This window comes from Mauremys mutica, chromosome 12 (genome assembly GCF_020497125.1).
Source record: "Mauremys mutica isolate MM-2020 ecotype Southern chromosome 12, ASM2049712v1, whole genome shotgun sequence".
Lineage (NCBI taxonomy): Eukaryota > Metazoa > Chordata > Testudines > Geoemydidae > Mauremys > Mauremys mutica.
This window is the reverse complement of record NC_059083.1, coordinates 768,148-825,559: the sequence shown is the minus strand read 5'-3', so window position 1 is coordinate 825,559 and position 57,412 is coordinate 768,148. Positions and strand designations below refer to the sequence as shown.

The following is a 57,412-nucleotide window of genomic DNA, read 5'->3' as shown; positions in this document are numbered from 1 at the left end:
GCTGCTGACGTATTACTTTGGCTCTTTGGCAACGTACATTGGTCAATTCTGGCTCCTTCTCAGGCTCAGGTTGGCCACCCCTGAGATAGTTCTTGCCCCAGAGTGCTTAAAATCTAGTGGTCCGACAGGATGCGACTGGTTGTTGAAAGGGACAAATGGGGTAGGGGTGAGTTGAGCAGATGAGGTGCTAAAGTTTCTGCAAAACTAAAACAAATAGTTTTGCAGAAGTCACAGCTTGTAAAAACTCTTGGTTGTATTACAGAGCCTACAGGCAATGTCCAGCGAAGGACAACTGGATTAAGAGATCCCAGGAATAGATGGGGAAAGGCACACAGAAGGAGAAAGTCCAGCCAGAGAAGCTGCTTAAAGGAGATGCAGAGAAAGGAGCAAAGTCAGGTAACAACTGAGTATAAATGCCCTGGGGGAAAGTTGGGGAGTGTCACTGAGTCACAGAGAGAACCAGACTTTCCAGAGAGGGAGGAGGAGGACAAAAGGTATTTGGGCTCAGATCCATGGAAGAAGCAGCCTAAATTCCGCCATGGAGCTGGGCCTAGGTCTCCTCAGTGGAGTCCTCTGCACCAGCACCCAATTTACGTGCAACCAGTCACCGTTACCGTAATGCCGCTGAGAGCAGGACGAGACGTGGGGTCGGATGGAAGGAGATAGATGGCACAGAAAGGCTACTTAAAGCCATGGGAGATCACCCCCCGGGCAGGGTGTGAAGTGGAAAAAGATGAGGGCCGAGTTCTGTAAGCTTTAAAATGTAGCTGGCACATCCTCAAAAAACCTGTCATGGCAAAGGTTGTGCACACGCACAACCTCACATGTATGCATGGAATTGAACAGTGGTTGGGGCCAGTTGAGTAACTGGGCCATGTGGTTGCCCGACTAGTTCTTGCGAATGGGGATTTCTGTGGGTGTGACACAGAAACATGCCTTGTTTTTTGGTTCATGCAACATTTCAATCTTCTGGAAATTTGGGGCCGAATACCAGGGGAAGGGTGGGAAACAAAACAGAGGTGGTGTCATCTGTGTATACAGCGCTGGTGAGACCATTACTGGATACTGTCTCCACTTCTGATGTCCACACTTCATGAAGGATGTTGGCAAATTGGAGGGGGTTCAGAAAAGTGTTACAAGATTTGAGGTCTGGAAAACCTGCCTGAAGAATCTCAGTCTGTTTAGCTTAACAGAGGGAAAGTTAAGAGTTGGCTTGATCGTGTTCTATAAGCATCTACACGGGGAGAAGATCTCTGAGAGAAGAGGGCTCTTCAAGCTATCAAAATTAAGGCAGAACAAGATCAACTGGCTGGAGGCTGAAGCGAGACAAATACAGACTAGAAATAAGGTGCGAAGTTTTAACGATGAGGGTGATTCACCTTTGGAACATCTTGTCTGAAGACATGGTGGATTATTCATTGCTTGGAGTCTAAGTCAAGACTGGGTTTCTCTCTAACATCTCTGCTCCAACTCGAAGAGACATTATGAGCACAGTGGGTGGAATTCTCTGGCTTGTTTAGGCCAAACTAGATGGTCAGAGAGGGTCTTTCTGGTTTTAGACACTATGAATTAGGCAGCAGAAGCACTTCAATTCCACATCTACTCGTAACAAGGTCCCTGCTTGGTTTATCGGGGGGATTGAACCCAGTATCTCTGGCTCTAAAAGCATAAGCATGTATTGCCTGCCTGAAGCCTTACCCTGTCCTGTGCCTCTGAAGGCTTGGTCACATGCTGTTCTCCTACCTACGTCCCAAAATACCCTTTGGTTGTCCATAGTGCTGGTCTCTGGACACCACCACAAAATACCCCTGGGTTTCCCAGGGGTCCCCATTGCTGAGTAGAGCTGGTGAGTCAGAGAGGAAGCTAGCAGAACTAGCTGGCGGAACTTGATTGGGCAGATAAAATAGCTCATGATGAATAAACAAAATCAGTGGTTTTGTGTTGACATTTAAAAAGCAGCAGTTGTCTAAGCTGTTAACAGAAGGGATGTGGGTGAGGGGAAGGGATGAGAGTCTATTTTCTAGCTACTGGGGAGGCCCCAATAAGCTCTCTAAACTGTAGCCTTCACGTATGACTGTTCAAGGTCTCCATCTTTATCTTCAAGGCATGCTGTGGCCTGGGCCCAATATACCTAAAAGCCCATCTAAAACTCTGGGATGAAGACCATGGTGGACAGCTCTGTTCCTCTGGCCCAATTGAACCCTCAACTATAGGGTAACGCTGGTCTGTGTGGGTCTGTTTCTTCAGGTACAGCTCCCAGCCTGTGGTGTGAATTCCCCCAAGAACTAAGTAAGGACCATCACAAACCTCAGCACCTTCCACTTCAAGTGCAAGGCACATTCTTTTGACCAGCCTTCTCTTAGACATAGAGCAACGGGTATATTTATTATAAAATCAGATGCATCCTGCCACAACAAGACACTCCACTGCACACATATCTCCCTCTGGAGAGAGGCTGAGAGAACAAACGTGACAGATGTGTAGCCACGTTTCTTAATACACGGCTGGAAGGCACTCAGGTACGGTGATGAGCATGGTATAAATACCAATTTTGAATAGAACAGACCTTGCTGAAATGTTTTACATTATTACTTCATTAGAATGTCCTGAAAATGATATACCTTCATAACTTTCCACTGAAAAGTTCAACTGTGCTGAAAACATATATTGAATACAATAGAGTGAAAATGATATACTTTGATCATTTCCCCTAGACAATTTCAACAAAATCAATATGCTCCTCCCAAATGCTTCAGCAGTGTCAAATCAGAATTTTCCAACAGAAATTTGGAAATTTCAACTAGCCGTAGTGTTAGAACTGATGGAAATTTCTCATTCATTTCCCCCGAAAAGTGTCCTTTGAGAGACTTTGTTTATTTTTTCCAAAAATCCCGAAAATGTTTCATTGCTCAAAACTGGAAACTGATTTTTTTGGTGTGGTCTGTGCAAAAAATCCCAACCCAGAATAACCCCCCCAACATTTTTCACAAAATATGTTTGCCGCTGTCCAGACAGCTCTGTGTGTTCAGCAAAAGTGCTCATTCGATGATGATTGAATGTGTCTCATTGGCTGGATCCCACAACCATAACAAGTGTCTGCTTGTGACCTACTGCTATTGGGTAGAGGTAGGGGGCGCTGTCTCTCTGGCTCATTCCCAGCATGCCCCTGGCAGCCCAAGAAATAGATTCATAGAGTTGAAGGCCAGAAGAAGCCATCAGATAATTTAGCCTGACCTCCTGTATAGCACAGACCACTACATCTCATCCAAATACCCCTACGTTGAGGCCAATAACTTCAGTTAAACTAAAGTATTTTAATCCTCAGAGATCAGGAGAGACTGAAGTGCCATCAATGCCTGCTGTGCTCCAAGCAGCACCCCGGAACCCCTATATTCACCATTGGCATATAGTTATGGTATATTTTGTACAAGGTATGCCTTGCGAGGTATCATTTTAAAGGGCTTGATCTGTTGAACACGAATAGCCTGTTGGATTGTTTGTGCTGTCATTGGATGAGAAGTTATGAAGTTTTGCTACAGATGTGTAACTGAAATATGTTGGGAACACCCACAACCAGCCTTTCAGGTGCAACAATTGAGGCGCTAGACACACTGATGGTCCCTTACAGAAATCCACACTCTCAAGGTCTATCCCAGGAACTGTATACAATGGAGACATCTCGGAGAGAGCACACACACAGTGGGGAAGAAACTATAAAGGAGGGGAAGTGACATCATCACTTGGCTTCACTCCCTCCACAACTCAACACCTGGAAACACATCTGGAGAAGAAAGACTTTGAAGGGAGGAGGTGGCCCCAGACTGGAAAGAAGAATCCCAGCCTGTGTATTCAGGAACTGTACCAGCTATCATGGTGAGACACTGCCTGATTCAAATCCTGTCTAGTTTATAGACCTCGGGTTTCGATATTACTTTTATTTCTTAGGTAACCAACTTTGATCTCTATGCTTGCTACTTATAAGCATTTAAAATCTATCTTTCTGTAATTAATAAATCTGTTTTATATTTTGCCTAAAACAGTGTGTTTTGGTTGAAGTGCTTGGGAATTCTGCTCAGGTTTCAAGGACTGGTGCATGTCCTCTCCACATTCAGGGAGGGGCAGACTGAGTAATGAACATACATTGGTCAGGCTTCTGACCAGGGCAGGATGGTACAGCCCTTGGGTCCTAGGCTGGGGAACTGGGAGGAATTGGCTGGAGCCTCTATATTGTTGGTTCATGAGTGGATGGCAAAAGCATTCATGTAACTGCAGCAGGGTGTGTCCCTGCCTCTGGATGGCTGTGTAAATGCAGTACCTGGAGAGGTTTGAAGCTTGTCACAGCATCACATTGCCGAGAGAGATCCCAGGTTAGTAAGCCAGAGGGCTCAGTGGTACCCCAGTTTGAGGTTGTAGCCCAGGAGAACCCATCACACCCACATGAGGTTGGAGATCCCTCAACATTTGAGGATGATTGTCTCCCAATAAAATGATAGCTAGTTATCACTAGTGGATCTGCAGGTGGCTAATGAGACCAATCCGGGATCCACAGATCTTGTCCCAGTTGGGGCAGACATTTTCCAATGGAAGGGGCGGATCTGGATTGTTGAGTCAGGCTGCGGAGCATTCTTTTCTCCTTTCCCCTTTCTCCATTTCTTGTTGTCTCCGTTGGATCTCGAAATACAGTCGAACCCATTTATCTCGACCTCGGTTAACTTGCCAATCCTATTAACTCGAGGTTTTACAAGTGGAACCGCCAAACTCCCTCTTTATCCTATGGGTTTCTCATCCGTTATGTCGATTTGCCCAACCCTAATATCTCGAGCCCAGCTCCCCGCGTCCCCAGCCACCCGCTCCCTGGCTCTCCAGCCGCGAGGTTCCCCAGCCTCCCGCTCCCCGCGTCCCCAGCCGCCCGCCCGCCCCCGCATACCCGGTCCCTGCCCGGCCCCGCCCGGCCCCGCATACCTGGTCCCCGCTTTGCCTGCTGCCTGCCCACCCGGCTCCGCTTCGCCGGTCCCCGCTTTGCCGCCCGCCCCTCCGCCCGGCTTCGCCGCCCGCCCGGCCCCGCATACCCGGTCCCTGCCCGTCCCCGCCAGCCCGTCCCCGCATACCCGGTCCCTGCCCGTCCCCGCCAGCCCGCCCGTCCCCGCATACCCGGCCCCGCATACCCGGTCCCCGCCCGGCCCCGCATACCCGGTCCCTGCCCGTCCCCGCCAGCCCGTCCCCGCATACCCGGTCCCTGCCCATCCCCGCCAGCCCGGCCCCGCATACCCGGTCCCTGCCCGTCCCCGCCAGCCCGTCCCCGCATACCCGGTCCCTGCCCGTCCCCGCCGCCCGTCCCCGCATACCCGGTCCCTGCCCGTCCCCGCCCGCCCGGCCCCGCATACCCGGTCCCTGCCCGTCCCCGCCGCCCGGCCCCGCATACCCGGTCCCTGCCCGGCCCCGCCCGCCCGGCCCCGCTTACCCGGTCCCCGCTTCGCCTGCCGCCCGCCCGCCCGCCCCGCTTACCCGGTCCCCGCTTCGCCTGCCGCCCGGCCCGTTTACTCGGTCCCGCTTCGCCTGCCGCCTGGCCCGCTTACCGGGTCCCGCTTCTTTGGCTGCCCGGCTCCGGGTCCCCGTCCCGCTTCCCCGGATCCAGCCACGTGCAGGCACCGCGGTAAGGGGGCAGGGAGGGGGTGTTGGAGAGAGGGCAGGGGAGTTCAGGGGTGGGGGGGTGGATAGGGGTTTATCTCGATCATCGGTTATCTGGACTATTTTTGGCAAACCCCTAGGCCGGCGACATAACAGGGTTCAACTGTACTGGCATCCTTGGCACAAAGTCCTTTTCCATTTTGCTCAATCAAAGGCTTGGGTTTCCCATGAATTTATGTCAATATTGTACTTCTTCACATTGGCTTGGAGGGTGTCTTTGAAGCGGGTTTTTGTCCAACCCTCGACCATTGGCCATGGCTCAGCTGTGAGAATGTGACCTGCTTCAGGAATCGATGTTCTGGCATTCAAAGAACATGACCAGCCCAACGGAGTTGGTGGCGGACGGTTGTAGCTTCAATGCTGTAGGTTTTGGCTTGGTACAGAACACTGTTGTTGGTGTGTCGGTCAGCCCACTTGATTCGGAAGATCTCGCGGTGGCACCATTGATGGTATTGTTCAAGGACTTTGTGAAACCTGTCTAGATGTCCCAGCAGGCAACCCCATGTCCCATGCTACACAGGCGGGCAAGACCCGACCCCCAAGGTTCCTGCCAATCTGACCTGGGGGGAGATTCCTTCTTGATCCCAGATCTGATAATCAGTTACACCCGGAGCATGTGAGAAAGATGCACCAGCCAAGCATCTTAGACATCTAGAGCAATTCTGGTGTCACAAGCATTCTTAAGTATCAGAGGGGTAGCCGTGTTAGTCTGGATCTGTAAAAGCAGCAAAGAATCCTGTGGCACCTTATAGACTAACAGATGTTTTAGAGCATGAGCTTTTGTGGGTGAATACCCACTTCGTCAGATGCTCAAGCATTCTTAAGTAGATGCTTTCCCTTTTGGCCTGCAGCACCCCCACTGGCTACTTGCTGCATTGCAATGGGAGGGATTGGAGCTACCTTGCTGTCTCCCTACAAAGCTTGACTATCTTTGCCTGAGTCTATGGGAGCGCATGGCAAAGGACGACCTTTTGAAATATGTTCAGCGTCAGGCTGACACGGTTGGGTGCCCCTGTTGTAACTCGCGTAAGTGTACCTAGTTAACATGCTGTGGGGTCTGTAGAGGTTGGATCTTGTACAAAATTTACGAGTCTGCTACTGCTTCCTACATTAGAGGATGTGCCCCTTTAGCTCAAGCTGCAGCAACTCATGCCTTTAGATCCCCAGGTTCAAATCCCACTCATGGCGTGAAGCTAGAAATTAGTATGTTTGCTATCTATGGCTGGTTTCACAGTAGTTAGTATGATGCCACCTGGAGTAGCGTGATATTGCAGGTGGTACTCCAGTCCCTAAGCATGGCCATGCTAAAACACAGGGCGCCTCTGGTGGCCAGCCACGGTATAGACGTGAGTCTGCCGCAGCTTCTGAACTGAGGAAGCTGGATTCTTTAGCTCAAGTAAGGGCTTGTCTACACCACGCAGCTCTCAGCGACAGGGCTGTGTCAGCACAGCCTTATCGCTAAAAGTTGGCGTGTGTAAACGCTCTTTGTCGGCACTTTTTTTGACAAAATACTACCACCCTGCGAGCGGCATTGGCTTTGTGGCAGGAGAGCGCTCCTGCCGACAGAGTCACGTTCACACTGCCACTTGCCACGGCAAAACTTTTGTTTTTTGGGAGAGGGCTTTTTTAAGCACACGGGAAAGACAAACGTTTTGATGACCACTTGGCAGAGTAGACAAGCCCTAAGAAAGGCCTGGGTTGAAATCCTGCCAGTGACCCATTCCTAGGGCTGCTCAGCTGCCTCGCCAGTGGGAGTGCTAATCACCTTTTCTCTTTCAGATTATGCCCCCAACACTGTTTTCAAAAATCTCTCAGCCCGTAAAGCCAGAGCTGGAGTCACATGCTTGATCTGTATCATGACCATCCTCATCCTCACTCTGATAGTAGCTCTGGCAGGTGAGTTGCCAGCCCTGCATACCTGGGTCTCTGTCTCCCCTTTCCCCCTGGAGCTGTCATGGTCACAGTCCCCGATCTATAGCTCCTGCACCCTGCAATGCTGGGGGGGGGGGGGGTATGGAGGGCTCCAGGGCCAAACGGCCCCCAGTTGAGCAGCTCATCAGCCACCTCATAATGCTGTAGCAACCACTGGTGCCCCTTGAAGGCAGGTTCTCTGTGCACCTCCGTGAGCTACCAGCAGCTGGGTGGCTGACCCCAGGGGGAGGAATGAGGCGGAAACACCCCATCACCCCTTGAGGATGGTGGGGATGAGGGAGGAGGGCTGCTGAAGGTCGGGACTGGGGAGGGCAGCAGGGGGTGTCACACAGTCCATGCGCTTTCTCCCCCATAGCCCAGTGATGTATCCTAGCAGGCTCGAGTGCGAATGCTGTCATGCCCCCACCTGGCAAACGGGGACCGTGACCCCGAGTGCTCCTTGGCAGATTGCTCCCAGATCCAGGGAGGAGTAAAGCCACCGAAGAGCTAAGAATGACTGGACTCAACCTCCCCCCTGATAATCTCATTTTAGCCAAAATTTAGTCTGCAAGCTCTGTGCGGCCGGGGCCATCTGGTCATTACATGTGCGTACAGTGCCCTGCACCATGGGGGCCCGATCTGTGCTGGAGACTCTAGGCTCTAATATAATTCCGATAACAAAGAGGTGCCTATTCCACCATCGCCAAACAGCACCCTCTACGCCTCCCCAGTGTCAAAAGCCCTGGGACACCCAGCTGTGACCTGTACAGCAGGAGGCTGGCTTTAGAGGAAAGGCACTGGGGTGGAACTCAGGAGATCTGGGTTCAAATGGCGCCTCTGCCACAGGCTGTCTGGACAACCCTGGACAAGTCATTTCATCTCCCTGTGCCTTAGTTCCCTAGCTGTAAAATGGGGCGAATGAGCCTTCCTTTCCCCCAGCCTTTCTCAGTCTAGACTGTGAGCTCTATGGGGCGGCTCGCTAAACTCTACGAATTCAGCGCCGTATGACAAAGCCCCTGCCCCATACACCCTACAGTGTAGCAGAGCAGGACGGAGCATGTGGAAAATGTAAAAAGTGACGTGTCTGAGCAGGGGAAGCTTAGCAAATGGCTCGTTCATGCTGCAGTTTTGTTTTAGGGCCTCGCTCCCCACCCCCATTTGTATTTCCTCACACACATAAGTCTCTGGCTACCCAATGCAGGAAAAACCTCAGTGTCCGCAGCTTCTCCTCCCCCTCCCTATCCCCTAGAGATCAATCCCGGTGACTTAAAGGAACATTCTGGCCAATTGCTATTGCCACAACAGGATGGATTTGAAAATGTCTGGCTTCAGTCAGCACCTGTTCTAGGCATTTTTATCCCCACAGCTCACTGCCGCAGCACCCCCTTATGCCAGGATGGGGCATTGCAGGGGTTCATCTGTGTTAGCTTTGATCTGTATGCTTACTACTTATGATCACTTAAAAATCTATCCTTGTGTAGTTAATAGATCTGTTTATTATTATTTATTATTATAACACCTGATTCTGCAATGGTTTGCAGCTTCTGTGGTCAGCCAGGTCACCTCAGTCCAGTTCCCTTCCAGGGTTAGCTGAAAAGTGCAAAACTACCCCCACCCCCACCCCCCAAAGGCTAATGGCCAGGCCCTCTAAGCCTCCCTCTGGGAGTCATTTCTGGGCTCTTCTCGTGACTTCAGGTCATTTGTAATCTCACCTCTTCTGAGTCCCACGGCCCAAAAGGTCCACCACCCTCTATCAGGTCATCACCCTCTTGTTCTCTCCTTCTCAGGGAGGTTTTCCTAGACTGCCCCCCTTTCTGGGAGTGGAGGGGGACCCTGCAAACCCTTTCTGGGTTTCAGCCCAGGGACCCTGTGTTTAAGCAGCTAAAGCCCTTGTTCCTTCTTACCTCCACCTCTCCGCATTCTGTGTCCTCCCATCTTTTCCCTCTGGAAGTCCGGCTCCCAGCAGAAACCTCTCCAGCAGCCAGCCTTCTAGCCGCAGCCATTGCTAACTGGCCCCTTAGTCCCAGCTGAAGGAGTAACTGGTCCGTCTGTTAACTCTTTCCCTGGCTGTCACAGCATGGGGTCTACACACCCCATCACAACTCTATAAAGGCTGGTATCATTATCCCCTTGTTTTATAGAAAGGGAAACCGAGGCAAAGGGGGAGCCACTTTGCCACTGATTCACATCAAGCAAGCTGGGGATAGAACCCAGGAGTCCTGACTCCCAGTTTCCCTCCAGTCTAATCCACTGCACCTCACTCCCCTCCCAGAACTAGGCTAGAACCTAGGAGTCCTGATTGCTAACCACTGCCTCTAACCACTAGACCCCATTCCCCTCCCAGTGCTGGGGATGGAACCCAGGAGTCCTGACTCTTTGTCCCCACTCCCCTCCTAGAGCACCCCTGAAATCAGAGAAAGGGAGGCTTCGTTTCTAACCCCCTCTGCCCTCCAAGCCATTGCCCGAGCTCTCAGCGAGGCCTGGATCTGAGGGGATTGTTTCTACTCGTTCCCCTTGGATACGGAAGGTCCAGTCCCCCGTGGCGCTCTGCCTTGGACAGTCACTGAGGCGGCTCAGAGAGAGCGAAAGGTGCTGACATTCCCGCTGGGTGGTGTTTCCCTCCTGCGCCGCGTGGCAATGGAGACCCAGGCCCTGAGATGAAAAGGGAAAGATTTCTCACCTTATGTCGCTTTCTTGTTTTCAGTGGTAATGTCTCGTGTCCCCGAGTCTCTTCTTTCTGAGCCCTGCTGCCCGGACGGCTGGGTCGGGTACCGAGGGAAATGTTACTATTTCTCTGAAGGGGAAGGGAACTGGGAATCCAGCCAGCACAACTGCTCTTCCCTCGGTGCCTCCCTGGCTGGGATCGACACCTCACAGGACCTGGTAAGGGACCGGGGCAAATAACATGTTTGGGGTTTGTTTGATTCTCTGGCAAGTCTGAAAAAAAAATTGTTTTGCATCTGCGATGGGGCGATGTCCCCAGCACCTGCAATGCCAGGGAAAGGACCCAATTAATCATGCTCTGCACCTGGTGGGTAGTAACAACCCACCTCTTCAGCAAGGGAGGTGAAGCCAAGGCTTGTAAGTAGGCTCATGGAGCTCAGTTGGGGGAAAATTGCAAAGGAGAGAGGTCTCGTGGGCTAGCGGTTAGCAGGCAGGATACAACCAAGGAGAGGGCGGAAGGGCTGTGAATTTGAAGCCTTTTTTGAATCTTTATCTGGCCTTGTTCATGCCGCCCCTGGAAGGGGTTTAACGCTTGATGTGACTTGGCCGGGCGGCCGAGCCACAGAATATCCTGAGGGGGAATAAGGAGAAGAGGCAGGCGGAGAAAGACTACGGCCGGCCAAGGAAGCGGCCGTTGGGGGCATGAGGTGAAGTCCCCTGCAATTCCGTATCCGGGCAGGAGGGGGCGCCCTCGATGTGAGGATGTGTACCTGTCATAAACAGATAGTTAAGGGTTAAAGTCTCTTTTACCTGTAAAGGGTTAACCAGCTCAGTAACCTGATGAACACCTGACCAGAGGACCAATCAAGGGACAGGATAATTTCAAATCCCTGTGGAGGGAAGGCTTTGTCTGTATTCTTTGTTTGAGTTGTGTGCTCTCTTTGGATCTAAGAGAGGCCAGACATGTCTCCAAGCTATTTCCTACTATCTCCTGGAGTATTTCCTACTATCCAGTATAGTGAGTATTAGTTAAAAAGGCGGATTAGTCTTTTGAGTTGCTTTCTATATTTGCAATTGTGTGTTTGCTGAAGGAATTCTTTATTTCTGTTTGCTGTTACTTTGATTATGCTGAGGAGGAGGGAGGGGAAGTCCCTCCAGTTTTTATAAGTTAGACCCTGTATTTTTGCATCCTGGTAATACAGAGAGAGTGTACTTTTTTTTTTCTTTCTTTAATAAAATCTTTTCTTTTGAGAACTTGATTGATTTCTTCCCTTGTTTGGATTTTCAGGGGAAAGGGAGGGGGGAAAGTGAATCCCTCTTTGGTTGATTCAAGGAGTTTGAATCAGGTATCTCTCCTAAGCACTAGGAGAGGGGAGGAGGGAAATGGTTTGTTTCCCTTTGTGTTGAGATTCAGGTTTCAATCTGTGTTCCCCAGGGAAAGTTTTGGGGGAACAGGGAGTGTGTCAGACACTTAAAACTTGACTGGTGGCAGCGAGAACCAGATCTAAACTAGGATTTTAGTTTAGAGGAGTCCATGCAGGTCCCCATCTTGTGAACGCTAAAGTTCAAAGTGGGGAATAAACCTATGACAGTACCATAGAGGCAAACTCAAAAGGAAAACTTTCCAAATTGTCAAACTGAAAAGTTGGGAGGGCCCGAAATTTGTTTTGGGTCAATTGAAATGTTTTGTGTTGATTTCCAGTATTTTTTTTTAAACACTTAAAAAAAAATGAAGGGAAAGTGCAGTGGGGGGCCCTGGTGCGTCTTGTACTGGGAGGCGACATTGTCTGAGAGTTCTGGCCACTGAACCCAGCCCTGGCTAGGCCCAAGGTGCTACAGTCAGCGTGCAATTGCAGGGACCTCAAATCCCTCTGGGAGAATCTCTCCTCTCAAGGAATGGCTCAGCAAAGCTCCAGCCCTGGTCATCTCCTGGAGGAGGAAAAAGGATCTTATTCCTTCCCCAGTTCAGGACTTCCATGCAGATTGGCCATAGTGAGGTGAATCGAGCCGAGAAGGTGGCTTGATTTAAACCTGAACCTCCCCAAGGGGACGTAGAGAGGCTCTTGGATAAAGAGGGGCAAGTCTATGTTTTTTGGTGCATCAGCCACTTTGAAAAATTGATTTAAAAACACCCCTTGTTTCGGGTCAGACTGCAAAAGAAACATTTTCAATGAATAAAAAAAGTTGAAAAAAGGTCATTCGTGAAATGTTTCAGCGTCACCAAATCCGCATTTTCCAATGGGGGAAAAAAGACGTTGTGTGTGAAAAGTTTTACACAACTCAACCTCTGGCCTTTTCAGAGCATTCTCTCTTTTCCCTACAAAGCTACACTCTGCACAAAGGCTGCACACAGCGGTCCATGTAGACTGCAGAGAGGTTTAGTAGATCTACTTACTCGGGTGGTGGGCCGCCGGAAATGCTTCTAAACAGACCACATTCTTGTAACCCCCTTGTTTTAAAGGCTTTCCTGATGCGCTATAAGGGACGCACTTACCACTGGATCGGCCTGCGGCGGGAAGAAAGCCAGCCCTGGAAATGGGTGGATGGGACAGAATTCAACAACATGTGAGTCCTGCTTTCTTTCTATGAAGTTTCTCCATGTTAGTTCACGGGCGCTAAATTTGCTCAACAGGCTGCTAAACATGCACCTTGGTATGGACCTTGGCTGTGGCTTGGATTCTGACTCCTGTCTGACCCCTGCAACACCAGCACGGACCCTGATTTCTGATTCAGGCTTGATCCTCTTTCCCCCACGGCTCCCATTTTGGTCCTCGTTGGGGAGGGAGGAGCTTGGCGGTGGTCCAGGAGCGGGAAATCCCGTCAGAAACTTCGACTCTCTCTGCCTCTGCCTAGCACTGATTGGCTCTCCCCCCCGCCTCCCCTCATCTCCTGTTTGCAGGTTTGAGGTGAGGGGAGGAGGAAGCTGCGCCTATCTGAACGACGTCGCTGTCATCTCCTCGAGGTGCCAGACAGAGAAGAACTGGGTCTGTAGCAAACCCAGCCTGCATCTGAGGAAGGACCAGAATGGGCTGGAACAGAAGAGGCCTTAAAACAGAAGAGGCCTTCGGCTTATCCTCGCCGAAGGCAGCCGACAGACGTGTATCCCGTGACCCTCACCGGGTTGCTTTCCCTGCTACACTCGCTGTGCTGTTGGGATGTAAATGACCAGGGCCGGTGTAAAGATATTTTGCTCCGTAGGCGAAACTTCCACCTTGCCCCCCCCCATCCCGCTCCTGCCCAGGCTGCAGCCAGGTGCCCCCACTCCCGTGGGCTCCTGCAGTGGATGCATGCGGGCAGAGGTCCCCATGGCCCCCCCGCCCAGTTCTTCCCTCGCCGCACTCGGGCTCTGTGGCTCCCGGGAGTGTGAGCTGCCGCTATTGCTGCCCCTCCCAGAGCAGGCTCAGGGCCCTGTGCCCCAGCAGTGGCTCACATGCTCAGAAGCCGTAAACCCCGAGCACAGCAAGGCGGGAGCTGGGGGTCGCACAGGGGCCTCTGCCTGCATGCATCTGCTGCAGCCTGCAGGAGCCCCTGGGGAAGGCACCAGGCCGCAGCCTGGGCAGGAGGGGCAGGAGGAGCAGCACCGCTAGCTGCTCCCTGCTAGCGGTGCTGCTGCCTTTGCAGGCATAGGCGGCAGGTTATATACTCTTGTGGTGCCTGGGCTCCAGGAATATTCAGGGCTAGGGGCTCTGCTCCACCAATATTTGGAGCCGGGTCTCTCCACTGGCCCTGCCTAGAGCAGGCCCCGGCCCCCGTGGGTCTCCCCCCTGCCCCGCCGCATCCCTGCCTGGAAGAAAGTGGCACGTGCCTCTCCCTTGCCTGTTTGTGCTGCCAGAGTAGCACATTCCTATGCGGAGCCCCTCTCCCGGCAGCAACTGCTGTCTGCTGCCCTAGGGTCCTAGCGCCCCCATCCGCTAATGGCAGGGCAGGCTGCCCTTCCGCCCTAGCCCTGAGCCTGTCCAATGCCCCAAACCCCTCAGCCCCAACCCTCAGCCCCCCTGCACCCTAATCATCTGCCCCAGCCCTGAGCTCCCTCCTGCATCATGAACCCCTCAGCCCCAACCCTCAGCCCCCTGCACCCTAATCCTCTGCCCCAGCCCTGAGCTCCCTCCTGCATCATGAACCCCTCAGCCCCAACCCTCATCCCCCTGCACCCTAATCATCAGCCCCAGCCCTGAGCCCCCTCCCATACCCCAAACCCCTCATCTTCAGCCCCACAGCCCTCACCCCTGCACCCCCTCCTATCCCCAAACTCCCTCCCCGAGCATGCATCCCCTCCCCCTTCCCACACACCCCCTCCTGCCCTCAAACTCCCTCCTAAAGCCTGCACCCCCTCCCTTTGCACCCCCTCTCACCCCCAAACTCTATCCCAGAGGCTGCACCCCTCAGTCCCTCCTGCACACCCACCCCCAGCCCGGAGTCCGCACCCAGCACCCAAAGGCCATCCCAGAGCTTGCACCCTGTACCCCTCCTGCACCCTAATCCCCAACCCAGGACCTGCACCCGACCTCCTCCCCTCACCCAACCCCCTTTGTTGGAAAATCATACTGCTAATAAAGCCTTTCCGTATTAGGCCTGAGTAAACCAAAGTTATGTTATGCTTGTCCAAACTGCGTTGGAAAGCTTACAAAACTCATTAAACTAAAGGCCGTGTATCTACCTAAGTCAGCTATTTCGCTTATCAGTTTTGTTTGGCTCCCCAAGTATATGTTGGCTCCCCAAGAGTATGCAGCTGTGTTCCCATGTATGTCTTCAAGATATTTAGTACAAAGGGTCAACAGATGTACCTTGTTTCCCCTTCAAAATAACAAATGTATCCTCAACAGCTGTATGTCTCTTGTAGCCCCCACAAAATGATATATGTATCCTGCGTACCCAATTATCCCCTAACAGATACATGTACAGGTTCTACAGGTCAACCAAATAACGTAAACAAATGTAAGCTAAGTTGTTTGTTACTGATTATAAAAAGGCCCGTTCGGGCTTGTGGGGTGTCTCTCTCTTCTGGCACTAGCCGATCAGAGCACCCGCTCAGCTAACCGATCAATAAAGGGTGTGGTACTGTCTTCCTGTCTCCATGCCTCCTTGGTGTAATTAGGTAAGCTCCGGGGGAAAACAAGCCCTTTTGGCTAACACCTTCCCAGAGCCTTAGGCAGGTGGGGGGCGGAGGTTGGGGGGATGGAGTTGGGGGGGGCGGGTTCTGGGCACCACCAAAATTTCTACAAACCTGCCACCCATGTTTTGAGGGTTCCTGACCCTGTGCGCCGTGCTGGCTCCTCCATGGCTGGGGCTCACTGCCCTGCAAGCCGACGCTCTGGCTCTCTGGTCAGGGCCGGCTTTAGGCCAATTCCCCTGAATCGGGCCCCGTGCCTAAGAGGGCCCCACACGCAGTGAGAATCTCTTCCCTGGCTAGAGGTGCCTATTTAATTTTTACTCACCTGGCGGTGCTCCAGGTCTTTGGCGGTGGTCCTTCGCTTGCTCTGGGTCTTCGGCAGCACTTCGGTGGCAGGTCCTTCAGTGCCGCCGAAGATCTGGAGCGAGTGAAGCCACCGAAGACCCGGAGCGACGCCCGGTGAGTACAAGCCCCATGTGTTTTTCTACTTCTTTTTTTTTTTTTTTTTAATAGTCATCCTTGCCGGGGCCCCATCGAAACTGTTTGAATTGGGCCCCGCACTTCCTAAAGCCGGCCCTGCTGGGAGCAGAGCTGCACCCACAGAGCCAGGTGCAGTGAGCAACTGGGGCCAGCCAAGGGGGGGACTTTGGGCAAAGGGCCCAGTGCAGAAAGACACCCCCAGCCAAGGGTCCTTGAAAGCCAGGCTGGGAGGGGGATCTTAAGCCGACGGGGGGCTGACGCTGGGAAGAAGGGCCCCACCACCCAAAGCCCGGAGGTGTGTGGTCACCACAATTGCAAGTGTCTAAACCGCAGCGTCCCTGCAGCACGGCCAGGGCCTGAGAAGGAGGCCAGGGACCTACAAGGAACAGACTGTGAACTGCCTTGTTGTCCAGAGACACTGGTTGTGGTGTTCCCTGCCACAGAGCAGGGTGATGTGTTTTCCTGTAACCTTTCCCATTTTTCCTTATTTTTTAAAAATTAATTGTTAATTAAACAACTTGTATTTGCTTTAAATTGTATGGAATAATCAGTGGGTCAGGGAAGAGCCCAGTGTGAAAAAAACACCCTAGGACACCCTAGCCCCTGTCCTAGGTGACCACAGCAGGGTTGGGGGTTGAGCCCCCCAGGAATCCTGGGCCCAGCCTTGTCGGGGTTACGAGGGCTCTGCCAGACAGGAGAGTGGAAGGGGAGTCCTCAAGGGCAGGGAGGCCTCTGGGTAAAGGAAGTGGGAGCGAGGACTCAGATCCTTTCGCTAGCCCACTTCACCGGGGTAGTGCAGAAGGCAGGAAAGTTCCCCACAATAGCAGGACCATTCCCTGCTTACACATGCATCTAATCCCAGTTTGGAGTAAAAAACCCAAGCGAAACTCAACACCCGGCACCTCGGGCAGTAACTGATGCCAGTGCAAAGCTAAAAAACACAATCTGCTACGGCTCAGGCAAAAGCTCTGTAGCTAGGGCTGTACTAGACAGTCTCCAGAAGGCGGCTCCTCCCTGCCGAGCCAGGGCACTGCTTTTTGGCATCCTTAGGGCCGTCCTTAGGATTTATGGGGTTCTACTGTTAGGCCTAAATAAAACGTAACCCAAAGCCAGTTGTGTCAACCGGAACAAAGTCAGGCTAACAGCCTAACAGAGGTTTATGGGTAATTCATAGGTGGAAAGTCCCAGGGAGTTGCAGGTCCGTCTCTCACAAAGTTACGCAACCATGAGATAAGAAAGGGACTGCATTCCTAGCATGGTACCAAACGTACTGATGTAGAAACGATTTGTTTAAAGAACTCATAAGAAGCCAAGATTCCAAACTTCCAGACCCCCTGTGCAGTACTCCCTGTTTCTGTTCTATGTCTATTCCTAATAATTACATTTTAGATTGATTAGTGATTGTTAAGGTATCATAAATCATGTAAAACATTTAATCTTGTAGAACATAAAAATGTATGTATGGTAAAATATTCTAGTTTCAAAAGAAGGAGGGTGGCTACTTAACTAGGTAATTGCAATTGTGATGATGTGACGGAACTGTCTATATAAACCTAGGTAATTTTGTAAAGAGGTTAGCTGGTTCTCTTTAGGAGACGAGCTTGCTCTCTATCGTCATTGTGCACCCTTCAATAAAAAGCTTTCTGTTTGAACCTTGCTGGTGTTGGCTGTCTCTCTCGCGGTCAGACAACGAACCTTGCCGTTTGGGGTACCAGGGTCCCCAACACTATGCAGTATTATTAAACTGGTGCCCCTATGCCCCACGGCAGCCTGAGCTTGCAGCCCGGCGGGGGGGGCGGAGGGACAAAGCAGAAAGAATAACAAGATGCCCGGCCCGCCTCACGATGGCATAGAGTCACAGTTCCCCGCAGAGACCCTGTAACGGGTTGACTCACCCTTGCAGCGCCTCCTGCTGGTGACTCCGGGAATTAGCTCGTTCCAGTGTCCAGAGCGCACTCTGCAGGCCGGTGACCCGCCTTCCAGCTACTGGCCCCCATGTCCCTCGCAGGACCCCGGTGCCCCTTTCACATGGGGTGCTGCCCCTTGGCAGTAACCCCTTTCTCTCAGGCTCTCCCCTCCCCAGGGAACCCCCACCCTCTTTCCTCACCTTGCCTCAGTATATGGCTACTGCCAGTCACTGTCTAGCCCCGTGCCCTGGGGCAGACTGCAGTGTCAGCCACTCATCACTGGCAAGGAGGGTTTGGACCTGCTGCCTTGGCCTACCCCTGGGCTGCCTCTGCAACCCCTCACAGCCTCTTACAGGGGCCAGCTGGGCCTGATTGGAGCATGGCCACAGCTGAGCCTGCTTTCCCCAATCAGCCCAGGCTTCTTGCCCCAGCCACAGCCCTCTCCTGCCACAGCCCCTTCGCAGGGCTGTTTTTAATCCCTTCAGGGCAGGAGCAGGGGTCCATCCTGCTTCACACCCCTGTACCTTCTCCCTCACACAGAATGGACGTGCCGAACCTAACTAAAAGCACTAAACTTGGGAATAAAAAATGTCAGTCACAGGTTTTTTGATATTCCCTGAAGTTTGTCAGACATTTATTTGCCAAAACTTTGTAGTAAAGGCGAATCAGCTGTCTTGCTGAACACAACATTAAATATTATGCAATATGTGATGCAGCTCTTCTCCGTTTTACATTTTCTTAATCAGTATTTCTAAGCTGATTTTATATTTCAAATGTACTCTTAAGCCTTCATAAAGTAATCAGTCCAGATTACTGCATATTTAACTCACTGAAACAGACAGTATTTTAAATTAATCAGTCACAGTGGTTTAGTGTGTTCATAACAATGTTCATTGCTTTTAGAAAAAGGGAACACAGATTTACTGTGTGTGATCTCCATAACAATACACATGTTTATGAAATTTCGCCAACTTTCAAAAACATGTTTCCAAAGATGTTAGGCATAACAAAGGATTTGATATCTTACTGCGGTACTGATTTTGCTTAAAACTAGTTCATCAGATAGTCAGAAGTAAAGAAAGGGAAACTCTTTGTCCAGCTATCTGGACGCAAAGGGCTGTTGTCCATTTAAGGGCTCTCTTCAATGGTGGGGGTGGGGGTGAAGGGAGAAATGGATGGACAGAAAGGACAGGAAGACTTTGGAAGTAAGTTTTTTTTTACTATAGTAATTAAAATGCGTATTTAAATAAGGGTGGTCTTTTGAAGAATTTATTTAAAAAGACATATGTCTGACGATCCCAGCATTTAAGGCTAAAGATGATTGTGCATCTAAAAATCTATGCAAGGATTTTTTAGAGATGTGATTTTATCATCTTCACCAACTCGCTAATGAAATATTTTTAAAGCAAATTTTAAACTAAGGTCCTGTAGACAAGGGCCGGCTCCTGACCCCAGCGCGCCAAGCGTGTGCTTGGGGCAGTGTGCTGCGGGAGGGCAGCAGGGGCGGCTCTAGACCCCAGCGCGCCAAGCAGGCGCGTGGGGCGGCCCTTTCCCGGGGGGGCGGCATTTGGCTCCGGTGGACCTGCCGCAGGCATGCCTGCGGCAGATCCACCGGAGCCCGGGACGAGCGGACCTGCCGCAGGCATAACTGCGGGGGGTCCCCTTTTGCCGCGGCTCCGGTTGAGCTCCCGCAGGCATGCCTGCGGCAGGTCCACCGGAGCCGCGGGACCACGGCACCCGCCGCAGTCATGCCTGCGGCAGGTCCGCTCGTCCCGGGCTCCGGTGGACCTGCCGCAGGCATGCCTGCGGGAGCTCAACCGGAGCTGCGGGAAGAGGGGACCCGCCGCGGGACCGGGGAAGGGCGGCGCAGCGCACCGCGCTGCTTGGGGCAGCCTACTTTCTAGAGCCGCCCCTGGAGGGCAGCAGGCGGCTCCAGTGGACCTCCCGCAGACGTGCCTGCGGAGGGTCCGCTGGTCCCGCAGCTCCGGTGGAGCATCCGCAGGCACGTCTGCGGGAGGTCCACCAGAGCCGCGGGACCAGCGACCGCCAGAGCGCCCCCCGCGGCGTGCCGCCCTGCTTGGGGCGGTGCAATTCCTAGATCCGCCCTTGCTGTAGACTGACATGTCCTGAGTAAATGTGACAGTCATGCACAACTGTTTTTGTCAGTACATTCAGAAACTGACAGTACATATCTGGGGGTTGACAAATGCCTGTTAAGTGGCTTCATTACCCCTTGACTGGCTCTTTAACAGTTTCAGTGTTGTGCTAATAGGTCTGGCAGGCTGGAGGCTTTTTCTCTTTTAACTACTAGATCCCTTTCCCAGGAAGATGCCTCGGAGCCTGCAGGAAGGGTCAGAACAGGGATAGGAAAACCAGGAGGGTGGACACTAAGACCCAGTGGGCGCCCCCAACCACTTGGCGCCCTAGGCACCGCCTAGTTCACCTAGTGGTTGCGCTGGCCCTGTAAATGACACCCTTCAGCCCACATGTAGCTTGCAGCACCATTTTTGCTGTCTTAGTGCTTAATTTGTAATGACTAGGGTGACCAGATGACAAGAACAAAATATCGGGACACATGGGGGGTGGAGGTAGCCACAGTCTCCCCCCCCTACCGCCCCAATGGAGCCACTGTGGTTGGTGGTACAGAGCCCCAACTCCCGGCGCAGCCCCGCCATGGGTTGGGGGCTCAGGGCCCCGGCTCTGGGTGCAGCCTCACCGCGGGTCGGGGGCTCACGGGCCCCGCTCCAGCCCTGCTGCAAGCTGTGGGTTGGGGGTGCATGGCCCTGCCCCGCGCCACAAGCACACGACCCTGGCTCCGCCCGCAGCCCTGCCGCTTACCTGGGGGATGGTTCCCACCCTCTGGGAAGCACCTGGCGGGTTCCTCTGGCTCCTAGGGTCAGCGGCGGCCAGTGGGGTCTCCACTCCATGTGCTGCGCCTGCCGCAAGCACTGGCTCCAGCTGCCATTGGCTGGAAGCTGTGGGGCGGGACTTACTGGGGCAGCCGGTGTGTGTGTGTGTGTGTGTGTGTGTGTGTGTGTGTGTGTGTGTGTGTGTGTGTGTGTGTGTGTGTGTGTGTGTGTGTGTGTGTGTGTGTGTGTGCGCGCGCGCCCTGTCCACGCCCACAGCTCCCATTGGCCGTGATGGAGCCAGCGCTTGTGGTAGGTGCAGCATGGAGAGACACCCCCCGGGCCGCCCCTGTGCCTAGGGGCCGCAGGGTCCTGCTGCCCGGCATTTCCTGGGAGCCGCCCCAAATAAGCACCGCCAGGACCCCAGGTGAGCGCTCGCCAGTGTACTCCTCCAGCCCCGAGCCAAAATATCGGGACGTCTGGTCACCCTAGTAATGACAGACCTGCCGGGGCTCAAGCCATTTTTTTTACAGCCATAACTGATGCAGCAAGCCCAGAGATGCCTTGGCTATGAATTGCCGAGCCTAAACGTGCCAAAACTCAGCCCTGGCACAAATTAAGCACTGTGCTGCCTCGGAATGTGCCCCGGTGCCTTAATCAGAGGCAGTGGAGTTTGTGGCAGAGCATGAGAATGGCCAGACTGGTCCAGATCAAAGGTCCATCTAGCTCAGCGTACTGTCTGCCAACAGTGGCCAATGCCAGGTGCTTCACAGGGAATGAACAGAACTGGGCAACTCTCGAGCAATCCATCCTCTGTCATCCACTCCCAGCTTCTGACAAACAGAGGCTAGGGACATTCAGAGCTAGTCTACACTAGCATTTCTCCAGCGGCCCAACTAATCGTTGGGGGCACAGAACTTCTCCGGCCCTGGGGCCGCGGTGGCAGGGAGAGCGAGCGCCTCCTGGCTCCAGGGCTGCAGGGAGGAGAGCGCGCTCCTGCCAGAGCCGGGACAGGGAGGAAGAGAGGGAAGCGCAAGCTCCTGTCAGAGCCAGGGGGGAGGACAGAATGTCTAGCACCCAAAAAGACGTCAAAATTCAATTTCTGCACACCCCTGTCTGCGCCTGGTGATAGCTCTGTCAGTGAGAGGAGCTCTCTCGCCAACATAGCACTGTCCACACCAGCACTCAGGCTGGTGTAACTTACATCGCTCCAGGGGGTGGTTTTTTCCACACCCCAAGCGACATATGTTATACCGACGTAAGTGCTAGTGTGTACAAGCCCTCAGAGCATGAGGGTGCATCCCTGACCCTCTTGGCTAACAGCCATTGATGGACGTATCCTCCAGGAACTTACCTACTTCTTTCTGAACCCTGTTATAGTTATGGCCATCACAACATCCCCTGGCAATGAGTTCCACGGGTTGAGGGTGCGTTGTGAGAGCCAGAGCCCCTCTGTCTAGCCCTGCAGTGCTTTTCTTACACTAAATATTTCTGCACCTGGTAAGAAAGTTGAGACATCTGTTAAAGGATCCAGACAATTTCCCCAGCCACAATTTCCCCACCCTCCTTCAGCACTGACTGTTGCCTCATGTGGTTTACAGCATCTACCCCGAAGTGACCCCTACCCCCTAAAACATATACAACCATCAGAAGAACAAATTCCTGGGAGATTATTGGATGACCCTTAAATGGAGATTGGGCCTACACAATCACCTAGTCATTTGTTATTGTGACCTTTGTGTATAGATTTCCAGCCCCCTGCATTTAAAAATTAGTCAGGTCTCCAAAATCACGAGATTATTGTAAATAATCATGAGATTTTTAAAAACTAATTCATGGGTTGTTTTATTTGTTTTCTGAGCCTCTGGGGGTTATGTTTCTAGACTTTTCTCTATAAGCACAAGAGGTAGAAACTTAGGGCCAGAGGTGAATTAACACACAGGTCACAGGGCCCATGCCCAGAAGCAGGAGCACCGGAATCTGTGTACAAGTCGGAGGGGCCACTGGTGCCAGAACTGTGGCCCCGCCCCCCGCTCCGCCTCTTCCTCCAAGAGCCACCCAGGGAGTCAGGCCACTGTGGGGAGCAGCAGACCTACCACCTGCCCTGTGGAGTTTGGGGGGGGGGGGCCAAGAGCAGCCCCCTGCCCATGTCCCCACCCCCCTGGGGTGCGCCGCCCAGGGCAGGTGCAAGATCCAGGGCTCCCTACAGCGTCCTGGGCTCCCTGGATGGCTCTTACCACAGCCTGGCTCTGGCTTCTGGCCAGAGGGCGGGGCCTCATGGAGGGAGGAGGAGAAGGGGGCGGGGCCCTGTGGGGAGGGAGCTGTGTGGGAGGGGTCCAAATATTCTTTGTGCCCAGGGCCGCAATAAATCTTCATCCGCCTCTGCTTAGGGCTTGTACACGTTACCACATATGTTGGCATAACATATGTCGCTCAGGAGTGTGAACATAAGTTACACCAATGTAAGCCCCAGCGTGCACAGAGCTGTGTTGGCAGGAGCGCTTCTCCCACCAAGGTGGGTTTATTATGCCGGGGGGGGAGAGCTCTCTCTCATTGGCAGAGAGTGTCTTCACAAGACGCAATGCGGCACCGCGGCTCTGCAACGCGAGTCCTTAGTGAAAGCCCAAGTTGCTCACAGGATTCCAGGAGCTGGGACTTGCAATCAAATGAGGAGCGCTGGCAGCACCGAAATTTAAGGGGAGCTTGGTAAAGTTGGGAGGGTGCTATGACTCAGGGGCTATGCTAGTCAGAATAGTCTGATTATATGGCAGTGGATTATTGGATTCATCCTTGAATTGTTCTTTCTCAGCCATCCTACAGTGGGGTGGTTGAACTTGTCAAAGGGGTCCCCATTGCATCCTTCTTTTAGCCTTGGCTTATTGAATTGGCAATTTTATTACATAACCTTATACCCATCATTATTACATAGCCATGTTATTTATTATGTAGGCTGTGAGCTTGCAAGCAATTAAGCACACAATCCAGGATAAGCTACAAACATACTTATGGACTGCAAACTCTCTGGGGCAGGGACTGTTTCTCCCTGTGTGTCTGTGCAGCGCCTGGCACAACGGGGCCCTGATCTCAGGGCCTCTATCCCACTTCACAATATTACCAGAAAATAAATACAAATCTGCAAAGCAACACAATGTTTTCACAAAAGTTTATTTTCCCATAGAAGTGACGGTGCTTCGCATCCAGCCAGGACACACATACGGGGTCTGCAACAAGGAAAAGGCACTGCAGCCTGTAAAGGGTTAACAGGTCACATGGCTAGTTGGGGCAGCATGTTAAAGTTAAAGGGGAGTGAAGTGGGGGTGGAAGTGGAGGGTCCCTGGGAATGGGGGCAGGGAGACAGGAAGGAATTGTGAGGGGAGGTTCTGAGACTTAGCATTTGGGGGGAGGGGTTTAGTATGGGGGGGAGGGGCTCCAGGCTGGGAGGGTTGGTTCCTACCTGCTCCCAGGCCCTTTCCAGCTTCCTTGGTCCCACTCTTGCCCTCCTCCCCCCCCCCAAGCTGTGCGCCAGTTGTGCAAGGTTGCAATATTTCCATTCCGGGGGCACCAGCTCCCTGGCTTTGCCAGTTCTGGGGTGGGGGGTGTCCTCTTTATTCCTGGGGGGCTGGAGTGGGGAAAACCTCTGGGAACTAGGGCCCAGCAGGTGGATTTGCTTTTCTTTAGTGGACAATAAAACCATTGACGGTTGATGTCAAATGCGCAGATGTCCATCAGCTGGGGGTCCGGCCCCCGTGTCTCCGGTGGAGCTCTGGCTGATTCCCGCCAGCAGGGGCTCTGGCCCCAGATTCTGACATGACATCTATAAGTAAAGCTGAAAATACTATGGATGTTTCAGAGACCGCAGGCCTTTTACTGTCCCGATCGGTCATGCCGCTTTCTATAGCGGGAAAGCTGCTTTCTGGCAGAGCCATTTTAAGTCAGTGTCGCAGACGTCATAATCAATCTTAGTCTTTATTAACTCTCCACAGTTGCTCTCTGCACCCTGACTTGATTCTGGGACCCTGTGGAATGAAGCAGAAAGTCACCGTCAGTTTGTTTCGGTTGATTAAGGAGTCTGTAGCAGCTCTTCCTCTTCTTTCATCTCTGTATTCCACCCCGCCCCCCCAGCCCCATTGTGGGAAATGGGTTGGTCAGACAGGTCCTGGAGAACCCGTGTCCATGTTACCAAACCGTAAGCAACACGACCCCATTACGCCCGTCATGGTGCCCGACCTGGGGAGTCAGCTCTGCAGCACACCCTGTGTAACTCTGTGCCTGAGACACAATCTGGTCCTGAAAGTGAAGTTACAGCCCCACTGCTCAAGCACTGACCACTTCAGTTTAACAGCCCAGGGCCTGTCTACACAGGAACTGGAATGGAAATAAGGATATTAGTTGTCATTCACAACTTGCTGCAAGTCTGCCTGTGGACCCTTTTATTGAGGACTAAGAGGGAACCTCCTTGAATTTCACTTAAATCAGTAAATTACTGCTCTGTTTCTGAGTCCTTTCAGTTCTAGTTACCATGCAAAGAAGCCCAAAGGAACATTGTCATCGAAAGTCCTGTGTTAATTCACAAATGAGGCTGCTGCCTGCTCAGACAGGCTTCATTAGTGTATCTGCAAACTCCACAATATGGCTTATTATGAGGAGCAGGCCAACATTTTGCCGAAGGGACCATTTTCCCATTGGGAAAAGCTGCTTGGACTGAATTGAAATGTCCCGGGGGAATGTATCGATTTCCTTGAGATTCTTGATATTTTGCTCAGGTTGAAATGTTTTGCTTTGTATTTTTCTTTTCATTTTGCCTCTTTTGTTTTGACTTTAATTTTACACTAGCATTAGCACCCACAAGCTATATCAGAAGGCTCCAGGATGGTCTGTTTTCATGCTGAAGCCTAGGGTGGCTGTAGAGTCACTGTGCAGTGATGGAGACAGCTACATGCACGTCTGAGAGCTCTTTTTGGCCAGAATATCGCCCAGTTCCACCCTCGCTGGGTTGTGTTCGTGGCTACAGTCCAGTTTTCCAGTTCTCAGCGATGATGACTTTACAAATCACACCCTGGGACAGCAAGGCAGGTCTCTATGTCCTGCCAAGAGTCCTAGGCCATTGTGATATCAGAGGTGACGACAGCCAATCACCAGGATTATTCTACAGCTAATTTGAATGCAACTGTGCCATTGGTTCCATGAGGGAAAGGGCATAGATGCTGGATTACTTGGCCCAATCTCCACAGCCAATTGCCACTGCTACCAGTTTTAAATCTGTTAAAAAACATAATAATAATAAGAGTTGAAAGGATGAAAAAAATTGTTTCACAGAAAATTCAGTGAATTTCACAGTTTCACAGAAAATGTCAAGTTTCACAGAAACTTCACCTTCTTGTTCCTAAGCTTTGAGAGCCCTACAGTGGTTGTTTAGCTAGTTAGCCGCTGACATCGATGGGACAGGTGACGTGGGAGGAAGTAAAGGCAGCTGGCAGGATGTAAGCTGGGCTAGAATGTGTTTGGGTGTAACTTTGTGCTGAGGCTGTTTTCCTGGCTATATAAATAAATTGATCGATTAGCATCCACTAGGCAAGTATTTTAATTGCTTTTGCAATGCAACATTCCTGGGTGGGGTGCAGGTATTGAACTCATGGCCTATGTGTCTAAAAAAGCACAAGTCACTCGCGGGAGCTAAAGGACGCAGCTAGATTAGTTTAAAGTCGGTCTCAGACTCCTAATATCTGTCATGCAGCCCCTAGAGTCATACCGTAAGCCTGGGTGACTGTGAGGATTTTGCACCCCGAATGGCTACAAACTGGGGGCAAGAGCTCCCAATGCCTATGGGGAGTGTTCCCTCTGCACCACCTCTTAGGAAGATGCAGCAAGCTCTGTCCTCTTCAGCTGGCCAGCTCGGCCTCCTTCACCGTGTCTACAGCCCTGAGGGGTGCTGGCGGGAGCAATGGTACTGGGAAACAGGAGAGCAGTTATGCCTGGCTTCTGTGCAGGGGACCACAACGGGTGAAAGGCGAAGGTTGGTTGGTTGTTTCTTCTCTGTCCCTTCCCTTGTGCATCTGTCAAGCCTTTAGTCTGGAGAGCAACAGGCGAGTTCTGCAAATTTTGTGCACACCCACTGGGCACCCCAGCCAGAGCTTTTATTTACCTGGGTAAAGGGTGTTTTCACATGGAGATTGAGGAACACTCATTAGAGAGCAGCAGAACTGCATGCACAGGTCCCCATTCCAGGTAAATATAGACATGCAAATCGTGTCTTTCTGAATTTGGGTCATGTCACTGATCTGGTTGCGCTCCCCCTGCTGGTGGCTCACCAGATTGCTGTGAGAGGCTCCAGGCCCTGAATCCTCCCACTGTGCTTTAAGCTTCCCTGCATCTCAGGCCTTAGGCACCGACTCCGTGGGTGCTCCAGGGCTGGAGCACCCACATGGGAAAATTAGTGGGTGCTCTGCACCCACCGGCAGCCAAGCTCCCCCCACCCTCACCCCAGCTCCTCCTCTTCGCCTGAGCGTGGCACGTCCCTGCTCCTCTGCCTACCTCCCAGGGCTCCCCCCCGGCTGTCGCCAAACAGCTGTTTGGCAGGGTTAGCGTGCTCCGGCAGTGGGGGGAGAAGCAGGAACGTGGAGCACCCAGGGGAGGAGGTGGGTAAGAGGTGGGGCCAGGGTGGGGATTTGGGGAAGGAGTTGGAATGTTGGCAAGGAGGGGGCAGAGTTGGGGTGGGGACTTTGGGGAAGGTTTGGAATGGGGGCAGGGAAGGGGTGGGAACAGGCAGGGCAGGGGCGGGGCCTCAAGGAAGGGCTGGAGTGGGGGCGGGGCTTGGGGTAGATGGGGGGGGGTCGAGCACCCAGGGGAAAGAGGGGAAGTCGGCGCCTATGCAGCTGGCCACAGGTCTGTTTTCTCCCTTGGCTTCGCTGGCACATTTCCTGGACACCCACCCTCAGTCTGCCCCCCCTGCTTGGAAACGGAGCCCCTCAGCCCACCCGCCCTAGCAACCTGCAACGAACGCAAGTAGTTTAAACACACCCTCTGCCAGTAGTGCACCAAAGGTCTGAGCCTCCAGCCCCGGGAGACTGTTAAACATTCTCAGGGGACACAGGGCAGTTGTAGGGTTGCCAACTCTCCTGGACCGGATGCCATTTTGCAGCAATGGCGTCCCCATTTGCGTCAATGGCGTCCCCATTTGCGTCAATGGCGTCCGGTCTGAGAGAGTTGGCAACCCTAGGCAGTGGTGAAGTGTGAAATGCACAGACAGGCTTTGCACAGAATTCGAACAGCGCTAGTGCCCTCTGCTTCAGACAAAGCCCAAGTGAGAACAGATCATTTAGAAAACAACCAGCACGCCATGCCCTTCACTAGCTCCCCCTTCCCTTGGGCATCCTTGCGGGGTCTGTGCTTTGGCAGGCAGGGGTCCCTCTGCTCCATCAGCTTGAGCTGATAAAAATCATAGACCTGCAGAGCTGGAAGAGACTTTGAGAGGACGGATACACACACCTAGTTCTCCCTGTGCTGAGTCAAGCAAGACCAAGCTCACAGAACAGCTAATGCGGATGAGAGGTCAGCTCCTGCCCTTTCATAACCTTCCACATCCTCTGTTTTATAAGCTTAATATGTAAGACTGTGATTCCAGCCCCTCCCCAACAGGTGACCTCATTGCTGGGCAGCCTCTCCTCTGCTAAACTAGTTTCTCGGGGCAGGGACCAGCCTCTTGTCTAGAGCAAGGATATTTCTGTGGTCAGGCACTTAAGTGATTGACCCTCTTTTGCTAGTCCTTCCTCCCCCACACCCCAGATTTCCAGTTCAACCTGGAGGCAAACACACACAAAGACGACAACTAGCCCCGCCTTCCCCCCACACAAACACCTTAAAATGAAGTTTACAGCTTGGTAAAGATACTGGGAACGTGCATAATCTTGCTCAAAGTCCTAAACTGGACAGACGGATTCCACCACGTGTCACTGGCGCAAGCCTTAAGTAAGCCGCGGTTTGGGGAGTGGGCATCTAAAGCAGGCTTAGATTATCCCGACAGCTGAGTCACACGTGAAATCCATTCCAGTGCCCTACACTGTGTCTCTCAACTGCTAGGAGCCCCAGGGGAGCTGGTGTGGGACACGCTGCATGGTCTGACCCAGCAAATTACATGGCAAGGCATTTTCTAAGCATGAAATAGTAAAACTCAGGAGACACTCACAGTTCTTCATGGACAGGGGCACCGTCCACCCAGGTCCACTTCCTCTGTGTAGAGTTAAATGATAATCCAATCCAAACAGCATGACCAGCTGGTATGACAGGCTGCAGGTCATTCTGCAAGAGAAGCGGCTGGGTGAATGTGTTGCTCTAGAAGTCTTTTATTTCTGCCCCAGCGTTAGCAGCATGTGGTATTAGACAGACCCCAACTTGCTGCAGTGCAGAAAAACCTAACGGCAATAAACAGGCACAACACGCTGTGCTGGAGAAAGTCGCTCGACTTCTCAGGGCCTCAGTTTCCCCTTTGTAAATGGGGACAATGAGCTGCTGTTTGACCGTCTGGTCTATTTGGATAGTAAACTCTTTGGCTCAAGGACCATGTCTCCCAATGGGCACAGCCAGCTCCCCCGGAATGAGGCCCCCATCCTCCCTGGGCCCACTAATTGTGCTCCCTGAATGGAAATAGATAATGATGATGCTGATGACATTATTATTCATAATAGATCTAAAATCGTACCTCCCTGAGCTGCTGACCGGCAAACAAAATATCTGTAACTCACTGCTGGGTTTGAACCACATTCTTACCAGTTACCTTTTCATGGAGGTGCCCGGCAGGTACTTAGATAATTATTGTTATTTGTGCTCTGGTAGAATTTAGGAACATGGGAATGGCCAGACGGGATCAGACCCAGGGTCCATCTAGCCCAGGGCCCTGTCTGCCACAGGGGCCGGCAACGGCTGGTTCAGAGGAAGGCGTAAGAACCCTGCAGCAACAGACGATCTCAGCCCACACTGGTTCCCATCCTGATCTCTAGTAGGTAGATTCTAGGTCTCTAACAGATCAGTGGCTTAAGCCCTGCAGCGGGAGGTTTACTGTCCTGTCTGTACAAAGCTCTTCCAGCATTAACTGAGATCTCTGGATATTCATTGTCCACGTTAGCTTCCAGTCTCTGTTTGACTTTTATTTTTGAGCCCCAATCAACTACCTGGGCCCCATTGTGCTAGGTCATGAAGTGGTTCTCGAACTGTGGGTCAGGCGGGACCCCAAAGTGGGTTGCTACCCCATTTTAATGACTTGCTGTGGCCCGAGGGCTTCAGCCTGGGGCAGGGGTGGTTGGGCTCCGGCCCTCCCTATCTGCCCGGGGCGGGGGGACTTGGGCTCCAACTCCATCCCCACTCCCCCGCCCGGGAGCATGTGGTAATTTTCGTTGTCAGAAGGGGGTCGCGGTGCAATGAAGTTTGAGAACCGCTGTATAGAGACAGGTAACAAAGAGAACAGAGACGTGATCAGTGGTGAGCTGGAGCAGGTTCTCACAGGTTCTCAAGAACCGGTTGCTAAAATTAGACCTCCGTGGAGAACCGGTTGTTAAAGGGCCAGGGGGTGGGCAAAGAACTTTGGTCTGTGGGCCGGACCATTCTGTTGCTCCCAGGATTCCCAGCTGGGGAGGCTGAGGCTCCCCTGGCCCTTCCCCCGCTTCCCCCCAGCTGCAGCGTGGCCAGCCGCCAGCACCAGCTGGGCAGCTGAGCTGAGCTCCGGAGTCGTCCTGCTGCCACTTTTTGAATGGCCCAGCAAGGTGTGTGTGGTGGGGGCTGCTGCAAGCTCCAGGGCTGGCCAGAGGAGAGGGGAGGGGGCAAGTGGGGCAATTGGCCCAGGCCCTGCAGGGGCCTCCGGCCCCATGATGATCTCTCCCTGGCCCCTCCCCCGCTCCCCCCCTTAAATCAGAACTTTTTATAGGGAACCGGTTGTTAAGATTTTGGCAGCTCATCACTGGACGTGATGAACGGCTCTCTCTGTGCTCCTAAAATGAAATGTACGTTACCAGCTGTTCCCAGTCCTGGATCACCAGCATTTGAGATCCCTTCCTTGAACAGTCGTCACGGCTCTTGCTCCAGGTGTTACCCTCCTTAGACAGCCAGTAGCACTTGTCCCGGTGCAGCAGCCAGTCGCTGGGGCAGAGTTTGCACCCGGAGCCACCTGCAGGGGGCAGTGGGAAAGGTGGAGATCATTAATGCTTCTGCAGTTTCTGAACACTGGGGAATTCTTTCCCTCCAGTCAACTGTGGAGTCAGAGAAATCTCCCAGAGCTAGTCCCTGCAGCCTTTCCTGTGGGCTGGCCTGTGCTCCCCTCCTGGCTAACCCACCCTCCTTCCAATTCCCTGAGCTGAAATCAGGGAATTTGTCAGTAAACCACTGCAGAGAAAGCATTAGAGACACGGCGCACTGCAGCAGAGGAAACAGAACAAGTCTTTAGTGCCTAGTGCTGCCGAATGGGAGGGATACGTTGAATAGGCCAGCGCGTGACACCCCCCCATATCAGTCCTCAACAGAAATTGAGCCCAGAGCTTGAATGCTAAAAGCACAACTCACTTGGACTAAAGAAGCAGCTCCCTCAGCTAGCAGCAGTAGTAGACTCATATCTTTATCTGTGGAACAGCCACTAGAGAGTGACACCCATAGCTCACACCGAACCAGTGTGAATGCAGCTGGGCTCACACAGCACAGCACAGCGGTGAGTGGGCCAGACAGCAGTCCCTTTGAGATGCAGGTGTGAAGTGGATCACAGTGAACTGCAGTTACCTGCTGAGCTTATCTGGGCTGGATCGCACAGACTCTGCTTCAGACGAGAAAACAAGTCCTCCAGGCTGGCGTTGCGTTCTCCTCCACTTCCGGTTCTCTGAGTGACACCGTCGCTTTCTGCAGGGTTTCCTTTTGGACAGGAGCCCTGACAAGCTTTGTAACAACATCCTGTAAAAGATAGTCAGGGATGGGAACATTGAGAGCACAGGGCCGTGATAGATCAGTGACAGAGGAGTGACTCTGGCTTGTTTGACACACACACTTGCACCAGTTTAACTTAATCAGTTTTTAAATTAGTGCAAAAGGCTTAAGAGCTGCTTATCTTGATTTTGATTACATGTCTTTTAACCCAATGTGGCCCCTATTGTGTGCGCAATTATACTGACACAGGAGTGTTTGTATCCGTTAATTCACAGCAGTGCAAACACTTTTATATTGGTATAACTACATCCACATTAGGGGCTTACACTGGTTCAGTACATTGGGTCTAAACGTAACCCCAGACTCATCAGTGAAAAGGCACAGGTGAAAAATAGCCAAAGCCCACAATCTGTTTCCATAGAAGCCATTTATTTCACTAGGTCACTGCATCAGTTACATCAGGGCACTCAGAGCAATTGGTTCAGGCTCTTTGCAGACTCAGGCAGTTATCCCTGCATCGGTTATACTTGAGGCATTTCCCCCGCTCAGAGCAATTGGCAAAGGCTCTTCTGTAGACTAATTATAAAGCTACGCATCCGAAGAAGTGAGCTGTAGCCCACGAAAGCTTCTGCTGAAATAAATGTTAGTCTCTAAGGTGCCACAAGTACTCCTGGTCTTTTTGCGGATACAGACTAACACGGCTGCTACTCTGAAAGCTTTAACTGTTAGAATCGCAATGTCTGCTGTCATTAAATAATTATTGTCTGACCCCACTGTTGTCCTACCACCCCATAATTTCCCACAACTGTGAACATTTAAATAGCTACAAATACAAAAATTTTAAAACCCATAATTTTGAAAGTTTAACTTGATAAAAATAGAAAAAAATTGTTTAAAAATAAACACTGATATTCTTTGTTGAAATCATAAAAAAAAAAAAATTGAAATCTGCCAAGCCTAGTTATACTGGTGCTTAGCTAAGGTGATAGATTCCCTAGAAATCTACCTAGAACAGATTGGATTTGATAGATTTAAAAAATTAGTTGGGATCCTGGACACTTACTCCAAGCGCCCAGTGCAATCACTAACGTCTGTATGATACAACAGGCCCCCAAAGCTCCTAGGGCAATTTTGTAACAAGGGGCACTCATAGGAGACCCTGGAAGATAAAAGATTTAGTGAAACATCATCGTTAATTAGTTAACTCCAGCAAAGTGCTTTGAATAGGAAAGATGCTAGAGCAGGAGTAAATGTTATCAGCCCTGAAACTTAGTTCCAAAATTCTCCCTGAAGCCAACCAGCGTGTTGCCAGCTGACACTGGAGTTTAATTCCTTGGGGGGTCACAGATTCCTTGCTTCATCCCAGACAACTTCACTCAATTTCAGATACTGCAGTGATGAGCGCGGGATTAGAACCAAGTAGAATCTCGGGTCTCATTGTCCACTATCCTCTCTTTAGGCTGTAAATACTTTAGGGGAGGGACTTCTTTCTGGTTATACGTCTGTACAGCACCTAACACAAAAGGGTCCCCTCGACCATGGATGGGGACTCTAGGTGCTATTGAAAAACAAAGACCAAATAATAACAACAATAATAAATGCTATTGTCAGCTCCAGCGGCAGGTCGGTAAGACTGTCATTTAAATTGAGATTTAAAAAATTAGTCTGCAAAATTACTTCAGCGGGAAATACTGGAACTCTGCCAACCTAACTCTGACCTGAGAAGAGGATTTCTTCAGTACCAGAATAATAACTGCACATCTAGCACCGGCAATACCAGAATCCAGACTCAAGTAACAATTTTTTCAGACTGAGCCTCTTTCTACTCCAGAGTATTGTCTGTACAGTCAGGGGAGGTGCCCAAGGTCACAGATCCAGGATTAGAACCCAGATCTCCTACTCGCTAGACCACATGGCCTCTCATACCCAGGGAAAATGCTTTCCACTCATTCCCTCCTTGAAATCTCTGGCATAAAAACCCAGATCTCAATGGTGGTGCGTCTCAGACTGGAGACATTCTACGCCAATACCTTGGCGTCCATCTGGAGACGGACTGGCTGAGTTTCCCCTCTTCGGCCGGAGGTTCAATACCGTGTAACCTTCGTCATCCTCCATCTTCCCCAAACTCAGTGGAGCTGCATCTTCATCAAGCAAACAAACCAAAATGAGAACTAAGTGCGCACAAGAGTGAAACTGACCTGCTCCAGCCTTTACGAGAAGTCCTGGCAGTTTCTTGGGACTGAGAGACCACACAGGAAATTTAGATTTGTGGGTTGAAACATGCTGCCCAGTTCTCAGGTCCAGCTGAGTGGGACTCTCGTGTCGGACGTATTCACCGCCCTGTTTGTGGTTCAGAAACATCTTTGAACAGAAAGTGGCTTTTTCTCTAGGTGCAAATCTTCATGGGAAATGTTCATTTCTTCGAAAATGTTTGCGGTTATTTGACAAAAAAAGGTGTTTTTCTGCTTTTTCCTTCCCCTTTCTCTCTCTTGTTTTATCTTTTTACCATTTTACCTCTGAAAAAGGAAGGAAAAAGAGAAGAGGCGAAAGCTAGAGAAAGAGGGGGTGGCACTAAAACCTTCCCCCCCCCTTATAAAAATATCATTATTATTTTGTAGAAAGATCTGGAACATATTTTTTTTTAAATCTTATGCAAACATGCCACCTTTGCACTCTGCGGCCCCAGAGCCTGCCTTCCCAAGTAGTTTGCATTGGGCCGGCTACGGCCCTGTAATCAGGGTGTTGCTCTAGTACAGGAACCAGGGATCACCCAATGAAATGAATGGGCCGCAGGTTTAAAACAAACAAAAGGAAGTATTTCTTCACACAATGCACTGTTAACCTGTGGAACTCCTTGCCAGAGGATGTTGTGAAGGCCAAGATTATAACAGGGTTCAACAAAGAACCAGATAAGTTCATGGAGGGTAGGTCCATCCATGGCTATTAGCCAGGATGGGCAGGGATGGTGTGTCTAGCCTCTGTTTGCCAGACGCTGGGAATGAGCGACAGGGGATGGATCACTTGATGATTCCCTGTTCTGTTCATTCCCTCTGGGGCACCTGGCATTGGTCACTGTTGGAAGACAGGACACTGGGCTAGATGGACCTTTGGTCTGACTCAGTATGGCTGTTCTTATGTTCAGGTAAAGCTTCAAACCAGGTAGTGACTGCGGTCCAAGGTGCCATTATATCAGCTGGTGTTCACCAGATGCAGCCTCTCTCTGGCCACATCTCCCCTGCCCCTGGATCATCCTCAGTGTCAAGGGGAATATAGAGACATCTACAGCAGCTCTGCCTATGGCACTGTTAGGAGTATCTCACAGTCTTTGTTGTATTTCTCCTTGCAACACCCTGTGATGATGCCATTATCTCTGTTTTACAGATTGGGAATGGAGACACAGAGAGGCTAAGTGACTCACCCAAGGTTCCACAGGAAGCATGTGTCAGAGCAGGGAATTGAACACTGGTTCCTGAAGTTCTAGACTAACAACTTAATTACCAGACCATTCTTCCTCTACGCCAGCTACTGGCTCCCCTACAACAAGCTCTCCTCAGCTGCACAGTGAAGGCAACGTGATGGACTCTTTGTGCTGTTGCAGTGGCACGAAGGGGCCATCTAAGGGGCTGAGAATCTGGCCCAGGTGATCTAGTCCTATGGATGTATGAATATTAGGCTGGAGATCTCAGCTCTTTCAGATGCAGGACCATTATAAGGCAGATAAAAATATATAAATGTAACCCCAACCTCGTCAGTGAAAAGAAACAAGTGAAAAATAGCTCTAGCCCCCAATCTATTTCCACAGAACCTTTTTATTTCACTAGGTCACTGCATCAGTTGCATCAGGTGCCAGGCAGTTCCTGCTTCAGAGTGATTGATTCAGGCTCTTTGCAAACTCAGGCAGGTATCCCTGCATCAGTTACACTGGAGGCACTTCCCCCTCTCAGAGCGATTGGCTCAGGCTTTCTGCAGGTCCAGGCAGACATTGCAGTGTTGGTTACACTTGGGGCAGTACCACCTTCTCCGAGCAATTATCTCAGGCTCTTGCAGACTCAGGCAGACATCACTCAGGCCACCTTTCCAAGCTTTTCTTCCCAACTATGAGAGTTAGAGATATGCTTTAAAAAAAATGAAGGCTGAGATTCTGTTGTAATCACATGACTCCAGAAGCTGGGGCCCTAATCTTGGGCCCGTAGTTCCTAAGTTTTAATAATCCCCAATGGGTCATCCAGTTAGCTCTCACATCTCCTCCGATCCAGCCCTCCCACCCTTCTTTCTCACTCATTGTCCCATCCTGGGGCCCTTTGTAGATTTCCCTCCCACAACAACATCCATGGCCTATACCATAAATGCCGACTTACTCAGATGCCAGGGGGTGCTCAACCCCCCGCTCTGCCCCAGGCCCCGCACCCACTCCACCCCTTCCCCCAAGCCTCCACCCTGCCCCACCTCTTCCCACCCCTTCCCTGCCTCTTTCTTCCCCCCTCCCCCTGCATCTTTCTGCCCCTGCTCCTCCCCCTTCCCCCCTCAGCACCTCCTGAACAGCTGATCTATGGTATGTGGGAGGTGCTGGGGGGACGGGGAGGTGCTGATCTGTGGGGCTGCTGGAGCGTGCTAAGCACCTACTATTGTTTTCTGTGGTGCTCCATCACCAGAGCACCCATGAAGTCAGTGCCTATGGCCTATACCGCAATGGTTCCGTTTACCAAGAGGATGCAGAGTGCAGGGGGCCCTTTGCAAGGTGGGCTGAAACCAGAGCACTTTTTTGACACTTTTTGCAAGCAGGCAGAACGACAATGGCTTGAGATCACACAGGAAAAGAGTCAGTTGCTGGCCACTGCATTTCATCACCTCGGCAGCTTCTGCGGTGCAGATTTTCCATTAGACAAACAGGCCTGAAGCCGGAGAATTCGGGGCTGCTCTAAAAATAAATCCCTGCTGCTTAAAACAAAATCTGCCAGTTCACATGCATTTGGGGGCGTGGGGGGACCATGGGTTTCAGCAATACGTGGGACTAGAGATTCTGTTCTATTCCATATAGGTTCTTATACCATGCTCATCGCCATAGCAAACGAGCACCTTCCAGTCGTGCATTAAGCAACATGACTAACATCCATCACACATGTTTGTTCTCTCACCCTGTCCTTAGAGGGAAATGTGTGTGCAGTGGAGTCATGTATTTAATTTAGAGAAGGCAGCTCAATGAAGTGCTCCTTGCCCGTGGAGCAGAAGGTGGGTGGCTTGGGAAGATCCTTAGTTCTTGGGTGAATTCATGGCAGTCTGGAGACAGTTCTGTCTCCTGCACAGGTGAGCTTTCCTCTTATTTTAGAGTCCGATTGGGCTGGAAGTCCAAAGTTATCCCCCATTGTTTTCATCCCAGAGGTTTAGATCCATTTGGAGATCCTGGGCCCAGGCCACGAAGCGCCTTGAAGATCAGGACTGGAAATGGCTTTGGCTTCCTAGAAGAATGGATCCAACTTTGTCGGTGAGGCACAAGGAATCTGATCTTTAGGCTTTAAGATGCGTTTGTGAATGAACTGAATGCTCCTGAGATAGGAGGGCCTCCTGGATCGGGCATAGTCTGCTGTGTCCTGGGGTGTTTCAGACAGTGATTTAATAGATTTGTAGATTTCAAGGCCAGAAGGGACTGTTATGACCATCTAGTCTGATCTCCTGGATCATAGGCACTGAATCCGTGGGTGCTCCAGGGCAGGGCCCAGGGCAGAGCGGGGGTTGAGCATTCCCCAGGAAATGACAAAGTTGGCACCTGTGTCCTGGATATTATTAATTATCTATTGTCCTGTAGCACCTAGGAGCCTTAGTAATGGACCAGGACCCCATCGTGCTAGGCGTGGCACATTATTAGGTATATTATGGTAGCCTAGGTGTATTACGGTAGCACCTAGGAGCCCCAGGGTATGTCTACAGTGCAAAAAGAGACCTTCTGCTGTAAGTCTCAGAGCCCAGATTCACAGTGCTCAAGGTACAGGGCTAAAAATAGCAGTGTGGATGTTTGGGCTCAGGCTGTAACAACCTGGGATCTCAGAGCCCGGATTCCGTCCCGAGCCCCAAGGTCTGCACGGCTATTTTTAGCTGGGAGCTCAAGCCCGAGTCAGTTGGTCTAGGCTCTGCGACTCACTGGCGCTGTTTTTCTGTTTGCTGTGTAGACATCCCCCCAGTCATGGAGGAGGGCCAGTTGTGTTAGGTGCTGCACAAACACAGATCAAAAAGACCACCCCTGCCTCAAAGAGCTGAGAATCGAAGTGTAAGACAAGAGGCAACCAGTGGAGCCAGCCAGCCAGACGGGAGCACGAGGAAACAATGTGACGCTGCAGGTCAGCATGACAGGCAGGGGTCCGAGCACATCAGCATTCCCGCACCAAGCCCATACCAGGCACTGAGAAGGGAAGACTTAAAAAACAATAATGTTTAGGTCTGTTTATTTGCCTTCTGGTGTTGGAGCGTTTAGGCATCACATCTTCAAGCGTTTCTCTCCAGTCATAAGAGCTAGAAAATTAGGGGTTTTTTTTCCAAATGAGAGTTGAGATTCTTGAGGGGTAACATGACTCCAGGAGTTGGGGCTTTAAGAAACACACCAAATATTGCACAATGAATTCATGAATTCATAGATTATCAGGCCAGAGTGGGCTACCAGGATCATCTAGTCTGACATCCTGCATCTCTCAGGCCATAAGATTTCCTCAAAATAATTCCTATTTGACCATAGCATTTTACAAGAAACTTCCAGTCTTGATTTAAAAATCATCAGCGATGGAGAATCCACCATAGCCCTTTGGTAGATTGATCCAGAGTTAAAATTGTATACCTTATTTTCAGTCTGAATTTGTAAAGTTTCAATTTCCAACCATTGGATATTGTTTTGAGGGAGGCTGGGTGAAACTTCATTGAAACTGCTGGGCACAATAGCTTCCCTCCATTCAGGATACATGTAAGAAGCAATTAAGCTTCTTCTTGGAGTGAGATAGCTGAAACAATAGGAGCCACCACCCAAAATACAGGCCACATGCCAGGCCTCTCAGAAACTGAGCTATGTGTGTGGATGGGTTTTGGTGAGTGTTGGCTGATTGAGAGATGTGTCTGGGAGCAGGAACATGCAGCAGCAGCCAAGCAGACAGAAAGAGCAGGACTGGAAATGTGTCACTGAAAGCAAGCAAAGAGAGAGAGCTTTTTGGGCAGAGTGAGAGCCAAAAAGAGGCTTGGAACTGTGCATAAAGAAACTTCCTCCTGTTGTTTGATTTTTGCTGTGTTCTGGGAAAACAGGACATCGTGAACAGCCTATGTAAATATAGATGATTGAATCAAAGACATCCCTCACGCTTTATCCGTCTCTCTTAACCAAAACAACCTGCAAGGCCTTGAATATTAGATAACCACTCGGGCTAAAAGGGGTAACAATCTCATTTTATTTTGCTGATTCCCCTACTGAGATTATTTAGCTCTGTTTTAGCTTTTGAATGGAAAACGGTGTAAAAACTATTGCTGTTTCTATCTCCTTACCAGAAAAGGTCAAAACCACAGATATCCGGCTGGTAGCTGAGTTGCTGCTCAGAGGAGGAGGCTGCATTTGCTGCAATGGATGAAAAATTCAGCTAGTGTTTTTTGTTCATCTGTTTTTGCAACCAACTGGTCAGTAATCCATCAAGAGGTTGACAAGCTGTTCTGAGGAAGGGTGGTCCCTAGTGGTTAGCGCATGAGCCTGGAATGGGGACAACCAGTGTTCAAGGCCTTTCTCTGCTGTGGTAACTCATTTGGTGTCTCTGTGCCTCAAGTTCCCCGGCTTTGAAATAGGGCTCATAGTCCTGCCCTGTTTCAGAGGGGCATAAAACGATAATGAGGGGCTCAGATACTATAGTGACGGGGCCATTAAGATACACGAATGGGACACTGCGGATCTATTACCCATGGGGGAGGTCCTAGGAACCTGATCATTTAACTTTCTGGCTGTTATGATCAGAAATTTGCATCCCAAGTTAAATTCACCATCCTCATAATGCAGCAGGGGGCATTGCCATAGAGATGGGGAAAGGAGAATTCACCAATGCTATTCCATCTATACACACCAATGCAAGAATCTGACGCTCCCAACTCTGTGGGGGGGAAGGGTAGGTGGCCATGTCTCGATTCAAGATGGCCACCCCCGCTGGCACCAATTCCCACTGAAAACTTTATCGCCGCACCCATTTCTTGCCTCTTGACCATTCAGAGCTGCTTCTGCCAACACAGCATGGGGCACGACAGGCCAACCTGTCAGTGTGTTTATCGTAACCCCATTCGCTCAACTTCCTCGGGGTCTGTAGCATTTAAAGTTCCCCTTGGTTGAGAATGTTCAGCCAGCAGCCCTAATTTATGAGGGAAGACCACAGAGCAGCAATAGGAAAGAAATTCAGCACCCCCCACCCCACCCCCAAATGACGCTACTTCCTGATGTTGGGTGCGTCAGCTGGCTTACTTCGTACATAGATAGACATCTGTCCTTGCACAATACTATTGGTGGGTGTATTTGCCTCCTCCGGTACATACCATGGCTGTGGAGATAGTGTATGCTGATTTAAACCTTGCTGGGGCCAGGCTATCACCTTCATCTAAAGCTCACAGTAAGTGGGGGTCGATTGCTAAGTTTGCTGCCAAAATTGGGAGGATTTTAGCTGGGATCCCAGTTTTCTAATAGCTGGTGAGTGCGAAGGGACATTTGGAGGAGCAGTCGACTCTTGTAACAATATGTTTTATGCTGTCTTTTGGGAAAGATACAGGGTAACAAAGGTACCTAAGGGGCATTGGGCTGGATTTTTAAAGCTATTTAAGTGCCTAAGGGAATTTTCAAAAGCACCTGGACTCCTACTGCCCATTAATTTCAATGGGTCTTAAAAGCACCTAGTTGCTTTTGAATATCCCACAAGGCTCCTAAATACCTTTAAAATTTTGGCCCTTAGAGACCAAAGTCTCGTTGATTTTTAATTTGATTTAGATGCCTCTCTCTCTTAGGCACTATTGAAAACTTTGCCCAGTTTATTTGCAGAGTACTCGGAGGTTTGTTGTTTCTCTCTCATAGACAGTCTCTGTTTGTTTGTTCTGTGTTGTTTTCCTGCATCTCAGATAGAAGCGATCTAGGCGGAGGGTGCATGTTTTGCTCTTTGGGTGTGAAAAACCTGACCATTCAGTTGGTCAGCTTGATGTAGTTTCGGGAAGGAAAGCTGGCCTTGTGCCTAAGACACTGGAGTGGGACTTGAGAAGAGACCTGTGTTCTCCCACAGACTCTCTGTACAACCTGCACAAGGCACTTATGGTAAAGTTTTCAAAAATGCCAATAAATTTCATTTTCAAAGTGACTTAGGAGCCAAGTCCCACAATAAGGCTTAAGCTCCTAAGTCACTTCAAAGTCAACAGGACCTGGACTCCAAAGCCAGTTAGGCTCCTGCAAAAACTTTTACCCTTCATCTCTCTCTGCCTCAGTTTCTTCATCTGTAAAATGGGAAGCATTGACAAGATATAATGGACAAGACATAACAGGTGGATGAGAAAGAAGCAGGTTGGGGATGGGGTAGTAACATTACTACAGGGTAGTAATAAAGACACTATAGGATGTTAAACAGAGTAACTGATACTACATGGGGTAATTGAAACTGCAACCAATAGGGGCTATGAAAGCACCTCGTTAGCCAGGTGTGTAATTGTCGTGCGAGCTCTCCGAAGACAAAATAATCAGGTAACCACCCGATTTCCTCACATTTAATCAAACAGGGAATCTTCAAGAATCCCCGCAGTGCCCGCGCTGGCATGGGGTCGTTCTGAAGGTCGGGTGCGCCGCGGTCATCGTCCTGCTGGTGATGGTAGCAGTGCTGAGTGCTTGGGGTAAGTCGCTCCAGGCCATTTATTCAGCTGTGAGAGTCTCCTGTAGGCAAAATGCACCACGTTGAAGTCAGTGGGGCTACTCGTTTGAGTAAAGACACGTCTGTTTGTAGGATCAAAGCCCCTAACGTTATTTTAACCAAGGATTTTTTTGTAGGGACAATGAGTGCGTGCCATGCACGTGATGCAGTGGCTGTCGCCCAGAGAGCTAGCTTAGTCTTTCCTTATATTCAGCAGTAACACAAGGAACCGACAGGCCTGTATCTTGTCAGACATGAGCTGAAGTAAGTTAGCATAAGTACAGTCGAGTAGAGTCGGCCTGTGGCCTTTGGCACGGATGAATGGGGAACTAGGAACAGCATTCACAACAGCTGGAGTTGGAACCTCACGGAACACTGAAGTGATACTGGGCTGGGATGTTTTAGGATAAGCTCGTCCAACCACAAACTTGCTTGAGCAACAGGTGACGTCCAACCACAAACTTGCTTGAGCAACAGGGGACGTATAGGGTAATGAGTTAAATGGCGTTAATAGGTTAACCTATAGGATAAGGGCACCCCAATATTATGAGGGTGAGGAAGTTAGAGGTGGACGTGGAAGGCTGGCACTATGTGATGGGGCCACTCACCTCTTGTGAGCACCCGTGCCGGCCGGGCGTGTATGCACCTGCACTCTCTGTTTCACACTACCTGTAGTGGCTTCTCACGGCTCCCTCTGTCACTTGTCGGTCTGGCGCCCTGTCTCCGGGCTCAGTGAGTCTAACAGGGCCTTTCACGGTACCTTGATTAGCCTTGGCCTTTCCTGGGCTAACTTCCAGTGGTACCTGCTCTGCTACGGAGAGTGCACCAGGTCCGCTGCCTGGTGACTCTTTGCTCTGTAGCGAGCCATCCTGACCCCAGCTTTCCAGCTCAGTCACTAGTTAAGTTCGACCCTCCCCCCTTTCTGGGGTTAACACACTTCAATTAAATGCGCACCCTCTCTGTGCCTCAGTTTCCCCTCTATTGTGTGATCTTCAGCATGTCATTTCCCCTCTTTCTGCCTCCCTTCCCCTCCTATCCTCTGTCTCTGTGGTCTATTTACAAGCAGGGGTTTGCGACAGAGGCTGTGTCTGCATTGCATAGCGCAGCAGAGCACCACTCTCCCTCCGAGTGCTACTGTAACACAAATCATGCGTTTTCTTGTTCAGCTGGAAATCCAGTCTGTCTGCCAGGTGAACTGTGTGATACGTCCTCATCCCCAACAGCGGGGCAAAGTGTTACACAGACCAGGTGCAGCTCTGGGCTTGACGAAATTAAGCTCGCATCGTCTGCGATAATGAAGGAGGTTTTCTCCAGAGCAGATCAAAACATTTTTAATATAGAAAGGACTTTTCCAAACCCATTTTTTTCCTACTTTAAAAACTTATGGGTGAAATTGAAACCAAAACAAAAATAGCATTTTTTCTCCCCGTTTTTGGGTTTTTTTGGGTCCCCCCCTTTTTTCTTTTTCATTTATCGATTTGCTGATTTTTTTCATGACATTTTTCAGATTATTTTTTCTGCCGTTTTTCACTTATTTTTATCCTGGTGTTTTCCATCTTACCTCTTTAACCTTTTTTCATTCCTTTTCCCCAATCCCTCTCAAATAACGCCCCGGGTTGTTGCTGGTTTTGGGTTGTTGTTTTTTCCATTTTTTGTTTCTTTTCACTTTTCAACTTTGGAAAACGTACAGGGTGGCAAACGGAAAAATGAGAAAACTGTGGCCAGCCTTTGTTCTGTCGCATTCAGTGGCAAAATGGGGGAAAAGGAGAAAGGAGAAAAAAAGATTTAAAAAAGGGAGAAAAATACAAATTTGAAAAGAAATATTTTCATGGAAAACATTCAAAAAATGAAAAATTGTTTCATTTGGAAACCTGAAGAACAAATTTAACTTTGATTTTTTTTTCAACCGGCTGCTTTCTCTCCAATCCTCTTCTCTTTCAGTTCCCTGTAAATTTACAGGGATAAACTGTGCACCTTTATACCACCATCACTATATCCACACTAGGGAGTTTGAACCACTTTATCTAGGGCAGTTTCTAACCCAGTATAACAACTGCATTTAGACTGACACTATGTTCCCCACTACTGAGCAACTTTAATTTAGACTGCTCCTAGTCCAGTTTTTCGTAGGGGAAACTGAGGCCTAGAGGGACTGAATCATAGAATCATAGAAGATAAGGGTTGGAAGGGACCTCAGGAGGTCATCTCCAACCCCCTGCTCAAAGCAGAACCAACCCCAACTAAATCATCCCAGCCAGGGCTTTGTCAAGCCGGGCCTTAAAAACCTCTAAGGATGGAGATTCCACCACCTCCCTAGGGAACCCATTCCAGTGCTTCACCACCCTCCTAGTGAAATAGTTTTTCCTAATATCCAACCTAGACCTCCCCCATTGCAACTTGAGACCTTTGCTCCTTGTTCTGTCATCAGCCACCACTGAGAACAGCCGAGTTCCATCCTCTTTGGAACCCCCCTTCAGGTAGTTGAAGGCTGCTATCAAATCCCACCTCACTCTTCTCTTCTGCAGACTAAATAAACCCAGTTCCCTCAGCCTCTCCTCATAAGTCATTTGCCCCAGCCTCCTAATCATTTTCGTTGCCCTCTGCTGGACTCTCCAATTTGTCCAGATCCTTTCTGTAGTGGGGGGCCCAAAACTGGATGCAATACCCCAGGTGTGGCCTCACCAGTGCTGAATAGATGGGAATAATCATTTCCCTCAATCTGCTGGCAATGCTCCTACAGCCCAATATGTGTTGGCCTTCTTGGCAACAAGGGCACCCTGCTGACTCATATCCAGCTTCTTATCCACTGTAATCCCCAGGTCCTTTTCTGCAGAACTGCTGCTTAGCCAGTTGGTCCCCGGCCTGTAGCAGTGCATGGGCACAGTGACGGGCACAGTGTCATGACCCGCACACATTGTCAAAGAGGAAGTCTGTGGCAGAGGAAAGAAACAAACCCAGCTGAGCCACCTTGAGTACCAGTTGCTCCACCTTTCCTCTTCAGAAGCCAGTGTAATTATTTTAGTTCTAATCTCTGGCGAACACTCTTATTTCAGGTTTCATTGGTAGCCGTGTTAGTCTGTATCAGCAAAAACCAAACATACAAACAAGCCACGAAGAAGAAGTGGGTATTCACCCACGAAAGCTCATGCTGCAAAACGTCTGTTAGTCTATAAGGTGCCACAGGATTCTTTGCTGCTTCTACAGAACCAGACTAACACGGCTACCCCTCTGATAAAAAAAGCCACGAGGAGTCCTGGTGGCACCTTAGAGACTAACACATTTATTTATTGTTTAACAAATTTATTTATTTATTGCCCAAATAAATTTGTTAGTCTCTAAGGTGCCACAAGGACTCCTCGTTTTTTTTTACTCTTATTTCAGACTCGAAGTTGCTAAAGTTGATTTAGCTTCATTCAGTTTGCTCCTGTCATTAACAAAATCGACTTTGTCCACTTTGTGTGGACCTAGTTATTTCGGAATGAAAGTCGCTAAGGTCAATTTAGTTAATGTTGGTACCAACTTGAATGGAGCTGAATCGACTTGAGCCACTTCGATTTTGAAATAAGAGAGTCCCTGCAGAGATATGAACTGAAATAACTACATCAGTTTTAACTAGAGCCTTTAGTTAGTTCAGTGCAAGTCTATCTGCAGACCAGGCCACAGTCACTGATCTATCACATCCCCATGCTCTGTCCTCCCTAAGCAACAAGCAGTAACAATCGTTCCCACCGATGCTGTTCTGAAGTTTTTCAGGGCTTCTCTAATAAAGCAGTGGAAGGACCAGCCTCGAAGAGCGACAGTGTCACTCAGAGAACCAGAAGTGGAGGAGAATGCAACGCCAGCCTGGAGGACTTGTTTTCTCGTCTGAAGCAGAGTCTGTGTGATCCGGCCCAGATAAATTCAACAGGTAACCTCAGTTCATTGTGACACACTTCACACCTGGATCTAAGGGACTGCTGTCTGACCCTTTCACCGCTGTGCTGTGTGGGGGATGTTTTCCTCTCCCATCTACATCCACTATATCCGGCATAACTCCATGGTACAACGTAAACTATGCGCGTCTGTCCAGTTGCTGGCGAGACAAGGTGCGGGAGGTGATATCTTTTATTGGATCAACTTCTGTTGGTGAAAGAGACAAGTTTTTGGGCTACACAGAGCTCTTCCTCAGGGCTGGGGAAGGACTCTTGAGAGCATGTCGACAGTGCAGTAAAACACCGGGGGCTGGCCCATGTTAGCTGACTTGAGCTCGCGCGGCTCAGGCTGTGCGGCTATAAAATTACGGTGTAGACATCTGGACTCAAGTCAGCTGACATGGGCCAGCCGTGGGTGTTTTATTGCAGCGTGGACATCCCCAGAGTGTCACGGCTAAATGCCAGGCAGAAGAGATTGTTTAGCACAAGTAAACGCATATTGTAAGAGACCGGTCAAGGTGAAGTGGTTGGTTAACACCTCTGCAGTCACAGGACAAAAAAAGAGTTACAGCTGCTTGTAACAAATCATAAATCCGGTGTCTTTATTAAGACCATGATTTTTGGTATCGGGCCAGGTTTTGAATTTAAGCTCCCAGGCTTGTCTTTTGAAGGTGTCATACAGGTTTCCTTTGAAGACGAAGACAGAGAGGGCAGATATAGACCGATCGCTCGGTGAAAAGTGTTCGCCGACAGGTGATGTGGTGTTTTTGTCTTTTATCACTTTCCTGTGTGAGTGCATTTGAGAGCATAGTGATTTTGTGCTTTCACCCAATCTTTTTAATGGGGCATGTAGTGCACTGGAGGAGACACAGCACATGTTGTGATAGGCCTGTGCAGGACTCCTGGATCTTGACAAGTGAGCTGTGGGGTGTGTTAATCATCCTAGCAGTGGAGATGTGGCTGCAGGTTTTGTGCCTGTTGTTATGACAAGGTCTCTAGGGGTTGGTCCATAAAAGAGTCAGCTCCTGCTACCAGGGGAGGGCTGTGTGATGGAACTGCAAAGCTGGGGACTACAACTCCCACCAGCCCCTTCATCTCCATATGTCCCCTTCCTCTTGGCCAAGCACTGCTCTGACCCCTGCCCAGGTAAGGGGAAAGGTTCTGACCCAGGCAGTAGCCAGGTTCTGTGTGGGAGCCTCGTGGCAGCAGGAGAAAAGCCCCAGGAACTGTGGGCTGAGCCACATGTGGAGCTAGTTGTGATGGCCGGAGGTTTGTGTGGGGCTCACGGGGGAGCCGCGACGGCTGGGCAGGGAACCGGTGCTACCTGAGCCTGGCTTGGGAACCCACAAATGGTTATTTGCTGGAGAGACTGGAGCGGAGCGGACAGCGCAGGCACCGGGGATGAAGACCCTGCCTCTCAGCCGGATGGCCCCCAGGACCCAGTCAGGGTCAGCTATGGCTCCCTTTGAACTGTAACCACAGGTGCTGATGTAACCCACACACCTCCGGGGTGTGGTGTTCTGTCCCATCGAGAGAGACTGTCTGCTCGACAGCCGTAGCTGACAGCTGCCCTGGCTTTTAGATCATGCTGTAGCGGCGCATACACTAAGCTTCAGAGGTCCCCGGTTTGATCCTGCCCGCCGACACCCGGGGTCTGTCAGTGTTACACTGACTCTCATTTTTCCGGGTGGATGTGCCACCCCGCGCCCTACCCTGAGGCCCCGCCCCCACTCCACCTCTTCCTGCCCCTGCTCCACAACTTCCCCTGAGGCCCCGCCCCTACTCCACCCCTCTCCTTCCCCAGGGCCCCGCCCACACTCCGCCACTTCCCACCCCCGCTATGCCCCCTCCCCCAAGCTCCTCGGACAGCTGTCACTGCTTTTGCCCTGAAGTCCTCACGGGGTCGGCGTCTATGCCTGTCACTGTTTAAACCTCTGCACCGAGACGTCCTGCAACCTCTCCCCTTCCTGCCAGCCCTAGTCAAATCCCCATTCCCTGAGCCAGGTGCCTGAGTGGTTATTGGCACCCACCCGGGCTAGCGCCTACATGGCCAGACTGCTGAAGCACCTACAGTGCTTGCCCTGAGATGCGAAACATCGGGCACACTACCGGCACCCTAAGAGTTTGGAGTCCAGAGTGACCCCAGTACTTCCAGACCTACTTTAGCTCAAGTGGTGTGTGCTCCTAGTGCTGAAGGGCTGGGGTTCAGTTCCTCTGGAGGACCCATGTCGGGGTGTTACTTTGGCCTATTCAACAGGGGAGGCGGCTTCCCCGTCATTCCTCCATCCCATCCAGCAGCAACCGGGCTCTGAGGATTTTGGCAGGTTCCCCTGCAGCAGCTGCACTGGGCCCTTCATTCAGAGACCTCCCCATTTCAGCTCAGGGAATTGGGAGGGTGGTGGGTTAGCCAGGAGGGGAGAACAGGCCAGCCCACAGGAAAGGCTGCAGGGATTAGCTCCGGGAGATTTCTCTGACTCCACAGTTGACTGGAGGGAAAGAATTCCCCAGTGTTCAGAAACTGCGGAAGCATTAATGATCTCCACCCTTCCCACTGCCCCCTGCAGGTGGCTCCGGGTGCAAACTCTGCCCCGGGGACTGGCTGCTGCACGGGGACAAGTGCTACTGGCTGTCTAAGGAGACTGGCACTTGGAACAAGAGCCACGACGACTGTTCAAGGAAGGGATCTCAAATGCTGGTGATCCAGGACCGGGAACAGATGGTAACGTACATTTCATGTCAGGGGCACAGAGAGAGCCGTTCATCGTGTCTCTGTTCTCTTTGTTCCCTGTCTCTATACAGCGGTTCTCAAACTTCATTGCACCACGACCCCTTCTGACAACGAAAATGACCACATGCTCCCGGGCGGGGGAGTGGGGATGGAGCTGGAGCCTGAGCACCCCTGCCCCAGGCAGATAGGGAAGGCCGAAGCCTGAGCACCGCTGCCCCGGGATGAAGCCCTCGGGCCACAGCAAGTCATTAAAATGGGGTCGCAACCCACTTTGGGGTCCCGCCTGACCCACAGTTCGAGAACCACTAGATGACGTAGCACAATGGGGCCCAGGTAGTTGATTGGGGCTCAAAAATAAAAGTCAAACAGAGACTAGAAGCTAACGTGGATAATGAATATCCAGAGATCTCAGTTAATGCTGGAAGAGCTTTGGACAGGACAGTAAACCTCCCGCTGCAGGGCTTAAGCCACTGATCTGTTAGAGACCTAGAATCTACCTACTAGAGACAGGATGGGAACCAGTGTGGGGTGAGATCATCCTACATCTGCTGCTGTGGGGTTCTTACGCCTTCCTCTGTACCAGCCAGTGTCGGCCCCTATGGGAGACAGGGCCCTGGGCTAGATAGACCCTGGGTCTGATCCCGTCTGGCCAGTCCCGTGTTCCTAAATTCTACCAGAGCACAAATAACAATATTTATCTAAGTACCTGCTGGGCACCTCCATGAAAAGGTACCTGGTAAGAATGTGGTTCAAACCCAGCAGTGAGTTACAGATATTTTGTTTGCCAGTCAGCAGCTCAGAGAGCTACGATTCTAGATCTATTATGAATAATAATGTCATCAGCATCATCATTATCTATTTCCATTCAGGGAGCACAACTAGTGGGCCCAGGGAGGATGGGGGCCTCATTCCGTGAGGAGCTGGCTGTGCCCATCGGGAGACGTGGTCCTTGAGCCAAAGAGTTTAATATCCAAACAGACCAGACGGTCAAACAGCAGCTCATTGTCCCCAATTTACAAAGGGGAAACTGAGGCCCAGAGAAGTCGAGTGACTTTCTCCAGCACAGTGTGTTGTGCTGGTTTATTGCCGTTAGGTTTTTCTGTACTGCAGCATCTCGGGGTCTGTCTGATACCACATGCTGCTAACGCTGGGGCAGAAATAAAAGACTTCTAGAGCAACACATTCACCCAGCCGCTTCTGTTGCAGAATGACCTGCCGCCTGTTATACAAGCTGAGAATGCTGTTTGGATTGGATTAACATTCAACTCTACACAGAAGAAGTGGACCTGGGTGGACGGTGCCCCTGTCCATGGAAAACTGTGAGTGTGTCCTGAGTTTTACTATTTCATGCTTAGAAAATGCCTTGCCATGTAATTTGCTGGGTCAGACCATGCAGAGTGTCCCACACCAGCTTCCCTGGGGCTCGTAGCAGTTGAGACACACAGTGTAGGGCACTGGAATGGATTTCACGTGTGACTCAGCTGTCGGGATAATCTAAGCCTGCTTTAGATGCCCACTCCCCAAACCGCGGCTTACTTAAGCCTGGCACCAGTGACACGTGGTGAATCCATCTGTCCAATTTAGGACTTTGAGCAAGATTATGCAAGTTCCCGGTATCTTTACCAGGCTGCAAATTGCATTTTAAAGGGGCGGGGGGAGGGAGGGCTAGTTGTCGTCTTTGTGTGTGTTTTCCTCCAGGTTGAACTGGAAATCCAGGGGTGCGTGGGCAAATGACTAGCAAAAGAGGGTCAATCATCTAAGTTCCTGACCACAGAAATATACTTGCTCTAGACAAGAGGCTGGTCCCTGCCCCGAGGAAATAGTTTAGCAGGGGAGATCCCAGCAATGAGGTCACCTCTTGGGGAGGGGTTGGAATCACATTCTTACATAGTAAACTTATAAAACAGAGGATGTGGAAGGTTATGAAAGGGCAGGAGCTGACCTCTCATCCGCATCAGCCATTCTGTGTGCTTGGTCTTGCTTGACTCAGCACAGGGAGGGAGGGAGAGAGAGAGAGAGGTGTGTGTGCGTGTGTGTGTGTGTGCGCGCGCCTGTCTTCTCAAAGTCTCTTCCAGCTCTGCAGGTCTATGATTTGTATCAGCTCAAGCTGAGTGCAGCTGCATAGTAGGAGTCTGATGGAGCAGAGGGACCCCTGCCTGCCAAAGCACAGACCCCACAAGGATTCCCAAGGGAAGGGGGAGCTAGTGAACAGCATGGCATGCTAGTTGTTTTCTAAATGATCTGTTCTCACTTGGGCTTTGTCTGAAGCAGAGGGCACTAGCGCTGTTCGAATTCTGTGCAAAGCCTGTCTGTGCATTTCACACTTCACCACTGCCTAGGGTTGCCAACTCACCCAGACCGGACTTCATTGACGCAAATGGGGACGCCATTGCCACAAAATGGTGTCTGGTCCATCCAGTCCGGGAGAGTTGGCAACCCCACAACTGCCCCGTGTCCCCTGAGAATGTTAAACAGTCACCTGGGGCTGGAGGCTCAGACCTTTGGTGCACTACTGGCAGAGGGTGTGTTTAAACTACTCGCGCTAGTTGCAGGTTGCTGAGGCGGGTGGGCTGAGTGGCTCCGTTTCCAAGAACTGGTGGCAGACTGAGGGTGGGTGTGCTCCAGCCTCAGAGCACCCACAGAGTCGGCGCCTATGGCCTGCTGAGACCCAGGGAAGCTTAAAGCACAGTGAGGGATTTAGGGCCTGGATCCTTCACAGCAATCTGGTGAGCCGCCAGCAGGGGGAGCCCAAATTCAGAAAGACACTATTTGCATATCCATATTTACCCGGAATGGTACCTGTGCATGCAGTTCTGCTGCTCTCTAACAAGTGTTCCTCAATCTCCATGTGAAAACACCCTTTACTCAGCTAAATAAAGGCTCTGGCTGGGGTACCCAGTGGGTGTTCACACAATTTGCAGAACTCGCCTGTTGCTCTTTGGACTAAAGGTTTGACAGATGCACAAGGGAAGGGACAGAGAAGAAACAACCAACCAACCTTCACCTTCCACTCTGCACAGGAGCCAGGCATAACGGCTCTCCTGTTCCCCAGTACCACTGCTACCGCCAGCACCCCTCAGGGCTGGAGCCACAGCGAGGGAGGCCGAGCTGGCCAGCCGAAGAGGAGAGAGCTTGCTGCATCTTCCTAAGAGGTGGTGCAGGGGGAACACTCCCCATAGGCATTGGGAGCTCTTGCCCCCAGTTTGTACCCATTCGAGGTGCAAAATCCTCACAGTCACCCAGGCTTATAGCGTGACTCTAGTGGCTGCATGACAGATATTAGGAGTCTGCCACCGACTTTAAACTAAACTAGCTGTGTCCTTGAGCTCCCGCCAGTGACACATAGGCCATTGTAGCAGGGTGGACCCTGCTCCGGGGTTTTAAGGGGTTAGAAAGCAGCCTGGCAGGGCTTGAGAGCTGTGGCTGGAGGCTGCACTGATGGGGAAAGTGGCGGCAGCTGGGGCCACGCCCCAAACTGAAGCCCTGGGGATTATAAGAGGCAGGAAAGCCAGAGCCCAGAAAGAGTCTCTCTCTGCTCCAGAGAGAGATGGGCCTAGCTGCTTAGGGAGCTGAGAAGGCACCTAGGGTGAAGCAGGGCTGGGAACAGGCTAAGGCGCTGGGGAAGCTCCAGCCTGGACAGCCCCAGGCTGCGGCCTAGCAAAGGGCCTATAGGTACTGTGGGTTGCAGAGGGCAGCCCAGGGGTAGGACAAAGCAGCAGGTCCAAACCCCCTTTGCCTGTGATGAGTGGGCTGATACTGCAGTCTGCCCCAGGGGTGGGGCTAGACCATGACTGTCAGTAGCCACTACTGAGGCAAGGCGGGGATAGTAGCGCGGGGTTCCCCTGGGAGGGGGAGACCCAATTATAGATAGCGGGCACCGGGTCCAGGGAGGGACGCCGGGGCCAGAGAACAGGCGGGTCACCAGCCTGCTGGGGGCGCTCCAGGGCCGGACCGAGGGACATTCCGGGACCGACCAGCAGGAGGCGCGGCAGGGGTGAGTACCCCCCGTTTACAGCCATGATTACAATACCTGCACCCCTCCCAGGAATGCTGCATTGCAGAAGCAATTAAAATACTTGCCTAGTGGATGCTAATCGATCAATTTATTTATACAGCCAGGAAAACAGCCTCAGCACAAGGTTAGACCCAAACACATTCTAGCCCGGCTTACATCCTGCCAGCTGCCTTTACTTCCTCCCACGTCACCTGTCCCATCGATGTCAGCGGCTAACTAGCGAAACAACCACTTTTGGGGTCTCAAAGCTTAGAAACAAGAAGGTGAAGTTTCTGTGGAACAAAATTTTCTGTGAAATTCACCAAATTTTCTGTGAAACACATTTTTTCACCCCTTCAGCTGTTATTTTATATTATACTGGTAGCAGTCGCACGGCTGTGGCGATTGGGCCAAGTAATCCAGCATCTATGCACTTTCCCTCATGCAACCAATGACAGAGTTTCATTCAAATTAGCTGTAGAATAATCCTGGTGATTGGCCGTCGTCACCTCTGATATCACTATGGCCTAGGACTCTTGGCAGGACATAGAGACCTGCCTTGCTGTCCCAGGGTGTGATTTGTAAAGTCATAATCGCTGAGAACTGGAAAACTCGACTGTAGCCACGAACACACCCCAGCGAGGGTGGAACTGGGCGACATTCTGACCAAAACCAACTCTCAGCCATGCATGTAGCTGTCTCCATGACTGCATAGTAACTCTATAGCCACCCTAGGCTTCAGCGTGAAAATAGACCATCCTGGAGCCTTCTGATATAGCTTGTGGGTGCTAATGCTAGTGTAAAATTAAAATCAAAACAAAAGAGGCAAAATGAAAAGAAAAATACAAAGCAAAACATTTCAACCTGATCAAAATATCAACGAAGTTGACAAAATCGATACATTCCCCCGGGACATTTCAATTCAGTCCAAGCAGCTTTTCCCAATGGGAAAATGGTCCCTTCGGAAAAATGTTGGCCTGCTCCTCATAATAAGCCATATCGCGGAGTTTGCAGATACACTAATAAAGCCTGTCTGAGCAGGCAACAGCCTCATTTGTGAATTAACACAGGAATTTCAATGACAATGTTCCTTTGGGCTTCTTTGCATGATAACTAGAAATTAAAGGACTCAGAAACAGAGCAGTAATTGACCGATTTAAGCTAAATTCAAGGAGGGCCCTCGTAGTCCTCAATAAAAGGGTCCCCAGGCAGACTTGCAGCAAGGTGTGAATGACAACGAATATCCTTATTTCCATTCCAGTTCCTGTGTAGACAGGCCCTGGGCTGTTAAACTGAAGTGGTCAGTGCTTGAGCAGCGGGGCTGTAACTTCACTTTCAGGATCAGATTGTGTCTCTTAGGCACAGAGCTACACGGAGTGTGCTGCAGAGCTGACTCCCCAGGGAGGGCACCAAGACGGGCGTAATGGGGTCGTGCTGCTTACGGTTTGGTAACATGGACACGGGTTCTCCAGGACCCGTCTGACCATCCCATTTCCCACAATGGGGCTGTGCGGGGGAAATACAGAGATGAAAGAAGAAACCACAACCTGACACCCCACGAGGAAGAGCTGCTACAGACTCTTTAATCAACCGAAACAAACTGACGGTGACTTTCTGCTTCATTCCACAGGGTCCCAGGATTACGTCAGGGTGCAAAGAGCGGCTGTGGACTGTTAAAAAAGACTAAGATTGATTATGACATCTGCAGCAGTGAATTAAAATGGCTCTGCCAGAAAGCAGCTTTCCCGCTATAGAAAGCGGCACGACCGATCAGGACAGTAAAAGGCCTTCGGTCTCTGAAACATCTACAGTATTTTCAGCTTTACTTATAAATGTCATGTCAGAATCTGGGGCCAGAGCCCCTGCTGGCGGGAATTAGCCAGAGCTCCACCGGAGACACGGGGGCCAGACCCGCAGCTGATGGACATCTGTGCATTTGACATCAACCGTCAATGGTTTTATTGTCCACTAAAGAAAAGCAAATCCACGCGCTGGGCCCTAATTGCCAGAAGTTTTCCCCACTCCAGCCCCCCAGGAATAAAGAGGACACACCCTCCCCCCAGGGCTGGCAAAGCCGGGGAGCTGGTGCCCCTGCAATGGAAATATTGCCACCTTGCACAACTGGCACACAGCTTCGGGGGGGGGGGGGGCAAGAGTGGGACCAAGAAGGCTGGAACGGGCCTGGGAGCAGGTAGGGACCAATCCTTCCAGCCTGGAACCCCTCCCCCCCATGCTAAACCCCTCCGCTCAAATACTAAGTCTCAGAACCTCCCTTCACAATTCCTTCCTGTCTCCCTGCCCCCATTCCCAGGGAACCTCCACTTCCACCCCCACTTCACTCCCCTTTAACCCAGCTTCCTTTAATATGCTGCCCCATGACAGGTCTGTGTGTCCTGGCTGGATGCGAAGCATGTTCACTTCTGTGGGAAAATAAACTTTTGTAAAAACATTGTGTTGCTTTCCAGATTTTTAGTTATTAACTGTTACTATTGTAAAGTGGGATATAGGCCCTGAGATCAGGGCCCCGTTGTGCCAGGTGCTGCACAGACACACAAGGAGAGAGAGTCCCTTCCCCAGCAGAGATCAGGCCCTAGGGTTGCCAACTCTGACTGAAGATATTCCGGGAGATTTTTTTCCCCCAACATGACCTCATGTCATTTTCTTAAAATATCCTATTAAAATCTGCTGGATTGCTTTCAGTAGTGACCAGGAGATCAATGCTGATTCCGGGAGACTCCAGGCCAATTCTGGATTCTTGGCAACCCTATCAGGGCCCCATTGTGCCGGGCGCTGCACAGACACCCAGTAAGAGACAGTCCCTGCTCCATAGCGTTTACAGTTCAAGATTCAGACCATGCAAACAACTACACACATACTAATCACTTTGTGTGTGCTTAACTGTTCACAAGACCACAACTTCAATAATAAAATGACTAGATAATTAAAATGAGTAATAAAATGCCAAATTCAATAAGCCAAAGGTGAAAGTGGGGTGCAATGGGAACCCTGTTGATACCCCAAAAACCATCTTAACACTCATGCATCTGACGAAGTGGGTATTCACCCACGAAAGCTCATGCTCCCGAACGTCTGTTAGTCTATAAGGTACCATAAGATTCTTTGCTGCTTAACACTTTTGTAAAGGAAGTTCAACCCTCGCCACCGTAGAATGTCTGAGAACGAACAATGAAGGGACACAGCCAATAATCCACTGCCGTATAATCATCCGCTGCTCACGGTCACAGCCTCTGGATTGCAGAACAATCTCAACTTTAACATTCTCCCCTAACATTTCAGTGCTGCCCGCTCTCCTGATTTTATCATGAACCTCAAGATAGCTGGTGTTTTTCTGAAAAGCCCCAGCTCCTGGAATCATGTGAGCAGCTCAGGTTTTTTGTTTTAATAAACTGTACATTTTTGCCTTTCAGAGATACAGAGAAAAACTTAAAAACATGATCCCCTCCAGAGGCTCAGAAATCAGAAAAAGAACCCATGATTTAGTGTGTTTGTTTTTGTTTTCCAAAAAAAAGTCAGGATTTTTTTACAATAACCTTGTGTTTTTGTGGGGCCTGACTGGTTATTTTTAAAAGCATGGGGTTGGCATTAACAAAATTTGCAAACATAGACACAAAGGTCACGGTTACAAATGACTAGGAGATGATGCAGGTCCAGTCTTCCTTTAGGGGGCAATTGCCAATAAATGTCCCTCTCATTTGCCCTTTGAGTGGCAGCGTGTATTTCGGGGGGGTGGCGGTAGCCGAAGGTGGGGTAAGTGAGATGGGGAAACAGCACAGGAGGAAGATTATATGGCAGTGGAAATTAGCTGGATCTGTTGGCAGGTTTCTGAGCTTTGGGGATTTCAACTGGTGTAGAAATTCCTTTTGTAAGAACAGGCCGGAGATGGCAGGTGGAGAGGATCTGCCACCAGCTGACTGTGCTGCCTCTGAAGGTAAACTCTTGTGGGCAGGGACTCCCTCTCGCTCGGTGTCTGTGCAGCGCTCAGCACAAAACCCTGGATCTCAGCCAGGGCAGAGTCTGTGTGTGAACTTCTTGTCCTGTGTTCAGTGGTCATGGAGAACAATTGATCTCCATTATGTTTATTGTTATCAGATTACCATTGGCAGGACATTAACTCTCTCCCTGCAGGGCTTAAGCCACTAATCTATCTCTGAGAGATCTAGAATCTGTTTTAAATCAGGATGAGAACTCACGTGGGTTCTTCCCCTGTGGCAGCTGGTACTGGCCACTGTCAGAGACCGGGAGACTGGAGGGACCTCAGGTCTGACCCAGTCTGGGAATTCCTACGTTCCTAAATTCTAGCAGAGTACGAAGAACAATAATTATCCAGGCAGCCATCAGGCGTCTCCTTAATAAGCTAATACACAGGTTCCAACCCCAGCGATGTTTTGCTTAACGGTCAGCAGCTTAGAGTGCTAAGATTCTATCAGCAATAATGCCAGAATAACACTGTATGTGTGCAGGAGGCCGCACTAGCCGACCTCTCGAGGTCCCTTCCAGTCCTACGATTCTGTGATTCTATGTATATTGTGGCAGCACTGCAAATGGGTCAGATTAGGCTGGGGAACCCATTCTGTTGGGAGCCGGCTGCGCATATAGTGACCTTGAGCCAAAGAATGTACAATCTAAAGAGACAAGTTGCTCAGAAGGAGGCTCATAATCCTCATTTTACAAGCAAAGGGAACTTTCTCCAGTACAGTGTGTTCGGTTGTTTTATTGCCATTAGGTCTTCCTGCATTGCCACATCTAGTGTGTCTAATATCATTTCTGCCCCAACGTTAGCGGCACAGAAGAGAATTCTAGGGTGGTACATTCACCCAGAGGCCTCTGTTGCACTGTCTAGGGTAACATACAGACTATCACAGATGCTGACGTTCCACTTTGGATCGGGTTAACCTTTAATCCCTCAGCGAGGAAATGGACGAGGGTGGACGGCACCCCCTTAACTGAAGAACCGGGAGTGTTTCCCCATTGTTCGTGTTTGGTGTTTGGAAAACGCCTTGCAGTTTAATTTGCTCATTCAGAGCATGCAAAGCGTCACACACCATCTCCTCTCTTAGGAGTGGAAGATCATGATGCGTGATCAGGGCGTGGTTTAGGGGTCTCCTGCCTTGTGGCCTCAGTTCAGGTGAGGTTGGGGCACCTGGGCCCACCACTCCACCAGGTTCTGACCCAGGACTCTGTGAGACCGGTTCAGCCGTTCACCCATCTCCATCTGGCTTCAGCCTTCTGTCAGCTCCCCTGGATCTCTTCCTACCTCAGTCCGTCCCCTACCTGGCCACCGCCTGCCTCTGAGGGAGGTGTCACCTTCAGAGCTTCCTGTCGCTGGATGTAGTCGGCTCGATGCAGACTCAGCTGTAGTCCTTCCCTGGAGC

The 57,412-nt window shown here is 50.8% G+C and overlaps 3 protein-coding genes across 3 annotated transcripts; 2 read left to right on the top strand and 1 right to left on the bottom strand.

Moving 5' to 3' along the window:
* The first annotated feature begins 262 nt into the window (after positions 1-262).
* LOC123345373 (C-type lectin domain family 2 member D-like) lies at positions 263-13,509 on the top strand. The gene is made up of 5 exons (XM_044982171.1): positions 263-396; positions 7,468-7,584; positions 10,304-10,482; positions 12,725-12,828; positions 13,163-13,509. The coding sequence occupies exons 1-5, from the start codon at positions 318-320 to the stop codon at positions 13,311-13,313; spliced, it is 630 nt and encodes a 209-aa protein (XP_044838106.1). The 5' UTR covers positions 263-317; the 3' UTR covers positions 13,314-13,509.
* Positions 13,510-24,498: 10,989 nt separating this feature from the next.
* On the bottom strand, positions 24,499-33,642 carry LOC123345770 (killer cell lectin-like receptor subfamily F member 1). The gene is made up of 5 exons (XM_044982819.1): positions 33,533-33,642; positions 31,362-31,529; positions 30,605-30,759; positions 28,789-28,901; positions 24,499-24,622 (listed from the first exon to the last, which is right to left on the bottom strand). The coding sequence occupies exons 1-5, from the start codon at positions 33,615-33,617 to the stop codon at positions 24,499-24,501; spliced, it is 645 nt and encodes a 214-aa protein (XP_044838754.1). The 5' UTR covers positions 33,618-33,642.
* A 6,399-nt stretch (positions 33,643-40,041) lies between these two features.
* Positions 40,042-54,163, top strand: LOC123345769 (killer cell lectin-like receptor subfamily B member 1B allele B). Its single transcript, XM_044982818.1, has 6 exons — positions 40,042-40,114; positions 41,259-41,369; positions 45,132-45,293; positions 47,862-48,016; positions 49,232-49,344; positions 53,650-54,163. The coding sequence occupies exons 1-6, from the start codon at positions 40,042-40,044 to the stop codon at positions 53,771-53,773; spliced, it is 738 nt and encodes a 245-aa protein (XP_044838753.1). The 3' UTR covers positions 53,774-54,163.
* The last annotated feature ends 3,249 nt before the right edge of the window (positions 54,164-57,412 follow it).

Excerpts from the sequence above, each read along its gene's own strand:
- LOC123345373 (XM_044982171.1), top strand. The coding sequence starts at position 318 with ATGGGGAAAGGCACACAGAAGGAGAAAGTCCAGCCAGAGAAGCTGCTT. Across the intron at positions 7,585-10,303 it reads TCTGATAGTAGCTCTGGCAG|TGGTAATGTCTCGTGTCCCC; the intron begins GTGAGTTGCCAG and ends TCTTGTTTTCAG. Across the intron at positions 12,829-13,162 it reads GGGACAGAATTCAACAACAT|GTTTGAGGTGAGGGGAGGAG; the intron begins GTGAGTCCTGCT and ends TCCTGTTTGCAG.
- LOC123345770 (XM_044982819.1), bottom strand. The coding sequence starts at position 33,617 with ATGGAGGATGACGAAGGTTACACGGTATTGAACCTCCGGCCGAAGAGG. Across the intron at positions 31,530-33,532 it reads GTCTCCAGATGGACGCCAAG|GATGTTGTTACAAAGCTTGT; the intron begins GTATTGGCGTAG and ends TATCTTTTACAG. Across the intron at positions 28,902-30,604 it reads TCCAGGACTGGGAACAGCTG|AATGACCTGCAGCCTGTCAT; the intron begins GTAACGTACATT and ends CTTCTCTTGCAG.
- LOC123345769 (XM_044982818.1), top strand. The coding sequence starts at position 40,042 with ATGGCTGTGGAGATAGTGTATGCTGATTTAAACCTTGCTGGGGCCAGG. Across the intron at positions 40,115-41,258 it reads ACCTTCATCTAAAGCTCACA|GGAATCTTCAAGAATCCCCG; the intron begins GTAAGTGGGGGT and ends TTAATCAAACAG. Across the intron at positions 49,345-53,649 it reads GCCCCTGTCCATGGAAAACT|GGTCCCAGGATTACGTCAGG; the intron begins GTGAGTGTGTCC and ends TTCATTCCACAG.